Genomic DNA, 72,089 nt, shown 5'->3' with positions numbered 1-72,089 from the left:
TTAATTGCGCAATGCAGGCAGCGTCAGCGATGCGGGGGTCAAATGGGTTAAATTAGAGGCAGCAGAACGAGCGGAGCGCAGACGCGGTGCTGTGAGTCAGGTTACGATACCGCTATATGCTTCAGGGCGCTCTGGAGTCACCAGGTCAGCAGGCCTGAGTGGGGGGTCAGGAGAGTCTGTGTGCAGCTGTCGGGAACCATTCCCTTAGCTGTTCCGGAATACTGCCATACCATATACTCTTAAGTGCATTATAATCCTCGCTGTTATATGCTAACTTTGGTTTGGCTTTATCAAAACATGTCGAGTAAGGTGTCATACGATTTGGAATACTATCCCCTCGACAGTTCTGTCGACGGGGATAGCATTCCACCCTTCTAGAGGGACACGACATGTACCTAGCCTTAACCCCGGTTAAAGTTAACCAGAGCCTCAGCATCACAAAATGGACGCTGCCACCACAGACACAAGTCTGACCTCCTGCTGCTGGGAGTCCTTCCAGCGAGGGAGGCTTGGACAAAGGGTTTCCTGCCTTGGGAGGTGCGAGCACCACCCCAGACAGGATTTTGTGCATTGGGTAGGACAGGGCTGAATAGATTGAGACATGCCCGGGGCACACAAGGTGTCCCCGTGCATAAGCCAGTCCAAACCGTTCCTGGGACTTTCCAGACCCAGGCCTGGCGAGGACCTGGACAAAGGAAAGGGGGTGTAACCGCCCCCCTTCCTGGTCCCACCCAGAGGAGGGACCTAGCAGGTGATGCACCCCTCAGATTGGGAATAAGAGTGGGAGCAGTGCCAGAGCACCTCAGATCATCCTGAATCAACTTTAAACGAAGAAGACGACTGGACTTCGACATTCTGCTGTACAGAAGACTGAAGAGAATCTCCCTTGTGGCCTAGGAGTGGCCACCCTGTGAACACAGGTACCAACCAGTGACTCGACGTCTGCTTTGCCGCCGCCTCACGCCGGAGCCCGAGCCCAGAGCCTGACAAGACCCAGACTCCCAGACTTCTCACAGCCCGATCCACAGTCCCTGCAAAGAAGGGACCCGTGGAGGCACCGAGAGACGTGGGACCGGACCTCTTGGAAGACACTTGAAAAGCTGACTGCGCAGCATCAGAGGCACCCTCGACGTTGTGCTTTGGGGACTGAGAACCCCCACCACTGAGCAGCCCTTGCACGAAGATCAGCCCCCCAGCATCTCCACGATCTGCGTGGGGCCCTTTTGCATTGTGCGACTCGATGCGCCATCCCGGCCACTAGCCACGTGGTCAGCGGCCATCTTGGCAATGAAACCGAAGAACTATTCTGCGGGTCTGGTTGCTCCAGACTTGCCCTCGCTCCTGTGAAAAGGAGCACCCGCTCTGACCTTGCTGGTCCGAGTGATAAGCCTTTTTGACTCCTGCGTGGCTTGCATTAGCCAAGGCCTGTTTGCTCCGATCAAGTTGCCGACACCGGCAACAGCGAGAAGCCTGCGTGGGACAGCTCGTGACCGACTCCTGGACGTTCTCGACACCCGGTGTCCACGTGGCTGCAGAGAGAAGCTACACCTCAACGCCTGTTTGCACCCGACATCGCCTGGTTCCAATCTGGTTCCACGGTAGTCACTGGCTAGTGACTTTGAACATTGTCCCCTCTGCTTTCAGGTCTTCACAACTTCAGATCCACCCTTGGATCTACCGGAACTCTTCACATCGAGCCGCCTGCAGCATCTTCAGCTCCAAGCACCATCGACCACAAGGTGTCCCCGTGCATAAGCCAGTCCAAACCGTTCCTGGGACTTTCCAGACCCAGGCCTGGCGAGGATCTGGACAAAGGAAAGGGGGTGTAACCGCCCCCCTTCCTGGTCCCACCCAGAGGAGGGACCTAGCAGGTGATCCACCCCTCAGATTGGGAATAAGAGTGGGAGCAGTACCAGAGCACCTCAGATCATCCTGAATCAACTTTAAACGAAGAAGACGACTGGACTTCGACATTCTGCTGTACAGAAGACTGAAGAGAATCTCCCTTGTGGCCTAGGAGTGGCCAACCTGTGAACACAGGTACCAACCAGTGACTCGACGTCTGCTTTGCCGCCGCCTCACGCCGGAGCCCGAGCCCAGAGCCTGACAAGACCCAGACTCCCAGACTTCTCACAGCCCGATCCACAGTCCCTGCAAAGAAGGGACCCGTGGACGCACCGAGAGACGTGAGACCGGACCTCTTCTTGGAAGACACCCGAAAAGCTGACTGTGCAGCATCAGATTTATTTTTATTTAACAAAGGTCCTAGGCTTTTAGTAATACTTGAAGGAATGATTTTCACAGGCTTGAAATAAGGACTGTGTGTTTTTTCTTCTTCAGTGTCCAGCCGGACATAGAAGTGTTTATTTTGAACATAAATTAACGTTATATACAGAATAAGGTGAGACAAGTCACACATTGATAACTGGATTTACAAAAGGGGGTGGTGATGAACAGAGTGTCTGAATTGAGCAGACCACTCTTACCCAGTCCAAAGATCAGGGCTTGATCCATCACCGTTATTTATCTCACTGCCCCATCCCAGCTCAGAACCTGGCTATATGCAAATCAGTCTGTCCCTGGCCCAGTGCATCATGGGAACAGGGCAGACTAAACTACCAAGCCAATTCTTTACCAGAAAGGAGACAAGCTACCGGGGACCGGTTTCTGGCATTTCAGCCTCTTCGGCCCGGCTTGCTTGAATCCTGATGGAGCAGTGAGAAAGGGACTCATGTCTGAGTATACCCTGCCACACCTATAGTGGCCAAAATCGATTTACAAAAGGGGGTGGTGATGAACAGAGTGTCTGAATTGAGCAGACCACTCTTACCCAGTCCAAAGATCAGGGCTTGATCCATCACCGTTATTTATCTCACTGCCCCATCCCAGCTCAGAACCTGGCTATATGCAAATCAGTCTGTCCCTGGCCCAGTGCATCATGGGAACAGGGCAGACTAAACTACCAAGCCAATTCTTTACCAGAAAGGAGACAAGCTACCGGGGACCGGTTTCTGGCATTTCAGCCTCTTCGGCCCGGCTTGCTTGAATCCTGATGGAGCAGTGAGAAAGGGACTCATGTCTGAGTATACCCTGCCACACCTATAGTGGCCAAAATCGATTTACAAAAGGGGGTGGTGATGAACAGAGTGTCTGAATTGAGCAGACCACTCTTACCCAGTCCAAAGATCAGGGCTTGATCCATCACCGTTATTTATCTCACTGCCCCATCCCAGCTCAGAACCTGGCTATATGCAAATCAGTCTGTCCCTGGCCCAGTGCATCATGGGAACAGGGCAGACTAAACTACCAAGCCAATTCTTTACCAGAAAGGAGACAAGCTACCGGGGACCGGTTTCTGGCATTTCAGCCTCTTCGGCCCGGCTTGCTTGAATCCTGATGGAGCAGTGAGAAAGGGACTCATGTCTGAGTATACCCTGCCACACCTATAGTGGCCAAAATCGATTTACAAAAGGGGGTGGTGATGAACAGAGTGTCTGAATTGAGCAGACCACTCTTACCCAGTCCAAAGATCAGGGCTTGATCCATCACCGTTATTTATCTCACTGCCCCATCCCAGCTCAGAACCTGGCTATATGCAAATCAGTCTGTCCCTGGCCCAGTGCATCATGGGAACAGGGCAGACTAAACTACCAAGCCAATTCTTTACCAGAAAGGAGACAAGCTACCAGGGACCGGTTTCTGACATAGAAGTGTTTATTTTGAACATAAATTAACGTTATATACAGAATAAGGTGAGACAAGTCACACATTGATAACTGGGCACAAGCCTGTACCAAGTCAAAGAAGGACAATACATGGGGGAAAAGAAATTAGGAAAGGAAAGAAATAACAGGCAAAAGAGGAGAACAGGGTGGCTTATAGTACAATGGAAACTTTAAATAAGCTCAAACCCACAGTAACTGCCATGGAAGATACAAATCATAGAAAGAGCAGTACTGCACAAACAGTCGACGAACGTTTCGATCCCTATCTCCAAAAATATTGTGGGATCATCTTCAGGACTATAATGAAGAACTTTGCCTGATTGGTCGAGTAAGCCTGTAGGGTTCACACAGGAGGAAATGAAGAAGGGGAAACAAAAAGAAAGGTTTCTCATGGATTATTTACATAGTAAAAAGCTAAAAGAGCTAGTCAGAAGCAACTATCTACATGCGGAGTGCAGCAAGTGCATATGCATTTATTTATTCCAAAGGGCACGGGTGGCGGTGTGCTCATATTTGGAGTGTATAAACTTGCCGACTTATTTGAGGCATGCCGCGTTGTGCACTAAGGTTTTGTGCTCAGTGAAGGAGTGCGCAGTGTTTGAGCAAAATTGGCGTGGTGGGGAGTGTTGGCCAATTATCGTCACGCATAGAAGCTATGAACTAACCGTGACGCAAAAATCGCGTTCCGGTTTCAACGGGCGGTGCACCGTGGGCAAGACGTGGCTGTCACGCATCAGTTGGCGTTCAAGTTCCAAATAGTTGATGCGGATTATATCCTATAAGGAAGGGGTTAAAACGTAAGAATTATAAATAACCGATTACTTGATAAAACGAAAGTAAGGTGCTGAGTTTACCGTGTTAGCCTAGCAAAATTGCGTAGGCATCTGGAAGGATTAATGGCAAAACCAATTTGGTCGGTCCAATTCGACCTGTAAAAAGGTAGGTTGGGAATTAGAACAACCGAAATGGAGCGGGAGCAGCGATTAAGGGCGGTGGTAGCAAAACAATTATTACCATTAAAGCCTAGCATTTATAGAGTAGGCTTGATCGGCGGGTACTGACAAGGAACCATAGTTGATCCTCAGTAATGGTGAGCCTGTGAAAAAATACAGTTGCGAATTAGGTCAGGGGTGGTGATAAATGAGTGAAAGTGAAGGCGGCGAGTCCAAGCAGGTTATTACCGTAAGATAATACTTATGGTCTCAGCAGGGCGCTAGATAGCGTGGACCTTTTCCGTGCGAGCATGCAAAGGGAAATGAAGGGCGCACATGAGTCCTAAGGAACTGTAAAGGACCCTTGTTATACCAAGGTCGGGTGAGTGCGCTGGATTAAGGCTTACCGCAAGGTGCTCGTAGAGGGGCCGAAATTGGATCCCGTCTGGAGGCGCGATGGCCGAATACCAGGTGCTGGCATGCAGGGCTGCCTAATGTGGTCCTCGGTGTTGGTGATTGAAAGGAAGAAAGGACTAATGACAAGTGATAGGCGTCACTCGAGTATGGGCGCCATCTTAGAAGGGGGTAAACGGGGAAGTAAGTGAAGCAAGTGCCAAGGGTGCATTAAATTCGTGGGTTTTTAGAGTGACAAGGTCGCAAGTTATACATGTTAAAATAAACTTACATGTTTTGGAAGAGTTAAAGTAAACACAGACAATTATATATGAGCTCATGCAGAAAGGCAGCTTATATTAAGCTAGTCCAGTCCTCGGTTCTGTTGAGGCCATCCTGGATAGAGTTGAACTGTATGATGGACTTCAGCTCTTCTTTGTTTAGTAGCTGTCCCATGTTGCCACCTCTCGGTGGAAGCCTCAATACTTTCAAGACAGTCCATTTTATGTAGTTCTCAGAATGTTTTTGGGCAGCAAAATGTTCCACCAAAGGTGCATTGGGTGTCCCACATCGGATGTGACTTCGGTGTTGCCCAATGCGGATTTTTACTTTCTGGCTGGTTTGTCCAATGTACACCTTTTGGCACGGGCATAAGACTAAATAAATGACATTGCAGGTATTGCAGTTGGAAAAGGAACGACATTGTACATTTACATTGCTAAAGGTGAAACTTTTTCCTTCTATAGTGCTGTCACAGTTATTACATCCACCACATTTTGCATGCCCAACAATGGGGGACAGACCCCATACAGTATCAAGTGTAGCAGAAGGTAGGGGACTGGGTAAAGCAGCCCTCACGAGGTGGTCTCTAAGGTTCTTACTCTTTTTAAAGGCGAAGACTGGTTTTTCAATGGAGAGGACACCTGTATTTAGTATTGGCCAGTGCTTAAGAATAGATTTTCTTAATTGGTTAGAAATTGGTGAGAAGGTAGAGACACAAGCTATGCGTTTTGAGTCAGTCTTTTCTTTGGCTGTAAGCAAGGCTTCCCTTGGGCAATACCAATCCCGCTTGGTAGCATTCTTCACTAATTTCTTTGGATACCCCCTTTCTTTGAGTTTGGATGCTAGGGTGGCAGCTTCTCGGAAGTAATCATCCTTACAGGAGCAATTCCGTCTGATTCGCAAGAATTGCGAGTAGGGGAGGGAATCGTGCAATGCCCGTGGATGGTTGCAGTTGTAGGCCAAGAGGGTGTTCTTTTCCGTGGGTTTGCGATATAGGCGTGTAAATAGGGAGCCTTCGCTGTGATAAATTGTAAGATCCAAAAAGGAAATGGAATCATTACTGGTGGTAATGGTGAAGGTGAGCCCTAAGCAGTTATTATTCAGCCAGTGTAAGAATTGGCGCAGGTCATCAGTGTCTCCATTCCAAATGATGAAGATATCATCGATATACCTGCACCAAAACGTTATCCCTGAGAGGAAGGGGGTAGTGGGATTGATGATCACGTTGGTCTCTATCTCATCCATGAATAGTACCGCCAAATTTGGAGCAAAAATTGCGCCCATGGCAGTGCCCTTGATTTGTTCATAGAAGTTGCCGTCAAATAGGAAGAAGTTCTTTGTCAGGCATATTTCAAGTAATTGAAGGATAAACATGCTCAGTACAGCGTGGGGTCGAGAGCGTGAGTCCAAAATCTTTTTAATCACTAGGAGTGCTGCGGTCTGAGGGATATTAGTATAAAGGGACTCAATGTCCATAGTTACCAGAGTTTCAACCGTAGGGTTATAAGGATGGTGCTCGATCATGTTAATCATATGCATGGAGTCTTTTATATAGCATTGAGTCGATGGAACAAAGTCTTTGATAAAATAGTCTACGTAGGATCCCAATGGTTCTAAGATAGACCCGCAAGCTGAAACAATAGGACGGCCTGGGGGATTTTCTGCATCTTTGTGCACTTTGGGCAGTGTGTATATTACTGGGATTCTAGGGGTCTTTACATTTAGAAAGTTGTACTCTTTTTTGGATAAATATCCTGCATCAAGGCCCTCTTTCGTGATTTTTTGTATTAGGGTCTGTATTTCTTTGGTGGGGTTTTGACTCAGTCTTTTGTAGTGTTCTCTGTTCTCAAGTTGTCGCAGTATTTCTGAGATGTATGCAGTTTTCTCTTGTAGCACAATCCCTCCGCCTTTGTCAGCACTTTTGATTACGAGATTGTCATTGGTTTTAAGTTGGGTAATGGCATTTTTTTCAAACCTAGAGATGTTATAGGGAATGAACTTTTTCTTGTTTTGAAGGGTCTGCAATTCCTTCAGAATGACCTTCTCAAATGTAACCACTTCAGTGGGAATCATGCTGGCAGAAGGTAAAAAGGTGGAAGGTGGTCGGAAGGGAGTATTGGCCGTCCTTTCTGGTGTAGGATGTAGCTGAAAAAAGGCTTGGAGGCGTATACGTCTAAAAAATCTCATGAGCTCAGTTTGTAAGTCCATATAATTGGGCGGGACCGTAGGCACAAAAGAGAGGCCTTTCATGAGTAATGATAGCTCTTCTTGTGCAAGTGTATATTTGGAAAGGTTAAAGATAGGGATGCTGTCAATTCTCTTTGGGGGAGTGGGCTCTGCAATCACCCCTGGTAATAGGTGTTTTGCGAGTTCTGCGCTCGCCGGGCGGATTGTGCCATCGTTGGGTTTTCTTTACTTTTTCGCGTTGCGTGGGTCTTGGGCACCTCTGGCTAAAAAAGTATTTTGATGTAATCCGCCTCTCCTTGCCCCACTGCTACCTTCGCCGGGATCAGAGCTATCTGAAGATTCAGCAGAAGTGTCTGAGAATCCCACAAGGTTCTGGCGTTTATTGTAACAGCCCCAAGGGCGTCTATTTTGATAGCGAGGATATGCTTTGTTTGTATAGAAATCCTTTTGCAAGTAAGGATAGGTGTTTTCAATATTATATAGTTTCACGTCCTTCTTGATTTTATTAGATTTCTTATTTTGTTCGATCCTATGGAAATCAGCAACAGTTTTGTCAATTTGCTCAAGTAGTTTTTTTGCGTCAGCACTAGGGTCAGAATCTGATATCCGTTTGAGCAGCTCAGCAATTTCTACTTCCAAGGATTTAAGAGTTTCACTCGCAATATCAATGCCCAGGACTAACCAGTGGCGGGAACAGGTTGTGCCTATATAACTAAAGTTTTGAATGTATTTGGGATTATCAGTGAAAATTCCCGGGATGTTCCGAACCTGTAGACCCAATGGGATTACGTTAGCTTTTAGGTAATCAGTCAGCATTAGAATCATAAGTTCTAATCGGACTTGCTTCTTTTTCAGTTTCTCTAGTTGGTCTGGAATAGAATCATTTACTGAGGTAGGAGCCTCTGGTGTCTCTGATAGTAAAGAAGGGCGTGAGCATAGGTGTTTAATGTAGTCGTCTGTGTAGAGAGGTGCATTAACTGACATGTTTGGGGACAAGTGTGGGACAAATGCACAGTTTTGGGGAGTAGAAATGGGGAAAAGTCAAGGACAAGGTGCCAGGACTAACCCGCCCCCAGGAAGAGGTGGGCAAGGGAATGAAAAGACACTTGCAATCCGGTAATTGCGCTAAGTGTAGGTATCAAGGTACAAGGGAACCCGTAATAGTGGCCAAGGACCACGGGTAGTACTACTTATTTTTATTTAACAAAGGTCCTAGGCTTTTAGTAATACTTGAAGGAATGATTTTCACAGGCTTGAAATAAGGACTGTGTGTTTTTTCTTCTTCAGTGTCCAGCCGGACATAGTAGTGTTTATTTTGAACATAAATTAACGTTATATACAGAATAAGGTGAGACAAGTCACACATTGATAACTGGGCACAAGCCTGTACCAAGTCAAAGAAGGACAATACATGGGGGGAAAAAAATTAGGAAAGGAAAAAAATAACAGGCAAAAGAGGAGAACAGGGTGGCTTATAGTACAATGGAAACTTTAAATAAGCTCAAACCCACAGTAACTGCCATGGAAGATATAAATCATAGAAAGAGCAGTACTGCACAAACAGTCGACGAACGTTTCGATCCCTATCTCCAAAAATATAGTGGGATCATCTTCAGGACTATAATGAAGAACTTTGCCTGATTGGTCGAGTAAGCCTGTAGGGTTCACACAGGAGGAAATGAAGAAGGGGAAACAAAAAGAAAGGTTTCTCATGGATTATTTACATAGTAAAAAGCTAAAAGAGCTAGTCAGAAGCAACTCTCTACATGCGGAGTGCAGCAAGTGCACATGCAGTTATTTATTCCAAAGGGCACGGGTGGCGGTGTGCTCATATTTGGAGTGTATAAACTTGCCGACTTATTTGAGGCATGCCGCGTTGTGCACTAAGGTTTTGTGCTCAGTGAAGGAGTGCGCAGTGTTTGCGCAAAAGTGGCGTGGTGGGGAGTGTTGGCCAATTATCGTTACGCATAGAAGCTATGAACTAACCGTGACGGAAAAATCGCGTTCCGGTTTCAACGGGCGGTGCACCGTGGGCAAGACGTGGCTGTCACGCATCAGTTGGCGTTAAAGTTTCAAATAGTTGATGCGGATTATATCCTATAAGGAAGGGGTTAAAACGTAAGAATTATAAATAACCGATTACTTGATAAAACGAAAGTAAGGTGCTGAGTTTACCGTGTTAGCCTAGCAAAATTGCGTAGGCATCTGGAAGGATTAATGGCAAAACCAATTTGGTCGGTCCAATTCGACCTGTAAAAAGGTAGGTTGGGAATTAGAACAACCGAAATGGAGCGGGAGCAGCGATTAGGGCGGTGGTAGCAAAACAATTATTACCATTAAAGCCTAGCGTTTATAGAGTAGGCTTGATCAGCGGGTACTGACAAGGAACCATAGTTGATCCTCAATAATGGTGAGCCTGTGAAAAAATACACTTGCGAATTAGGTCAGGGGTGGTGATAAGTGAGTGAAAGTGAAGGCGGCGAGTGCAAGCAGGTTATTACCGTAAGATAATACTTATGGTCTCAGCAGGGCGCCTTATAGCATGGACCTTTTCCGTGCGAGCCTGCAAAGGGAAATGAAGGGCGCACATGAGTCCTAAGGAACTGTAAAGGACCCTTGTTATACCAAGGTCGGGTGAGTGTGCTGGATTAAGGCTTACCGCAAGGTGCTCGTAGAGGGGCCGAAATTGGATCCCGTCTGGAGGCGCGATGGCCGAATACCAGGTGCCGGCATGCAGGGCTGCCTAATGTGGTCCTCGGTTGTGGTGATTGAAAGGAAGAAAGGACTAATGACAAGTGATAGGCGTCACTCGAGTATGGGCACCATCTTAGAAGGGTGTAAACGGGGAAGTAAGTGAAGCAAGTGCCAAGGGTGCATTAAATTCGCGGGTTTTTAGAGTGACAAGGTCGCAAGTTATACATGTTAAAATAAACTTACATGTTTTGGAAGAGTTAAAGTAAACACAGACAATTATATATGAGCTCATGCAGAAAGGCAGCTTATATTAAGCTAGTCCAGTCCTCGGTTCTGTTGAGGCCATCCTGGATAGAGTTGAACTGTATGATGGACTTCAGCTCTTCTTTGTTTAGTAGCTGTCCCATGTTGCCACCTCTCGGTGGAAGTCTCAGTACTTTCAAGACAGTCCATTTTATGTCGTTCTCAGAATGTTTTTGGGCAGCAAAATGTTCCACCAAAGGTGCATTGGGTGTCCCACATCGGATGCGACTTCGGTGTTGCCCAATGCGGATTTTTACTTTCTGGCTGGTTTGTCCAATGTACACCTTTTGGCACGGGCATAAGATTAAATAAATGACATTGCAGGTATTGCAGTTGGAAAAGGAACGACATTGTACATTTACATTGCTAAAGGTGAAACTTTTTCCTTCTATAGTGCTGTCACAGTTATTACATCCACCACATTTTGCATGCCCAACAATGGGGGACAGACCCCATACAGTATCAAGTGTAGCAGAAGGTCGGGGACTGGGTAAAGCAGCCCTCACGAGGTGGTCTCTAAGGTTCTTACTCTTTTTAAAGGCGAAGACTGGTTTTTCAATGGAGAGGACACCTGTATTTAGTATTGGCCAGTGCTTAAGAATAGATTTTCTTAACTGGTTAGAAATTGGTGAGAAGTTAGAGACACAAGCTATGCGTTTTGAGTCAGTCTTTTCTTTGGCTGTAAGCAAGGCTTCCCTTGGGCAATACCAAGCCCGCTTGGTAGCATTCTTCACTAATTTCTTTGGATACCCCCTTTCTTAGAGTTTGGATGCTAGGGTGGCAGCTTCTCGGAAGTAATCATCCTTACAGGAGCAATTCCGTCTGATTCGCAAGAATTGTGAGTAGGGGAGGGAATCGCGCAATGCCCTTGGATGGTTGCTGTTGTAGGCCAAGAGGGTGTTCTTTTCCGTGGGTTTGCGATATAGGAGTGTAAATAGGGAGCCTTCGCTGTGATAAATTGTAAGATCCAAAAAGGAAATGGAATCATTACTGGTGGTAATGGTGAAGGTGAGCCCTAAGCAGTTATTATTCAGCCAGTGTAAGAATTGGCACAGGTCATCAGTGTCTCCATTCCAAATGATGAAGATATCATCGATATACCTGCGCCAAAACTTTATCCCTGAGAGGAAGGGGTTAGTGGGATTGATGATCACATTGGTCTCTATCTCATCCATGAATAGTACCGCCAAATTTGGAGCAAAAATTGCGCCCATGGCAGTGCCCTTGATTTGTTCATAGAAGTTGCCGTCAAATAGGAAGAAGTTCTTTGTCAGGCATATTTCAAGTAATTGAAGGATAAACATGCTCAGTACAGCGTTGGGTCGAGGGCGTGAGTCCAAAATCTTTTTATTCACTAGGAGTGCTGCGGTCTGAGGGATATTAGTATAAAGGGACTCAATGTCCATAGTTACCAGAGTTTCAACCGTAGAGTTATAAGGATGGTGCTCGATCATGTTAATCATATGCATGGAGTCTTTTATATAGCATTGAGTCGATGGAACAAAGTCTTTGATAAAATAGTCTACGTAGGATCCCAATGGTTCTAAGATAGACCCGCAAGCTGAAACAATAGGACGGCCTGGGGGATTTTCTGCATCTTTGTGCACTTTGGGCAGTGTGTATATTACTGGGATTCTAGGGGTCTTTACATTTAGAAAGTTGTACTCTTTTTTGGATAAATATCCTGCATCAAGGCCCTCTTTCGTGATTTTTTGTATTAGGGTCTGTATTTCTTTGGTGGGGTTTTGACTCAGTCTTTTGTAGTGTTCTCTGTTCTCAAGTTGTCGCAGTATTTCTGAGATGTATGCAGTTTTCTCTTGTAGCACAATCCCTCCGCCTTTGTCAGCACTTTTGATCACGAGATTGTCATTGGTTTTAGGTTGGGTAATGGCATTTTTTTCAACCCTAGAGATGTTATAGGTAATGAACTTTTTATTGTTTTGAAGGGTCTGCAATTACTTCAGAATGACCTTCTCAAATGTAACCACTTCAGTGGGAATCATGCTGGCAGAAGGTAAAAAGGTGGAAGGTGGTCGGAAGGGAGTATTGGCCGTCCTTTCTGGTGTAGGATGTAGCTGAAAAAAGGCTTGGAGGCGTATACGTCTAAAAAATCTCATGAGCTCAGTTTGTAAGTCCATATAATTGGGCGGGACCGTAGGCACAAAAGAGAGGCCTTTCATGAGTAATGATTGCTCTTCTTGTGCAAGTGTATATTTGGAAAGGTAAAAGATAGGGATGCTGTCAATTCTCTGTGGGGGAGTGGGCTCTGCAATCACCACTGGTAATAGTTGTTGCGAGTTCTGCGCTCGCCAGGCGGATTGTGCCATCGTTGGGTTTTCTTTACTTTTCCGTGTTGCGGTGGGTCTTGGGCACCTCTGGCTAAAAAAGTATTTTGATGTAATCCGCCTCTCCTTGCCCCACTGCTACCTTCGCCGGGATCAGAGCTATCTGAAGATTCAGCAGAAGTGTCTGAGAATCCCACAAGGTTCTGGCGTTTATTGTAACGGCCCCAAGGGCGGCTATTTTGATAGCGAGGATATGCTTTGTTTGTATAGAAATCCTTTTGCAAGTAAGGATAGGTGTTTTCAATATTATATAGTTTCACGTCCTTCTTGATTTTATTAGATTTCTTATTTTGTTCGATCCTATGGAAATCAGCAACAGTTTTGTCAATTTGCTCAAGTAGTTTTTTTGCGTCAGCACTAGGGTCAGAATCTGATATCTGTTTGAGGAGCTCAGCAATTTCTACTTCCAAGGATTTAAGAGTTTCATTCGCAATATCAATACCCAGGACTAACCAGTGGCGGGAACAGGTTGTGCCTATATAACTAAAGTTTTGAATGTATTTGGGATTATCAGTGAAAATTCCCGGGATGTTCCGAATTTGTAGACCCAATGGGATTACGTTAGCCTTTAGGTAATCAGTCAGCATTAGAATCATAAGTTTCCATTGTACTATAAGCCACCCTGTTCTCCTCTTTTGCCTGTTATTTCTTTCCTTTCCTAAAAAAAATTTCCCCCATGTATTTTCCTTCTTTGACTTGGTACAGGCTTATGCCCAGTTATCAATGTGTGACTTGTCTCACCTTATTCTGTATATAACGTTAATTTATGTTCAAAATAAACACTTCTATGTCCGGCTGGACACTGAAGAAGAAAAAACACACAGTCCTTATTTCAAGCCTGTGAAAATCATTCCTTCAAGTATTACTAAAAGCCTAGGACCTTTGTTAAATAAAAATAAGTAGTACTACCCGTGGTCCTTGGCCACTATTACGGGTTCCCTTGTACCTTGATACCTACACTTGTGCAGCATCAGAGGCACCCTCGATGTTGTGCTTTGGGGACTGAGAACCTGCACCACCGAGCAGCTCTTGCATCGAAGATCAGCCCCCCAGCATCTCCACGATCTGCGTGGGGCCCTTTTGCATTGTGCCACTCGATGCGCCATCCCGGCCACTAGCCACGTGGTCAGCGGCCATCTTGGCAACAAAACCGAAGAACTACACTGTGGGTCTGGTTGCTCCAGACTTGCCCTCGCTCCTGTAAAAAGGAGCACCCGCTCTGACCTTGCTGGTCCGAGTGATAAGCCTTTTTTGACTCCTGCGTGGATTGCATTAACCAAGGCCTGTTTGCTCCAATCAAGTTGCCGACACCGCCAACAGCGAGAAGCCTGCGTGGGACAGCTCGTGACTGACTCCTGCACGTCCTCATCCCCCGGTGTTCACGTGGCTGCAGAGAGAAGCTACACCTCAACGCCTGTTTGCACCCGACATCGCCTGGTTCCAATCTGGTTCCACGGTAGTCACTGGCTAGTGACTTTGAACATTGTCACCTCTGCTTTCAGGTCTTCACAACTTCAGATCCACCCTTGGATCCACCGGAACTCTTCACATCGAGCCGCCTGCAGCATCTTCAGCTCCAAGCACCATCGACCAGCGTGACGAAACCCGACACTAATTCGACCCTATGCACCCGCTTCCTGTGGGTGAGGTAACTCAGCAACACTGGTGTTCCCACACTGGTACACACCTCTAGGGCCTGTGTCTCAAGTTTCAGCTTTCTAGGTCACTCAGAAGGTTCCTAACTTTCTAACTTTTACGCACCTTAGACTTTGTATTGGTGAGTGCGTGCACTTTAAACACTGCACCCGAGTCCCGCTGGCCTTTCCCGACTTAGTCACTGCTAGTCCCGAACAGCTCCAGCGATTCCCAAGGCCCTAGGCCTGTATCTCTATCGATAGGTAACTCTTATACCACTTTCTTAGTATATGGTTTAGGTGGCCCCTAGGGCTCATCCATATTGTGCAACTTTTGTGTATTTAAAACTGTGTTTTGTTTAGCGCTTGTGCTTCTGTGCTCATAAAGAGTTCAGGGGATATTTGTAGTTAATAAATATATATATTTTCAATATATATCTGTGTGGTGTCCTTTCATTTGGTATTCAAGGGGGTTGTATATGGTAAAACAGCTTGCTTCACATGCCTTTCAGAGTTTAGCCTAAGACTGCTTTGTCCACGCTACCACTAGGATAGCTGGTCTATAAGGTTGACTTACAACCAATCATATTAAGGGTTGCTTGGCATGGTACAAGGTGATCACTAGAATTAGTGAGCATCACATACCAGGCCAACTTCTCACAACAGCCAAAACCAAAATCTCTTCAAATTCTGTGTGTTAGATTCAGTGCCCCGGAGTGAAAGAGGGGGGAATCGCACAATTGAGCTGAGGAAACTTGAGTCTAAGATGATTATAAGGTTTAACACTATGATGCCTGCAGGGTTAAACTTTGATGATGAATTGGCAATTCATCTGAGATAAGAAAATAATTATTTGTGTCTGAACCTTTGCGTCTTTTTGTTCCTTGATGAGTTTTTTAACTGATTGTTTTTAATTTACTAAGAGAGAGTTCCCCTGGCACTAAATTAGAAATTATATGTTGTTTCAATTGCAGAAAGAACTATATGACAGATTTGAAGATCCGGAAGATGAAATATGTTTATGCTCACTTGAGCAGGACTTTATTTTCAAATGCATTAAAATGTTGGAGGCTGATAGCAAGTAGTGGAATAAAAAATTGAAGCAAGATACAGGTTATGTCTGTTGGATTATTAATTACCAAGCCCACCAGGGCGGTATAGTATTTCCATTGAAGGAATTTGTGTCGTTTTTCGAAGCAGACTTAACAAGGTTGAGTTAAGCGATGCCCACTAGGGCAGTATAATTTCTATGAGAATTATTTGCACTGTTATTTTCAACATTTAAATGTTTATTACAATTTTGTGTTAAGTTTAAATTCACGGACGTACACTGCATAAGACTGATAAATTAACAATGGAGTCTTTTCACTGTTTCTATTGAATGAAGGCGGAACTAGTCACTTTAAATGTAACATTGTATCGGTGAAACTTTACCCGTGAACAAGCTGTGATTGAAACAGCGAAACGCGTTGGGCACCCGTTGCAAAATTAAATAAAAGCGTTTAATAACAGAGGCCGCGGCACCAGTGTGGATTTATTTACATGAACTGGAGTTTGTTGGATATATATATACATATATATATATATATATATATATATATATATATATATATATATATATATATATATATATATATATATATATATATATATATATATATATATTACCTACTGGCGGTCGCCAGTAGGTATATATAGTTAGGATTTTTTCTCTATGGGATTTTTGAAAATTCTATGTCTAATAACTTTGGCGTTTGTGGACGGAATTGGCTGAAATTTTCAGGAATATGGAACATTTTGTTTCTGAGCAGCCCCTGACAATTTGGGGGGGTTTCATCAAGGGGGGGCCGAGAAAAAAGGGGGGTCCCAAAACGCGTTTTTCCCATGTTAATTTTCATAGGGCGGTTGGCCTCACTTTTAGCTCGAACGGCAGAATGGATTTGCACGAAACTTGGCAAAATTGTAGGGACTGTTAGCCCGATGTGCCTTTGCTAGGTCTCAATATATGTGCTCCAGTGGATTTTGAGTAATTTAGGTTCAAAAAAAGATATATATCTGGGCGGAGCCTAACCACACATCTGATCTGATTGGCTGTCAGCACTTCATCCAAGAAGTGTTGGCAGCCATCTTGGGACCAATATACATGATAGCACCTCATTAAAAAGCATTGTAGTTAATAGAGGGTTTTAGGACTTTAGTTACATTATAAATCATTTGTTGATGGTACCATACTCGTTTTAGGAATTGTGGTGGGTTCTAAGGTGATTTTACCATGTGAAAAAACCTTCTGCTGTGATATCATGAATATTGTTTGAAAGAAAACTAATATCTCATGATTTTCCCACAGTGGTTTGGAAGGGGATCTATAAGCTAAACTGAAAGCATATTTTCTGTAAATTCACATTATCTTTCTCAGTCATGTGAAAATGAAGTCTGACATTCTCAGTAAAACATGTACATCCAACAAGGACAGAGACTGTCAGTTGATTCCTTTGTGCTCTACTGCAGCCTCCTAAAGTGTTCTAAAGAACAACTAGAGCGCTAACAGTCCTACGTATTACAAAGGTATAGCACACACCTGGAGCCATCGTGATGGGAATAAAGTGGTAACTCTTAAAACATTTAATTTAAAAAGGAACAAAATGAGGGGGTATATTATGCAATAGAAGGTATTATTAGTGCTGCAGAAAGAAAAATTAGGGCACATTTTGAGTGACTTTTCAAATCCTCTTCTATTTCATTAAAAAATTGTGACATGCAGTCTCCCAAAATGGCCACCAGAGACAAAAGAGCCCAAATGTAGCCCAAATATCACCCAGATGTAGCCCAAGCATAGCCCAATGACAGAATGTCCCAGAGTGTTCTAAAGAACAACTAGAGCGCTAACAGTCCTACTTATTACAAAGGTATGGCACACCTGAAGCCATCTTGATTGGAATAAAGTGGTAACTCTTAAAACATTTAATTTAAAAAGGAACAAAATGAGGGGGTATATTTTGCCATATGAATTATGATTAGTGCTGCAGAAAGAAAAATTAGGGCACATTTTGAGTGACTTCTCAAACCCTCTTCAATTTCATTAAAAAATTCTGACATACAGTCTCCCAAGATGGCCACCAGAGACAAAAGAGCCTAAATGTAGCCCAAATATCACCCAGATGTACCCCAAGTATAGCCCAATGACAGAATGTCCCAGAGTGTTCTAAAGAACAACTAGAGCGCTAACAGTCTTACTTATGACAAAAGTATGGCACACCAGAAGCCATCTTGATTGGAATGAAGTGGTAAGTCTGAAAACACTCAATTCAAAAAGGAACAACATGAGGGGGTTAATTTTGCCATAGAAAGTATGATTAGTGCTTCAGAAAGAAAAATTAGGGATCATTTTGAGTGACTTCTCAAATCCTCTTCTATTTCATTAAAAAAATTCTGACATGCAGACTGAAACATGCACTTTGAATACCAGCAGCAGACGTCCCTGGTGAGCAGTAGCTTTCCTACAGTGATCTAATGTGCAACTAGAGTGCTAACATTCAGAATTTATGGCAAATGTGTGACACATCTGAATGCCTTCTTGATGGAACCAAAGTAAACAAGCATTGAAAATGCAATAGATCTCGCCCTCGTTTAAGTTAAAGCCATTCTGTTTGTAATGAGGTGGCTTTTTAGCTTTGCTTTTATTAGTGTTTTTTCAACTTTCATGTAAATGACATGCATCTGTATGCATATAAGTATATGTATGCATGCATTTATGTTTGTATTTATATAGATATACAGATGATATATGTTTATATATGTATGTATATATATATATATTCACTGAAAAAACCATAGGTTATAGACCATATATAGTTAGGAATTAGCATTTACAAAACCTTGAAAATTCACTGAAAAAACCATAAGTTATAAACCATATATAGTTAGGAATTAGCATTTACAAAACCTTGAAAATTCACTGAAAAAACCATAGGTTATAGACCATATATAGTTAGGAATTCGCATTTACAAAACCTTATTTTACTCACACAAAACCATTGAAATTCCATATATAGTTAGTTGCACTAACTATATATCGCGCACCCGCAATCCACTGCTGATGATGTCACATATTACATCATTCATGACATGGTCAGTGACATCACTGATGACATCACTGATGACATCTCAAATGACATCACTGATGACAACATCCAGTGACTGTATGTTTCTGTAAAGTTAAAATATGTCTTACATATTGAAGAATGAGTGGATGTATAAGTGTCTGGATGAAGGATTTAGTAGGTGCATGACTGACTGTATGAGTGAGTGATTAAATGTGTCTCACTGAGTGCATGGGTTAGTGACTAAACTGTCTTAATTTGTGCATCATTATGTCTGTTGTTCTGTAAACTGTTGCATGTGTTGATAAGTAGCTATATGAGTAACTATATGGGTTATTGATTGGTTGCCCAAGTATTTGTATGGGAGACTGAGTGTGTGTGTGGGTGGCTGGGAGGTGTATGACTCTGTGCATAGATGTGTGAGCAGTTGATTCACTAGATGTATGGTTTCAAAAGTGCATGTGGAAACAGCTGTATGGGCGGTTGACTGTGTGCATGAGTGTATTGGTGAGTGAATGGATATCTCAGTGCTACATGTCAAAGTAAGTACATATGTAAAACACAGTACATGTGAGAGTTGACATATATAAATAACTGTGCATAAGAGCCAGTGAATGTGTGAGTGGCTGTATGGATCATTGGGAACTTGTATCAGGGATTGTATAAGAGAGTAAATATGTGTTAGTATATGTTTGAATAAGTAAAGTTTGCATAACTGTATAGTTGAGGAAATGGAGGTGTGATTGATTCTTTGCATGACTGACTAGGTGTGTGAGTAACTCCATGGATGAGTGACAGTCTGTGAGTGTCTGTTTACACTGATTGTATCTAAGGTTATATTAGAGTCTGAAGAGGTTCATCGTATTATCACATGAATTATATCATCAGTGATGTGATCAGTAATGTCAAATGAGATGTCATCAGTGATGTCATCAGTGATGTCATTTGAGATGTCATCAGTGATGTCATTTGAGATGTCATCAGTGATGTCATCAGTGATGTCACTGACCATGTCATGAATGATGTAATATGTGACATCATCAGCAGTGGATTGCGGGTGCGCGATATATAGTTAGTGCAACTAACTATATATGGAATTTCAATGGTTTTGTGTGAGTAAAATAAGGTTTTGTAAATGCGAATTCCTAACTATATATGGTCTATAACCTATGGTTTTTTCAGTGAATATATATATATATATATATATATATATATATATATATGTATATATATATATATATATATATATATATATATATATATATATATATATATATGTATGTATATATATATATATATATATATATATATATATATATATATATACATATACATATATATATATATATATATATATATATATATATATATATATATATATATATATATATATATATATATATATATATATATATATATATATATATATATATATATATATATATATATATATATGTATATATTACCTACTGGTGGTAGGTAGTTGTAGTTAGGACCTATATTCCATAGGAAATCCGCAACATTCTATTTGGAATAAAATTGGCGTCGGTTGACGAATCTTTGCGAAATTATCAAAACTGGTGGGGCGCTCTGGTCCACTCCTATCCTGAAAGTCTTGGGGTGATTCGTGAAGCGGGGGCTGAGAAAAAAGGGGGTCCCAAAATGTGTTTTCCGCATGCAATTTTCCATAGGTAGGGTTCTTCGCGGCTACAGCCCGAACGGCTGAACGGAATTACACCAAATTTGGCAAAGTTGTAGTCCTTGGTCCATACTAGTGCCTTTTGCTTATATGGTTTAAATCTGTTTAGTAGTTTCTGAGAAAATTACAATTAAAAGTTGTACATATATATCTATGGCCTCGGTGGATCAGCGCATATTGCACGGATTATAAGCGCACCGTCCGGATCACACGCAGAATGCTGATTGGCTGTTAAGTGGTTGTCAACATTTGAAACCAGGAAGTGTTGGCAGCCATTTTGTGCCTATGTAGAAGCAAGGATCTAGAAATTAGTGGAACAAGTGTTCAAAACGTATAAAGGGGGCAGATAAGAAATATTTTGACCCTCTAGACCTGCTTAGGGGGTCCCCCTAGGGCCCCAAAAATATGTTGTTGTTGTTGAAAAAACAGAGAAATGTGCGCTGGGTGCATGGATAAGCCATAAAAAAAAAAAAAAACAAAGCACAGGCTCCTGTGCTTGTTCAAAAATTAGCTACGTGGGAAGGAGAAATCCCTAGGTCTAAAATATTGCATATGAAGCTGGGGCGGGGAAAAAAGGGGGGTCCCAAAACGTGTTTTCCCCATGCAATTTTCCACAGGAACCGTTCATCGCGGCTACAGCCCAAACGGCTGAACGGAATTACACCAAATTTGGCAAAGTGGTAGTCTTTGATTCATACTCGTGCCTTTTGCTTAAATGGGGTAACTCCGTTCAGTAGTTCCTGAGAAAATTACAATTAAAAGCTCATATATATTTATGGCCTCGGTGGATCCGCGCATCTTGTGCGCACTCTAAGCACAGCATCCCGATCACGCGCTTAATTGACTGTCAAGTGGTTATCAACATTCGAAACCAGGAAGTGTTGGCAGCCAATTACATTTAGTCTGTTTACTATCTCTATGCAAGTGAGCCCAACCAGAACACAGTATTGCACTTTAAAAATGACACCCTCACAACTATTTGCTGTATTGTGAGCAAGGCGCCTGTGTGCCGAAACGTTATGAAGCCAGGCAAGCGAATAAATATTTGAAGCACCGCAAACCTTTGGTCCGTGCATCTGTGTTCCTGGGGGAAGCTGTGGCAAGCTGCAGCGCTCCGGAAAAACTTTGGTTTTAAGTATTTGTAGTCGTCGGGATCTACGCGACTAAACACGGGACCCTCTCCTTAATAAAGCAAATGGTCAGCATCATCTAAAGTGTATCCGTGCCAGAGTGTTCTCTGGTGTTTGTATCTCTGGGAGGAGTAAGACGTTTGACCCCTGGACATCGAGTGAACGAACCGGAAGCAGTTGGATTCCTCGTATGCTACGCGCCTGCAGCGAGACTGAGAGGCAGCGGGGCGAGATGAGCATCACAGCGCCGGGAGAAAAAATCACCGATATCCAAGGCGGAGAGCATAGCGGTAAAGTGGCTGTACGTCGTTATGTGTTTTGTTGCTCATTTCCAACAAACGTACTTGTCCACTGTAAACAATTCGCACAATCACTATGTCGGCTGACAGCGTGAGGGCTAGAGAGGCACGAGCAACAACAATGTTCTCAGAGAAGCCTCGTATGGACACAACAAACACACACAATGCCTCAGACCCACAAGCAGGGCCAAGTATGGACACGCTAAACAGCAAAATAAAAACATTGGAAAAAGAGTCCCGACAGGACCAGAGCAAATGGTGGGAGGCTAAGTCCCTTCAAAAATACATAGAAGTAAATCAGATACCGAGGGGGTTAAGGATCCTAACGTCGCCCACTTACGAAAATCCTAACTCTGACCTAATGAAGGAGTGGGCAGAAATTAACTTAGAGGCATCGAGATTACAGGTATTGGTGCTGATTAAATACGCGGAGATTGATCGGGCTAAACTCCTGGATGAAATAGCAGCACTGTATGAGGAATAGGGTCCCTTGGCACAGAGGAGGAAAGAACTAAGCTCCTGGCTGAAATGACTGCTCGTTTGAAGAAGGAGGAAGAAAAAATAATAACAAGGAAAACATATAAATTTGCTAGAGACAGACAGGATAATGATCTGGGACAGATCTTCACCTTCTCGAGGAAATATGATGGTATACGCAAGGGAACCAGCGGGGCCGCAGGATGCACTGCGACTAGACCACGAGGCAGAGGTAACAGCAAACAAGCACAGCATAATGCTGAGGAGTCTGGGGTATCTGACTTCAGCTCTGGGCCAGGAAGCGACACAGACTCTGAAATGAGACAAAATAGGGCAGATAAAACTGATAAAAGGCCATCCCCAGGCGAAGAGATCAGTTTTTTTTTCGTGGAGCGCCTCCAGTCCTTGAGACCGGGGACGCGAAAATATTACGGAGAAAACGGAAAAACTATTTCCGCCGGAGGAGGCGTAGGGCGAGGGCAAGGACAGCAACAGGCAAGCAATGCTCAACCGAAAAGGAGGGGCAGGGGTCAATGGCAGAAAAATAAATAAACAGCCATGCACAGCAGACAATAATCAAGCTTACATCTATGACCCTGACCACCAAAGAGGAAAACATTTTGAGGTTGGGACTTTCATTTGCCCCAAAAACTAACCTGAACTATGCCGCCACTCGCACTGACTTTTACAAAGCTACCCGCAAACTTAAACTGAGAAAATTTCATGTGATGAATAACAAAGATAGGGAGGATCAAGTCAACACTTCGCATATGACTCCTTCTTTAACACAAGAATTAAATACAATGTGGATTAATGAAGGTGATGACTCTGCCAATCAAAGTGGGGAAAGTAACGATATTCAGCAGTCAATAGGAGCATCATGTTCCCCGAGGATGTTGACAAAAACAGCGAGTGTACAACCGCTCACCCCATTTAAACCACCTTCAACATTCTGCCCAGTAATGCCAAGAGACTCCATCGATGTATTTCATGAAAGTATTGTGAGTGACTTAAACGAATTACAAGGTAACATCAACAAGACAAAATATAAATATGACCGACAAACGAATGAATATGAACTATTGGTCAAAAAACTTAAGGAGAACAATAATGTCATCATTCGCCCCAGTGACAAAGGTGGCAACATTGTTCTTTAAACCAAGGCGGCATATGACAAGGAGGCATTCCATCAGCTTAATAATAGAGAACACTACTCGAGACTGAAAGGGGATGAAATCAAAAACATGCAAGTGTAATACCACAAATTATTGTGGAAATGGAAATCTGAAAAACTACTAACTGAACAGGAATTCAAATATTTGAAAACAGACTTCCCAATAATTCCATCCATGTACTTTATCCCTAAAGTTCATAAGGACAGGAACAACCCCCCTGGCAGACCTATCATCTCAGCCAGGGGAAGCCTTTTGGAAAGAACGTCCGTATATATTGACTATTTTCTGCAGATCTACGTGAAGGGATTGGACTCGTATATCAAGGACACTGGAGATTTTTTATCCAAATTATCCAATATACAGGTACGAGATGGGGATTGGTTAATTGCCCTTGATGTTACATCTCTCTATATGAGTATACGCCATGAAGATGGTATTGCAGCCATACAGTACTACTTAGAGAGGAGAGATCCCAAATTATTTGAACACAATAGAATGTTGATATGTATGCTCCAATTTTGTCTTGATCACAATATTTTTATGTTCAATAATTTGCTTTTCAGACAATTGCAGGGAGTGGCTATGGGGGCCAGTTTCTCCCCGAGCTTCGCATGTTTACACATGGGAGCTTGGGAGGAACTGGTCCTCAGAACCAAATTCCATCAGGTCATGAAAGATCATGTCATTAGCTGGCACAGGTTTATTGATGATTTATTCATGGTGTGGAGGGGTAGCAGGGAGGAAGCTTTGAGTTTCATCGACCAATTGAATGATAACAGGCTCAATATACACTTTACAGGGGAATTGAGCCAGCAACAGGTACCATTTTTAGATACCTTGGTATATATTCAAAATAACAAATTGGAAACCAAGTTGTTTCGCAAACAAACAGCAGGCAATACAACACTGCATGCGAGCAGCTCACACCCCCAGCACCTCATCATGAGTATACCATACGGAGAAATGCTGCGACTTCGCAGATTGTGCAGTAATGAAAAAGATCTAGTTGAAGCACAAAGTGCCAGTGCGAAAAGATTTCGAGAACGCGGGTATTCTGAGAAAATCATTAATGAAGCAATTTACAAAACTAGGGATTTGGATTGTCAAGACTTGTTAGTCAAGCACAGCCCGCCATCATCAGTACAGGCAATACAGAAAATACTATCTCCTTACCCAAACCTCAGTCTAACTCTTTCAGAATAATAACAGGCTTCTCATCCCAGCATAGGGATGTCAGAAAAATTATCAATAAGAGCTGGCCCATATTACTGAAGGATAACGTTATAGGACATACATTGCCCAAAAGGCCATCTATAACGTACAGCAGAGCACCAAACATGAGGGACAGAGTGGTGGTGACATGCCCTGAAGTGCTAACTAACACAGCATGGTACCACACCAGAGGTGGTTTTCACAAATGTAAAAGATGCAAGGCATGCACACATTGGGTGAACCGTACAAGTTATCAGGATGGTTTTGGAGGCAGAGAGCACAAAATTACCAAAACTTTAACATGTAAAACTGAATTTGCGGTATATGTACTTGAATGCTCCTGCCCACTCCAGTATGTAGGGAGTACTAAGCTACCTGTCCACAAAAGAATCCTCCAGCACTTAAGAGCAGTAACATCACAGGACAATACTTATCCTGTAGCACGTCATTTCAGGACCCACCACAATAGTAACAATAATGACCTAAAATACTTTGTGGTGGATTCAATAATGCCTAGTAGGAGAGGCGGTGACAGAGAGGCCAATCTCAGGAAACTGGAGACAAAATACATTCTCCAACTGAATAGCAAACAGCCCAATGGTCTTAATGTTACAGAGGATCTATATACTTGTCTACATTAATAATCAGAGGATATTAGATAACACCTAGTGAGTAGATCAATAACAACGCCCAGGCAATGAGCCAAATACTACTCTAGAGCCAATCTGTTATATTTATGTTTTTAAGCATTAACTTGAATGGAATATGTATAGGAATATTTGATATTTTAATGTAAATGCAGTTTGACATGGTTCTTACTTATGATTTATAGTACAAGTTATTGGATGGGTACAATGGTGCCAGATACATAGGCATATATTTAATAGGTATTGTGTCTCTGTTTTTCCAACAGAACGTACAAAATACAGTTACTCAAATTGAAAATTCTGATCGAAAAAGAAAGGGAGGTTTGGGTGATCATGATATGATTTCTCCGTGACATTATAACAACAGGAGTCCCCATGGTGCTATGCAAGGGAAGAACAATGTATGCTGAATAAATTGAATTCCTGTGTATTCTATGCATAAGTATAATCAAGAAAATGATGAAACCTCCAAAATAAGCTCTTTTCCTGTAGTTTTGTGTATATATATATATATATATATATATATATATATATATATATATATATATATATATATATATATATATATAATATATATATAATTTTGTTTTTGTTTAACTGTAAGATATACACGTCCATATATTTCAATTTCATTAATGTTTAGTTGATGATGATCTTTTTTAAAAGGTAAAGTGAACCAAGTCTAATTTTACTTGAGTTTAGTGTCTATTCTGGTATATTGACTGGGCTCAGTCAGAAATATTAGAATTGTGGGTCTGATGTATTTTGTTGTGGTGATTTCAAGCACATTGCACTTTTTTAACACAATATTGCACTTATTCGTTTTTTTACATATTAAAACCGTGTACTGATGGGTCTGCCCAATCAAATGGCAATTGGAGTTATGTAAATGTATGTATATAAATTTAGATGTAGAGTTTAATGAAACATATATATATGTTCTTATTAGGATCCATTAGGTATTTTACCAATATTGTTGCAATGAAATGCAAAATGTATTTGACGTGGATTTATAATTACATTTAGTCTGTTTACTATCTCTATGCAAGTGAGCCCAATCAGAACACAGTATTGCACTTTAAAAATGACACCCTCACAACTATTTGCTGTCATGTGAGCAAGGCACCTGTGTGCCGAAACGTTATGAAGCCAGGCAAGCAAATAAATATTTGATGCACCGCAAACCTTTGGTCCGTGCATCTGTGTTCCTGGGGGAAGCTGTGGCAAGCTGCAGCGCTCCGGAAAAACTTTGGTTTTAAATATATATATATGCATATATATATATATGTATATATTACCTACTGGTGGTAGGTAGTTGTAGTTAGGACCTATATTCCATAGGAAATGCGCAACATTCTATTTGGAATAAAATTGGCGTCGGTTGACGAATCTTTGCGAAATTATCAAAACTGGTGGGGCGCTCTGGTCCACTCCTATCCTGAAAGTCTTGGGGTGATTCGTGAAGCGGGGGCTGAGAAAAAAGCGGGTCCCAAAATGTGTTTTCCGCATGCAATTTTCCATAGGTACGGTTCTTCGCGGCTACAGCCCGAACGGCTGAACGGAATTACACTAAATTTGGCAAAGTTGTAGTCCTTGGTCCATACTAGTGCCTTTTGCTTATATGATTTAAATCTGTTCAGTAGTTTCTGAGAAAATTACAATTAAAAGTACATATATATCTATGGCCTCGGTGTATCAGCGCATATTGCACGGATTATAAGCGCACCGTCCGGATCACACGCAGAATGCTGATTGGCTGTTAAGTGGTTGTCAACATTTGAAACCAGGAAGTGTTGGCAGCCATTTTGTGCCTCTGTAGAAGCGAGGATCTAGAAATTAATGGAACAAGTGTTCAAAACGTATAAAGGGGGCAGATAAGAAATATTTTGACCCTCTAGACCTGCTTAGGGGGTCCCCCAAGGGCCCCAAAAATTGTTTTTTTTTTGTTTTGTTGAAAAAACTGAGAAATGTGCGCTGGGTGCATGGATAAGCCGTAAAAAAAATAAAAACAAAGCACGGGCTCCTGTGCTTGTTTAAAAATTAGCTACGTGGGAAGGAGAAATCCCTAGGTCTAAAATATTGCATATGAAGCTGGGGCGGGGAAAAGAGGGGGGTCCCAAAACGTGTTTTCCCCATGCAATTTTCCACAGGAACCGTTCATCGCGGCTACAGCCCAAACGGCTGAACGGAATTACACCAAATTTGGCAAAGTGGTAGTCTTTGATTCATACTCGTGCCTTTTGCTTAAATGGGGTAACTCCGTTCAGTAGTTCCTGAGAAAATTACAATTAAAAGCTCATATATATTTATGGCCTCGGTGGATCCGCGCATCCTGTGCGCACTCTAAGCACAGCATCCCGATCACGCGCTTAATTGACTGTCAAGTGGTTATCAACATTCGAAACCAGGAAGTGTTGGCAGCCATTTTGTGCCTCGTTAGAAGCGAGGATCTAGAAAATAGTGGGACAAGTATTCACCATGTATAAAGGGGACATGTTTAAAAAATAGCTACCTGGGAGGGCCAAATCCCGGAGACTAAAATATTACATTAGATGGGGCCCAGAGGGGCCCTGTAGTCTGGGGACCGCCATTCCTCTGTGCTACAAAATAAATGGGTGAGGGAGCTCAAAGGTCCATCTAAGCCCCAGGGATTACCACCCTCCGGGGGGTTTTATATTTTGAGAGGGGGGCCGCGTGGTCTTCATTCTGGAGCAGTCGAAAGTCTTGGCAAACATCACCCCCCAGGAGCGGCTGTGTTTCGAGGTGTCTACCCCCGGGACACTGCTGTTTTCTAGGGCAGGGCAGGGGTTGAGGTTCCCGCTGTGTCATAGCAAGCTTGAGGGCATATTAACAAGTGACATTTTGCCGCAATTTTTTAAAAAAATCCAAAAATGCAGAGAAAATGATATTGCAATAATTACTATGTGACGCATTAATGTATGTTAGCAGCCGGTTTGCTAAGAGCTCGCCTCATATCTCCAATGAGTTACAATGTAGGTGTTCTCAGTGGCAATGTAGGTGTTTCTATGAGAATATAAAAAGGAAGACGGAGGTATGACAATAGCGTTGTAATTATAAGGCGGCCCTGGATTTGAAGACCAATAGCAAAACTATCCTAATTACGGTTTATGTTGGATCCTATCATCTGTTCTGAAGTAGACTTAAGCATGTTTAATATGCAAGGTAAATTGACATGTTAAGTCCACAGTCTTATATTAACAAGCTTTTCACTTGCGAACATAAAGTATCACTGTATTTCTTGTGATATTGGGGGCATATTTACAAGGACAGATTCAAAATTATTGTCGCTTTAGCTTTAGGAAAGTGTGATTAAAGCAGCCATAATGGCTTAATAATAGGCTTTTGAGAATTCATGAGAATTCCAATAGAAGCCCAGGTTTACACCAGAACATTTTAATGCTGGCCTTGATACTATGCCCCCAAGTTTGCTATGGCAGGGTGAGAGCCTCGGCTCTCACTCTTGCATAGCAAACAGAAATGTTGAAAAAATCTTCTGGTTAGATAACAAAGGATTTTGAAGTCCATTGTTGCCATTTTAGTTGTAGTTTGGTGCCTTTAAAGCGGCAACAATTTTAACGCCGTCCTTGTAAATATGCCCCTAAGTTTTGTAATGTTGACAATTCCGTCTCCCATTTAAATAGGCACAAATTATTTAGCGAAGTGCATTGTGAATCATGAAGCAACACTGTCTAATTGTAATCGATAAAGAATTCGAAGAGTTGTATTCTTCTTTTGCTCGTAATGTACATAGGGGCAGATTTACAAGTCCCTTGCGCCACTATTGCATCACTTTTAACATGGGAAAAGTAACGCGATTGTGGTTGTAAATCTGCTACACAGTGTTCTGTCTTAGTGTGCTTTCCTCTCTGTCATGGAGAGGATTCTGGGTAAATATAACGATTTCTGTACAGCCAGTACCTTTCAACCCTACCCCTAAACTGCTTACTGCCTGTTACTATACTAACAGTTAATGGAACACTTAAGTGAGCACACAGGTTACAAGTTCACCACACAATGTTGCTAATCCAAACAGTTACTGTGCTGGAGTTTTTAAAATGTTCCATAGGAATCGTTAATCACATCTACAGACTCTGGTAAAGAGCTGGTAAAGAGTTAGCCTCAGTATTATACTTCTAGTTATAAACATCATTTCTATTTTTAATTGTTTATTGTTTTCTAAGCATATGATGATCACACTAAATAATAGTGAAATGTTGTTAGGAAAAGAAGACGTATATACTTTTTTAATTAACTTTAATTAAAAGATCAATAAAGAACTAGAAACGTAACTTTATGATAACAATATAATAAATAACTAGAAACATAACTTTAACATAACAATATAATAAACAAAATGTGAGATGGACTCCAATGGAAGGAGGGCAGGTAACCTGCAAAACAAAAATGAAAATAAGAGTTTAAAATTAGATCAATGTGACTGAATGAGGTCAAAGATCACAAATTAAGGTAACACTTGGCAATATTTGGTTATTTGCATGTCTGCAGTGTGCCTGATACATTCCACCTCTGTTATAGGCCCGCGTTGAAGAGATGTCTGTAGGGAAGTGCCTACTGCATCAGATTTACAGTATGGACAGACTAGGTGTGGGCGGAAAATCCGTTTCGCTCGCGGATTTTGCGGATTTTCGGGAAATTCGCAATCCGCGAGATTCGCGAATCTCCCGCAAAATCCGCAAATCCGCGAGCAGCGGATTTTGCTCGCACTGCTCGCACTGTTCGCGTGAGTTCGCGGCTTCCCAGTACAACTTCGCGCCCCGCGAATAAGTGCAAAATTGCAGAAATACGATCTAATCAAAACTGAAACTACTTACCAGGTTCAAAAGTTCAGGCTCATCATTAGTAGCCATTTCCTGTAGTGCTTGCTGAGGGGCCCCTCCAGAGTTCAGTTGCCAGTTGCAACTATTATGTGACCCTGCTCTGAACCTCAGAATAGTTACATATATGCCACAAAGGTCCTGAATTACAGCTAAGGGAGACAAGCAGGAGCCAGGCTGGCAGTTCAAATCCATTAATCAGCCCCTAATTCATTATTGTCAGTTGGGGCAGGGCAGGTGTTGTAACTAATTTTGCAACAATGAAAGCACTTAGCAAGTGCAAAAGTTCACTAATCAGGAAGCACTAAGGAAGCAGGTGCCAGCTAAAAAAATATTCTGTGACACATTAATCAGCCCCAAATTAATTCAGGTCACTTGAGGCAGGGAAGGTGTGCTTGCGTTGCCACAATAATGTACACTGACTGGACAACCAGAGGGTGCTGTGATGAAACAGAGGGTGGCATGGGTGGGCCAGAGGGTGGCATGAGTAGTCAGAGAGTGGCAGTGGTGACAGAGAGTGGCAGTGATGAAGAAGAGTGTCCCAAACAGGCTGGACACGTAGAAACAACAAGTTCGCGAAACTTGCGACCCGACAGGTAAGTTCGCAATTTGCGACATTGTACAAAACCCTCGCGAACTGGCAGAAACCCGCGCAAACACAAAAAAAAAAAATCCGCAAATTCGCGAGAATTCGCGGATTTTGCGGATTGCGAGTTCGCAAATCCGCAAAATTCGCGAACGCGAGATTCGCAAAATTCGCCCATGCTTAGGACAGACAGGTCTTTAAATTGATTCAGAGACGAGGCAGAATTAGGTGAGAGATCACGTCATTATGCAGGACAATATAATTTATTTCGAACGCATTGGAGGCATTTTGTATCTAGGCCACTCTGCTTACCTTGTGTAAACACTGTGGCGAACAGAGTTCACAACTTGAATTTTGCTTTGGTTATACACTGCAGACTGTATTAAATTCAGCCTTGATTTTTTTATCGGTAGAGTGGACTGTAGCACCCATAACTTTAACAGAGAAAGAGAAAAATGTGAGAGAGAGTGAGAGAGAAAGAAAGAAAACAACAATAAAAGTGTGAGAGAGAGAAAGTAATAGATGGAGCAGGAGAGGTAGTGTTAATACTGGAGAAAATCTTCGAAGCTCACCTTTTTGCCTCCGTTGTGTGTCCAAGCACGTGCCGGTTCATAGTGCACCCTCAAGTTTAGTGATCTGAAAGATAGTATAGAGTTAGTAATAGCAGAGTACATACAACTGCACAAGTATATTTCTGCTTTATGTCTTTGCACACTCAGGATTCTGTATTACATCAACTTCCACTGCAAGGAGGTGTCTGTGTGCTCTTTTTGTCCCAGAGTTCTATATCCCATGCACTCCAACCGCATAGCGGTGAGTTCTCATTACTGTGTACCCAGACTGTTGCACCCCATTGACTCCCAGAGTCTGAAAGTGAATGCTTTTCTTGCGCACTCAGGGTCAGATTTACGAATGGCGCAAGGGGTGTGTAAATCTGCCCCTCAGACTGTTGCAACCTATCCATTCTCACTGCCAGGAGGTAATTGTACATTCCTACACAGTCAAGCTTCTGAACAGTACCCACTCTCTCCGCAAACAGGTGACTGCTGGTTGCTTCGGAAACAAGCTTTTTTGCTCACCTCGCGCCATTGGCGTGATTCAAAGAGGGTGCACCACGTGTCGAAGCAGCCTTCTCAGACGTTGTTACGATGGCCACACATCATCTCAGAATCCTCGAACGTTGAGTTTTGGAGGTGTTGGGGGGACGCCAATTTGTGAAACACAACCTGTTAGATAAAAAGGAAGATAAGATTGTGAGTCATTTCTTTATCAAAGGAGTGAGGAAGTGAGAGAGTGATTGAAAAGGATATTCACAGCTTACCTTTCTGTCAGCGGTGCGTCTTTCACCACTTGCCAGGACATAATGTACCCTGAAGCTCTCCATCTAAAAGATAGTAAAAGAAAGATGTTATGATTGGTAATTGTTACTATCTTAATGTGGAGTAGAATTACATTGCCCCTTCAAACATCTTCCCTCCCGCATTAAAAATACAACTATTTGTACAGTTCCAACTTGTTTAATAGGCTTCGATTTATGAACAATTAGTATAGTAGTAATGTTTTTTATCCAGTTGTGAAAGCAAGTGGTGCGCAGTGATGCAAGTGGTTTTAATCAGCACGAGCGACGGACATTTGACCGATTATAAAAACTTTCAGGCTATTGGAAAAAAAATACAAATGCAATAAGATACGGTACATAGGAATGCGTACGCCTAAATCGCTGCATCGCCTTTTAATATGCAGTCTGCTGCACCCCATCTACTCCCTCCGCTGCCCACCCAGGCCTCACTGCTCACCTTTTCGTGTACAGGGCACCTTCTACATCATGCAGTCCTGCTCTGCCACCAAGAAGTCTCACATATGGTGCTGAGTCTTGATATCACTATGGCTAAGTGCCGGCCTTTTGTCGGTCTCCAGGTTTAAACGGGCCAGGGCTGGAGGGAGGGCATTCAATGTGGTGGGTGCCCACCTCTGGAATGAACTCCCCCTGAACCTAAGACAAGCAGACATCCTGACAGAATTCTGTAAGAGCCTGAAAACTTGGTTCTTTCCAAAATCTTAGCCTTCCACCTTCAATATACTCGGCCTGACCTCTTTTCCATCAAGGTTCCCTTTTCAGTCAAAAGTGCCAGGATACCCGTAGGGTGACAGTCAGCGCTATAAAAGTACTAAAATCATTCATTCATTCATTCTAAGGACATACTTGTGCTCCCATCAACATTGCAGGTTGCTCACTCGCTGAGCCCTTGTGGTACCACTAACTCAGTGACCAAAGAGGCCATGCATGTAGTGGTAGGCCCCCCTGCTCAGTGGTTCGGGCCTACATGAGGCATCCGAACCACTAGGATGGGCCATCACAGCGCTTGCGATGGGAGCAACTCTAAAATGGCATAGAGCATGTGCACCCCGTCTTTTTTATTGGTAGGGTCATGTGTGTAGTGATGTATTGCTGGATGGGTGTGGTGTGGGTGTTTACCAGCCATGAGGGAGTGTGTGTGTGTGACATTCTGACAACTAGACCCGGAAGCAAGAAATCACTACAATGGAAATCTAGGCCATGTAGTGTTCTTGTGTTTTCCTGGAAGCGTAAGCAGAGTGGGCTGGACTGACGTATGCCAGTGCTGCGCGAGGCTGTGAATGATGACTCCAGAGCTATGGGCGTGGTTTCGTCAAGAGCTATATGAAAAATCAACTGATTCAGGTGTCCATGTTGTAGTGCTGCTGTCACCCGGGTCTTACACGCAAATGTGTCATTATGTCTGTAAAATTTCACAATATGGCTAACATGGAAGGTACGGGTATCATTGACCATATATTCATGCATAGTTGCACACGTAAAAGATGGTGGACATGACGCATTTCTGCAAATATGAATGTTTGTCGTACATTCAGTGGAGTGTTGTAGCTGTAGTAATACAGGGCTGTGAAAGGTTTAGGTTGCAGTTTTTGGCACATGAAGGGCAGATAATATATATAATATGTATGTGGTCATTCAGGTATACTGTCAACTTGGTGCTGGAAATCAGTGTTCAACGCTCGGAGTCGCATCCACATCCTGTTATTGTAGAGTAATGACATAATCTACGCGTGCCTGAAAATGTACCATAAATACGGTGCTTATGTAAATTGTTGATATAGGTTTGGGTCGACATCGTGCTACGTACATATGCTAAATAAAACAAGAAATAGCACACACTTATAAATTGACTTTAAAGTTTCTTTGTAGTATTATAATGATCCACTTTGTACGTTCGTATTTGTAGAATGAGCAAGAGAAAGTTATATAATCGAAGTTTTTGTTACTGGCAGAGGTAAGATGGTTGCATACTCTGTTTACAGTACAATATAATGTGGTAGGGTGCAAGAGCAGCATTTTACAAACATAATAAGTACACAGACACAGATAGATAGTTGAAGTGGGTACGGGCAAGTGTGCTCGGCTCCTTTTTATTACGTTGCTGTTTGTAACAAGTAGAATAGTAATCATGATATCATACACCGATATTCATTCATAAACGGTTTATGACTTCTGCTGTACAAAGATAGGAGCACTGTATGTGAAATAAAACACAGAAGATCGTATCGAAAAGGGTTCATAAGTTGTGATGCACTAAGGTAAGATTGGTTTGTGTGGAGCCTGCGATGATGCGTGGTTCAGGCAGAGAGCACTGGTAAGAATGTCTTTTGGCAACTGAATTTTGCCTTAATAAGGCAACGTGGCGATTATTTATGATGCACTGAGTTAGTGGTACGTATGGTGCTGAGTGTGTTGCCTCCTGGACTGCATCATTTGTAATCACGATTGAAATAAAAGATGAAACATGTATGGAATACATTGTTGAAAAATGTATGCTTCAGGGACATTATAGTTCAAGTTGTGACCTGTGGTGTCCGCAGTGTTGACTACCATTGAGTGTGCCTTTGCACTTGCAGCGTGAATTTTGCTTTTCAACTAAGCTGATATAAAAGAAGTTTTTGAAGGAAGGCTACTAAAGGGATATTGTGTAGGTTTGAGGGACGTTATACTTTGTTTGGTACTGCACTCTATGAATAATGAATGAAGAGTCCGTTGAATTCTGCTTGAATGTCATGTGGAGATGAATTATGGTGTATTGAGTTAGTAGTACCTCTGGGACTGAGCGTGTACATAACCTGTGATGATGAATGGTCCGGGCAGGCCGCACTGGGGGTAATGCTTTTTGACTACTGAAGTTTGCCTTAATAAAGCCTTGTGGTGATTATTTATGGTGTACTGAGTTCATCTGGTGTTTAGCGTATGCTCACCCTGCAATGATGCGTGGTCTGAACCGGCTGCACTCAAAACATTGACTGTTGCATACTGGACTGCATGTACTTTGAGGGGGAAAAAAAAGTACCATCGATGGTTATCAATTCTTCAGCAACAATATGATCAGAATCAGATGATTCTTCCAGAGGTGTAGCTGTTTTTGTCTCCAAAAAAGAAATGCAGGTTTCCAATGAAGAAAAAGTGAGGTTCAAATTGTGATCTGTGCTGTCTGCAGTGTAGATTGCCATTAAGTGTGCCTTTGCACTTGCAGCATAAATGGTATTATGCAACTAAATCTATGACTGATATAAAAGAAGTTTTTGAAGGAAGCATACTAAAGGGATTTTGTATAGGTTTGATAGGTGTTTTACATAGTTTGGTATTGTACTCTGCAAATAATGAATCAATAGTCTATTTATTTGTGAGTTCTGATGACCGCAGTATAGGCAGGAGGCAGCCATTAGCAAGAGTCCACGGCTACGTGGCATTGAGTAGAGTTGCACAGTATTGGTAATTTAGCGTGTGTGCAACCAGCAATGATAAGTGGTAAACAGAGTTAGTGGCACCTGAAGTAACAATGTTAATAAAATCAAGTTTTCTTATAAATACTTTTTATCCTTTTATGGGACTAAGTTGCAGTAGATCTCCAAAAACTATGAAATGTTTTTCTTTAAATAAGACATCTGAGTCAATACGGCTATAGTATAGATTCAAATCTGAATTGAAGTTGTGAACCCTGCTGTGCACACTGCAGATCAAAGGAAGTAGTCAGCAGAGATATTGAAAAATGATTTTGTCACTTATTTTAACAAAATCAGAACACATACAGTACAATTGGCTCTGCATTAAATAAATCAAGGTTGAATTCCCTACTGTCCGTAGTGTACATGTAAAGCTGAATTGAAGGTGTTAACCGTGCTGTCCGTACTGTAGATGGAAAGCGGTAGTCATCACAGATATCGACGAATGATTATTGTCACTTATTTTAACAAAATTTAAATACATACAGTACAATTGTCTCTGTCTTACATAAATCAAGGCTGAATTTCCTACTGTCCGTAGTGTAAATGCAAAGCTGAAGTCAAGTTGTGAACCCTACTGTCCGCAGTGTAGATCGAAGGCAGTAGTTGACACAGACATCGAGGAATGCTTTTTTTGTCAGATACTTTAACAAAATCTGAGGACACAGTACAATTGTCTCTGCCTTAAATAAATCGAGACTGAAATAAATGTTGTCTGTAGTGTTGATGCGCCACTGGTATCAAGTGGTAAGCTCTGTTAATCGCAGTGTACATTTGAAGGCAGTAGTCAGTATAGCTATTGAGGAATGTTTTTTGTGGCATCCTTTAACAAAATTGTCTCTGCCTTACATAAATCAAGGCTAACTTGAAAGCTGTCCGTAGTATAGATGGAAAGCTGAATTCAAGTTGTGAACCCTGCTGTACGCAGTGTAGATCGAAGGCAGTAGTTGACACAGACATCGAGGAATGCTTTTTGTCACATCCTTTAACACAATCTGAAGACATATAGTACAATTGTCTCTGCATTAAATAAAGAAAGGCTTAATTCAATTCCGTCCGTAGTATAGATGCAAAGCTGAATTCTAGTTGTGAACCCTGCTGTCCGCAGTGTAGATCGAAGGCAGTAGTCAGCACAGTTATTGATGAATACTTTTTGTCACATTCTTTTACAATATCAGAAGATATAGGGGCATATTCCCAAGCAATAGCGATAATTATCGCTATTGCTTGGTTAGAGACAAAAATTTACAGCTGCGGCGATTTTTACCGCAAATAAACCTTGGTATTACCAAGGTTTATCGCAAATGCGATAAAAATCGCCGCAATGCATGAATATCGCTGAAAAGTCCGCGATATTCATGCATTACCGAGCTAATGCTCTTAGCCATGTTATCCACCTCCCATTGGATAACATGGCTAAGAACTGCTCAGGGCAGGTGTTAGCTTTTGGAGATATTCGCGCTTAGTGCGAATATCTCCAAAAGTTGGTAATAGGAGATAGCAATGTTAGCGACTGTTTTCAGTCGCTAACATCTTGGCACGCCCACTTTGCATATCATTAGTGATAAATATCACTGACATGCAAAGTGGGGCCCAAGATGGTCGCTATCTCCTACTAGCTGTCGCTAACTGGTGTTAGCGACAGCTAGGTAATAGGGAGATAATTTTATCTCCGCTTTCTTGGCTTTTAAAGCCAAAAAAGCGGAGATAAACCCCCTTGATAATATGCCCCATAGAGTACAGTTTTCTCTACCTTAAATAAAACAAGGCTTGATTCAATTCTATCAGTAGTGTGGATCCAAAGCTGAATTCAAGTTGTGAACCCTGCTGTCTGCAGTGTAGATCGAAGGCAGTAGTTGACACAGACATCGAGGAATGCTTTTTTGTGACATACTTTAACAAAATCTGAGGACATAGTACAATTGTCTCTGTCCTAAATAAATCGAGACTGAATTCAATGTTGTCTGTAGTGCAGATGTGCCACTGGTATCAAGTTGTACACTCTACTGACCGCACTGTAGATCGAAGACAGTAGTCAGCACAGATATCGATGAAGAATTTTTATCACTTATTTTAACAAAGTCTGAGGGCATAGAGTAGAATTGTCTCTGCCTTACATAAATCAAGGCTAACTTCAATGTTGTCCGTAGTGTAAATCCAAATCTGAATTCAAGTTGTGAACCCTGCTGTCCGCAGTGTAGATCGAAGGTAGTAGTCGATACAGACATAAGTCTGCATTGCTGTGGGGCTGAGTTCACAATGGGCCTGTATCGAGGAGGCACGTGGTTATGGCAGCAGCCACGTGGCAGGGTGAGGATCTTTGCTGCGGTGTAGTCTCTTTTCTTTGCAGAAGTGAACCACGCCTAATGCGTAGGCTAATTATTTATAGTCTTACGCTGATGTTGCATACGTTGGACCAGCCTACTCTGCTTCTGCTTCAAGGGGGGGAGACAACACAGCTACATGACCGAAATATTCCCCAGTGTCTGAGATAATATGGTTGTGTCCACTATGCAGTACACTACACGTATCAATAGTATATCTAAACACGGAAACGTTTTTGGTTTGTGTAGTGAATTGTGTATAGCATATCACCAGTAGTGTTAGCATTGTGTACATTATTGTTAATGTGCGAGTTCCTTCCCTTATACATAATTGGTTGCCACATCTCTGAACCATGAGCTAGTGAGCTGTATATTATATTATTTTGGGAAGGTCCTTTGTCCTATTTTGGCTGCCTCTGAGGTTGTAGAGGGGGAGGGTTCAGGAGGGGTGGTTGTACTGGTGGTGGTGCTGGGTATTGTGATTTTTTTGGGTGTCGGAAGTGTATAATTAGTACCTCAATCACATATTCCTCTTTAAATATGGGTGTGAGTTGGATGTAATACATGCAGTACATAATCGACATCGTAACACTAGTTAGATGTTGCTGTCAATTTGTTAGTGGTAAGTGGAACTATTGCCTGTGTTTTTTAGGTAGCATTGCAGATTTGGCTTCTTGTTGAAAATATAGGGAAGTGGGAAACATTAAAATTAGGAATTGTCATTCAAAAAACCTTTGAAATTCACTGAAAAAAAACATAAGTTTCAGGCAGGTTATAGTTAGGAATTATCATTTAAAAAACCTTAGAAATTCATTGAAAAAACCATAGGTTTCAGGAGTGTTATAGTTAGCAGGACATTTCACTCATACAAAACCATTGAAATTCCTCCGTTATAGTTAGTTGTACTAACTGTAACTCTCGTACCCGCAATCCACTGGTGATGATGTCACATATTACATCATTCATGACATGGTCAGTGACATCACTGATGACAACACTGATGACATCTCACATGAAATCATTGATGACATGACTGATGACATAATTCACGTGACAATCAGATACACCTCCTCATACAGTACTATAACCATTTATCACTCACTGTAAAATACAGAGTACCATATTTGTATCCATTGACACAGCAATACAAGTATCTAAAACCCACTCAGTGATTCCTAGATCTACACACACATCTAATCAATTAACTATAGATTTACTCATACATGTTGTCAATGATCAAGAGAACACTATCATATATACTTCTACACCTATATTGTCATTACAAACCAGCACACATCCTATTCACTTATGCAGTCATACTACGCACTTTTTCAAACAATGTATTATATTTACATTTACTCAGCTACACACTTATAAAAATAGCACTTTATTTATTCATATAGATAGTAACTCATACTTAGTGTGTTATGAAATCACTATTACAAGTATACAGTTATCTATATAGTCACTTGTGCAATCAATTAGTTTTATGTATACGTATTTATATACAACTGTCACATACACTGCTTTTATTTTTTCTACTTTGTTGGACATGTACCATTGAGAAATATATTTGCTCATCACCACATCCATAAAGATATTCATTCACCCAAACAAATATTATAACATGTAGTGTTAATGTCATATACCTACTGAATTAACTATTTGCATATCTTTGGGCAGTCACAGATGCCCCACCGAACCACACACACATTCACTCTCCTATAAAAATAGTCAGTTAACTAATCAATAACTGACCGAACAGAGTTGTCCTAACCAGCCTCTCCAGGAGTCCATCGTGAACGGGAAAAGGCGAGCTTCACCCACCAGCAAGCCACAGTGACTGCCCTTACCACAACACTCACCCAAAGCCGCCCTCACCCGGGGGATGAGCTGACTTCAAAATGGTGACCCCCAAGACAATTGTACCCAGCTATCTCAGGCCACTCTCTCTCTCTGAAATGACGAGACAATATCGCGCCCACTCCTGCTCTCGAGTCCTCCACCTGCCTTTCTTCCTCCAGCTGCTCCTGCTCCTGCTCCAAACCGGAAACAATCAAGGAACGCTGTGCCACGCCTGACCCAATAAAAATAAATAAATAAATAAAATGGCTGTTAGCAATCACGTCTCCATCTAAGGCTACCAGCCTCAACCTTTCCTTGAAGCTACCCTGAATCAAACAAAGGCAAATTGCGCCGGACCACTCCCAGAAACCGCCTATTGGTCCCTGCCAGTTCGCATTAGGCACTCACTCTCTGTCCTGAAGCCCTCCTCTACTCTCTCCCTTCCGACCTGAGCACACCAGGACAGCACAACCCAAGACTGTACATCTGTAGATTTTCTCTGCCACCGTTCACCTAGAAAAGCTCCCCAAAGCTAGCACCGTCGAGCCTCTCAGCGCCAGAGGCTGCCCCTTTGCCCCTGCCCTCTCTCCCAGCTGCCTGCCCTTAAATCTGGAGACTCGAGTTCCTGTGACTTCCCAGGCCTCCGCTAACCAGACCCTCCCCGCAGCGGCCACCGCCTTGCTCCCCTGGTCTCTAGCTAGCCCTCCTCAAATTAGACACCATCCTCACTAAGCCCTCTCCCTCTACCCAGTTAGAATGCCTCCCTCCACACCTCCCTCCCTTAACCCTCTCTCCTCACCCTACATAAAACAGCATGGCCGTAACTCCTTCTTGATCTCCCTCCCGCCCAACCCTTAAACACAAACAACTCAGACAATTCCTGGAATCCCTCTTTGCCGACCTTTACCATTCCTTCGCCTTAGGCCAATTAAAAATGGACCTCATACTCCACGCAACCAGACCCACCTATTGGATATCAGTCCTGAGAGACAGATGCCAATTCACCAAAACGACCAAGCCGACCCATAGCTGTAAACTCTCCTTCTATGCCCCCTCCCCCCTGCCACTCTGTGGGATCACCTCGGTGACCATCTACTCTAACGGCACAGTCCTGATCCAAGCCAACAATGCCAACCTGGAAGCTTTTTACCTCCTCTTCCCCTCCCTACTTACTATCAGCACCCCCACTCCTCCCCACCACCCGCCAATCACCCGCCACCTGAAAAGCCAATCTCCCTCAAGGAACTCACACCGACCTCCATCTCCTGCTACCTCATCCTCCATAGCGCATCCTCTGACCACCGGAATTCCTCCTCTCGCCAGTGAGACAACCCCCTCCACTTTACCACTCCTCCGACCCTCCTCTGGCACGGATCCCACAACACCCTATGCTAGGTACCCACAACCCACTACGCAAGCCTCCCCCCGTCCCCCTCCCCTAACAAGAACAATAGGCCATCTCTCCCCATCTCTCCCCATCCCCGTCAACCCATCACCTCCACTGACAACAGAAGTCATCCTAAATCCGCCAACGCTCCCCCGTGATGAAGAGATCACCCCCAATGGCACCCCATCCCCCGTCAAGAAGAGACGGATTGCCGCCTGGCCAGTATTGAACACCTACTCTCATCCTTACTACAGGGCATGAGTATCATCCTAACCAACTTCCCGTCACTCCCCCTCAACACCACCCCCCGCCCCCATCCCCTCCTACACCCACTTTTGGCCTCCGGACCCCCGAACCCCCACCCCCTAAGCAAACAACCCACCCTCCCTTCCCCCAGGCCCCGCGACAAAGGAGGGCTAAGGAAGCCATGTCTCCGGAGGAAGCGATCGAGCTGGCCTCCTCCTATTTCTCCCCCCCAACACCCGACCCGCACTCCGCAATCTAGGTAATAATCGGGACCATAACTGACCCCTCTGTCCAAAAAAAACCCAGACCCCCCCCTCTCTCATCACCGTCCCCAGGGAACCAATAAATGAGACCCACCGCTCTAACTTCATGCTCATAAACTCCAGGTCTGCCTCGAAACATGCAACAAAACTAGCCGAAGCCATTCTCTCCCATGACATTGACATTGCCTTCATCACCGAGACCTGGCTCAATGATTCCTCCCCTCTGATCCTAGATATTCTCATCCCCCCGGGGTTCTCTATCATCAAGTTAGATAGAATAGAACAAAAAGACGGAGGTGTGGCAATCATCCACAACAATAACCTATTGGTGTCCGAAACTGATAAATTCACTTACAACTCATTAAAATGCCTCTCCGCCAACATCAAAACCACCAACAATAACCTAGTGCACTTCCACCTCCTATACCACCCCCAGGCAACTCCGTCACTTTCACAGAACACCTATCTGACCTAATCGCCCATTGCTCGCTCCAAGAATCCAACAATATCATTCTAGGCCACCTTAACCTTCACTGGAATGATAAGAACAGTGCTCTTGTACAAAGCTTAAATAACCTTCTCCTTTCCAACAAATTCACCCAGCACTGCTCTCAAGAAACCTCCAACAAAGGAGCTATCCTGGACGCCATCATCGCCAATCATGACGCAATCACCATAGACCACATCCTGCCCGTCGACTGGTCAGACCATCACCTTATCCTATTCCACCTCCCCATCAGACCTCACTGCTGCCCTCCATCTCTAACCCCCCTCATGGTCAAGAAACTTATCGCAGATCAACACAGAGGGGTTAGAAGAAAAAATATCGTCCCGCCTGCCCATCTCCCCGGTAGGCCTCTCCACTGAAAAACTCACAACCCACTACAATGTTACCATGTCATCCATCCTTGACGAACTAGCCCCCTTGAAACTGAAAAAATCCCTGAACATTCCCTCCAGATCCTGGTTCAATAAGGACATTAATGAGGAAAGAAGGCAACTCAGAGCCTCTGAACGCCTCTGGAGAAAAGACCCCTCCTCCAACTGTTACGAGGAACTCAGAGCAGCAAGAAGAAACTACAAACAACATATCAACAACGTAAAATCCAACTTTTTCTGCAACGCGCTGGATCAGGCCAAAAACGGACCAAGAGAACTCTTTGACATCATTAAAAAACAAACATCCAAGCCAACAGCATCCCTCGTCCATCTCTCAAAAACCTTATGCGCCAACTTCGCCAACTTCTTCAACGAAAAAATCTACTTGATTGTACTCTCTCTGGACCTTAACCTTCTTCCCCCAGAAAAAGACTGCTCTACAACAAGCGAAGTCTCCATAAAAGAAGCCCAGCAACAACCTGGTCCTCTTTTGGCCCCATCTCAGAATCAGAAATCCTCAAACTTATCTCCTCCTCCAAGCCTTCCTCCCACATCCTCGATCCCATTCCCGCCCAAATGGTCAAAGAGCAGAAACTCTCCCTAGCTCCACTTTGGTGCGAAATCATAAACAGTTCTCTAAAAACAGGTACCATTCCAGACTGCCTTAAAGTCGGCCAAGTCACTCCACTTCTGAAAAAGCCAAGCCTAGACGCAACAGACCTGAATAAATTCAGACCCATCTCCAATCTCCCTTTCCTTGCCAAAGTCCTCGAAAAATGTGTCCTTCGTCAACTGAACAAACATATTGACAACATAAACTTGCTCGACCAACACCAATCTGGGTTCAGGAAAGCATACAGCACCGAAACTGCAATCCTCAACATCATGGACGACATCTTCAACTCCCTCAATGCTGGCCATTGCTGTGTCCTCATCCTCCTAGGCTTGTCTGCCGTTTTTGACACTGTAGACAACAGTCTTCTCATCAAAGCTCTCAAAGAACGGGCAGGCGCCGAGAAAGTGGTCCTTCAGTGGTTCTCCTCCTTCTTCCAAAACCGCTCACAAAGAGTAAAACCCAAATCCACTGCCTCCGATCTTGTTCCCGTTAACAGAGGCATTCCTCAAGGCTACATTCTGTCCCCTCAACTGTTCAACATATATATGGAGCCTCTCACCTCCATTCTGAAAAAAGTGAATATCCCCTTTCATCTCTATGCAGATGATACTCAGATCTACTTGGAAACCTCCTCCTTTAACGACATTCAAAGACTCAACAATACCCTCAATGAAGTCCAAGAATGGCTATCAGCGAACCACCTCAAACTCAATCAGGGCAAAACCGAGATCCTCCTCATCTCCAACAAGGACGAAAACCCGCAAATCATGAAATGGCTGAAAGCTACTGATGCCCTCAATGGAAATCTCACCCTGGCAACCTCAGTCAAATCACTGGGAATCACCCTTGACCACAAACTCTCCATGTCCAATCACATCAAGAACTCCGCCAAGAGCCCCTTCCTCAATCTGAAGCTCCTTAACAAAATCAAACCCCTCTTCCCTGCCTCTGACCTCAAGCAAGCCACCTAAGCCCTGGTATTATCCAGACTGGACTATGGGAACGCAGTTCTCTCCGGGACAGCTCACTCTCACCTAGCCCCGCTTAAAACTACCCTCAATGCTGCAGCCATAATGGTCACTGGAATCAAGAAATTTGACCACATTTCTCCTGCGCTTAGAGATCTAAAGTGGCTCACCGTCGAAATGCGGGCCAGTTTCAGAATTGCCTGCCTCACACACAAAGCCCTGCCCACAGGGAAATCAGAATACTTAGCCTCCAAGCTCAAGAAAGCCGGACAAGCGAGAAGCCTCAGGAGTACCAACTCCCTCCTACTCATTCCCTTAAAAATGTGCAAACATAAGACTGTGTATATATATATATATATATCATCTCAAATTAGCTCGATCATGCTCTGCCCTCCGGCCTCACCATGCAACCTGCTAGCTTCCTTCGTGTGCTAATTAACACTGCCTATGCGGTTCAGAGCTCCCACCCCTTCTATTTGTGGACAATAAAAATCACACCTGAAGCCTGCATGCATCGTTCTCCAACTTTATTTGTTCCCATCCCCGCCTTCTGTGGGCGTGTCTGGATTATAGTGTCCCTTTGTGCATTATGGAAGATCGGGTTCGCATAGCAGGTAAAATCTCCTTTCAGTAAGTTCTGGCGTGATTTTTCAATTAATTTAATATTATTCCCCTGAGTGAGTCAATAATTGAAAATCATGCCAGAACTTACTGAACGGAGTACATCTTGCCATTCTTGGGGCCTGTTAGAAGTTTGCTTCAACATCTATATCTATCTGTCTATCTATCTATCCATCTATCTATCTATCTATCTATCTATCTATCTATCTATCTATCTATCTATCTATCTATCTATCTATCTATCTATCTAGCTATCTATCTATCTATCTACCTATCTATCTATATATTCACAGAAAAACTATAGGTTTCAGGGGTGTTATAGTTAGATGGACATTTCACTTGTAAGAACCATAGAAATTCCGCCGTTATAGTTAGTTCTGCTAACTATAACTTGCGCCCCCGCAATGCACTGCTGATGATGTCACATATTACATCATTCATGACATGATCAGTGACATAACTGATGACATCACTGATGATATCTCAAATGACATCACTGATGACATCACTGATGACATCATCCAGTGAATGTGGTTTAGTTTGAAATGTAAATATGTATTATATATATTCCAATCTGTATTGAAGATTGAGTGGATATATAACGGTCTGGATGGGGGATTTAGTAGCTGTCTGACTGTCTGTTTAAGTGAGTAAATAAAAGTGTCTCATATAATACATGGATTAGTAACTAAACTATGTAAATGTGTGCATCGCTGTCTCTGTTGTTGTATAACATGCTGCATCAGTTGGTCACTAATTACATGAGTGTGTATCTTAGTTATTGATTATTTGGGTGAGTATTTGTGTGGGACACTGAGTTTGTGTGTGGTTGGATGGGGTGTGTGTAACTCTATGCATAGATGTGTGAATGGTTGATGGACTAGGTGTATAGGTTTAAGAGTGCATGTTTGGCTGACGGAATGTATTTATGTGTGTGTTGGTGAGCGAATATATGTTTTAGTTGAACATCTTCAACAAAGTAAAAAAAATAAAAGGCATTGAATGTGAGAGTTGGTGTATATAAATAAGTATATGTATGTAAGAGTCAGTGATTGTGAGAGCAACTATATGAATGAGTGTATAATTGTAACAGTGATTTTTTAACATATTAACTATGAGTTCTTATGTGTTTGAATAAATGAGGTGTTGTGTGTATAATCGTGTAAGTGAGTAAATGTAAGTGTGATACATTTATTTCATGAGTAAGATAACTGCATAACCGACTAAGATGACTGCTGATGTTTCAAAGTCTATATCCCTTTCGATGCTGATGACGAGCTCAGCTCGTCATCACCCACGGGTGTCGTGTGCTGATGACGAGCTGAGCTTGTCATGGGAACAGCAAAATGGCAAAATCCAGCACAGGACGGGAAAACTGCCAGCAGCCATGTGGTTAAATGTGTATAAGTGCATTTGATAGTGTTCCATTAATTAGTGACTGCATGTATAAGTGATTCTGTTGTTGAATGGGTAGTTGTGTGTGTAGACTTAGGAATCAGTGAGTGGGTATTTAGTAACTGGTATTGGTGTGTCAATGGTTTCAAATATGGTACTCTGTATTTTACAGTGAGTGATGAAAGGTTATACTAGGGTATGAAGAGGTATCAGATTGTCACATGGATGATGTCATCAGTGATGTCATCAGTGATGACATTTGAGACGTCATCCCTGATGCCATCAGTGATGTCACTGACCATGTCATAAATGATGTAATATGTGACATCATCATCAGTGCATTGCGGGCGTGCAAGTTATAGTTAGTAGAACTAACTATAACGGAGGAATTTCTATGGTTTTGTACGAGTGAAATGTCCAGCTAACTATAACACCCCTGAAACCTATGTTTTTTTCTGTGAATATATATATATATATATTATATATATATATATATATAGATATATATATATATACCTGCAAGTACCTATATATCTACTGCTTCCGTTACTACTGTAAATTATGAGAGAAAATCTGGGAATCCTTGCAGATTCATTTCCATATACAGTAGACATTCGCGGAAAATCAGGAAGATCATCAACACACAATGGCCAATAGTTATAACTGATGTTGTTCTTAATGGAGTTTTACCTACTAAACCTAATTTTACGTACAGTAAAGCCCACTCTATGAGAAGTGATCTAGTGAGAACGAGCCCAGCGCTCTATAAGAAAGATAATTGGCTTTCCCCCAAGAAAGGCTTTTTTAAGTGCAGTACTTGTAGAGCCTGCAGATTTGGGGTCAATACTAACTCCTATTTGAATGCTTTCTCTGATGTCACAATTAAGATCGGAGGTCATTACACATGCAAAACAGATATGCTGTGTATGTCCTTAAATGTATTTGTGGACTCCAGTATGTGGGGAGCACGAAGATTAAAGTTCCTGCACAACTTTTACAGCACTTGAGGGCAACTGTTAATTCAGATCCATCGTATCCCGTTGCCAGACATGTCAGAGCTGAACACAACAACAATCTCAATGTTCTGCAACACTATGTGATTGACAGTGTCCCACAGAATAAAAGAGGTGGCAATAGGGAGAAGTTGCTCAGACAACTTGAAACCAAATATATTTTAGAGCTTGACACTAAGACCCCAAGAGGTCTTAATACCTGTGAAGATTTGAACCACTACCTCTAGACCTTCAGACAATCATTGATATAGAAAATAAGAATAGTTTTACGGTGGAATGGTCTTAGGATTTTATTACATTCAATTTCTATGTCTATTAAATTGTTTTTAGTTATTTTATGGGATATGTTTTTAGATCTCTGTCCGGTGTCCTGTTTTTTAATTGATGGTTTTATACTATTTATTGGCGCTATTTGCACAGATCTATTGACCCTATGAATCAACTGGGAACGTTAGTGATTTATATTGGGATTGAGTTTGCTCATCAAATGTAATCCTTTTTTGGTGCTTTGGTCTTTGGTTGGTGGAGTACGACATTCCAAATTGATAACATCATTGATATTTTTTCTCCCATTGCTTTCTCCCTGTTCAACATTTTTATTAATATATCCAGTTTCCAGCTGGGAACTTTTGCACTTATTTCATTGCACTTTAGCACTTGCACTTTGGCTGCCATCTGTAGTGGTAGGGCGATCACTCCATGAAGGTTTTGGATTAAAACTGTGATGGCTTTGTACATATTGCTATGTTCTTTACATCTATGAACACACTTTTTAGATCATTATGATTTCAGGGAGACAAATTCATTATGAATCTTGCGGTGATAATCATGCTGGAAAGGTATATTTAATCATATGAAAGGGTCTTTCTCTTCTTTTTCCCCTTTGATCTCTTGTATATATGTCGCATAAGGACTGAGGAGCAAGGGTAATTATGTTGGTCATATTGAAATGCAATTGAATGCTGTATTTGAGCAGCTAGACAATGCATCAATCACATGTGTTTTGGCCGATATTCATTTTCATTTTAATTGGGAAAAAGAAAATAATTTTTCTCACTAACAGAAATGTATTCATTGTGAAATGTGATCGCCAATGCCTTTACCAGTTTCTACATAGTGTTCAAAGTCTTTTCACCATGTTATTTACTGGTCAGATGACATCCTGACACATGATTGGTTAATGGTGTTTTAAAACTTTGTTGGGGCACATTGCACTTTTGTCCGGTGATCAAGGCGACAGAGTTCGCCGAAACGCGTCTGGTTTTTGCACATGCAATTCACATGAGAACATAGAAATAAAAAGATACTTGCAACTGAAAAGCTGAGGAAAGTGTCAGTTTCTCCTTTTTTGTGCTGGAAAGCATCTTGGAGGTTTAACTCGATATATGAGACTGGCTCACTCGCGCCTTCAAACCTAATAAGGAATGCCACTGGAGTAAAATTGTCGGCGCGTGGAAGGGATTCGGACAGGAGCACATCCTGTCATGATCTTGCAGTTGGAAACAGCCTTTCCAGAGCCCTTTCATCTTAACAAGAGCAGCGGTAATTTTCCTCACCTGACTGTTTGAAATGAAAATCCTCATGTTCGTGTGCTTGTGCTGAAAAAGGGAACTTTGCCATGTATTACAGCACACACAATGTACACTGGGAGCAGTAGTTCGTGATTGCAGTCACGTGATGCACCAATACAAATTGAGCTTGAATACACCTCGGCGCTTGCAAGTCCAGTCTGTGAAAAAGGCATGACGCCGAAACGTTGACTTACGGGACTCTTAAAAGCAGGCGCTTTTTACTTTGGAAATAAAGCTTGTTACTACTGCACTGGGCCTCACCTCGTTTGTTTTGCCAGGAAGGTGATAAGGGGCTGCCCTGTGCCCTTTTGTGAGGCGGCCCTGAAGGGCCATGAGCTCTGTTAACAGGGAAACGCTTGGATGCGGTTTTGGAAATGTTAATTAGGAAACTGGCTCACTCGCGCCTTCAAACCTAATAAGGAATGCCACTGGAGTAAAATTGTCGGCGCGTGGAAGGGATTCGGACAGGAGCACATCCTGTCATGATCTTGCAGTTGGAAACAGCCTTTCCAGAGCCCTTTCATCTTAACAAGAGCAGCTGTAATTTTCCTCACCTGACTGTTTGAAATGAAAATCCTCATGTTCGTGTGCTTGTGCTGAAAAACGGAACTTTGCCAGGTATTACAGCACACCCAATGTACACTGGGAGCAGTAGTTCGGGATTGCAGTCACATGATGCACCAATACAAATTGAGCTCGAATACACCTGGGCGCTTGCAAGTCCAGTCTGTGAAAAAGGCATGATGCAGAAACGTTGACTTACGGGACTCTTAAAAGCAGGCGCTTTTTACTTTGGAAATAAAGCTTGTTACTTCTGCACTGGGCCTCACTTCGTTTGTTTTGCCAGGAAGGTGATAAGGGGCTGCCCTGTGCCCTTTTGTGAGGCCGCCCTGAAGGGCCATGAGCTCCGTTAAAAGGGAAACGCTTGGATGCAGTTTTGGAAATGTTAATTAGGAGACTGGCTCACTCGCGCCTTCAAACCTAATAAGGAATGCGACTGGAGTAAAATTGTCGGCGTGTGGAAGGGATTCGGAAAGGAGCACATCCTGTCATGATCTTGCAGTTGGAAACAGCCTTTCCAGAGCCCTTTCATCTTAACAAGAGCAGCGGTAATTTTCCTCACCTGACTGTTTGAAATGAAAATCCTCAGGTTTGTGTGTTTGTGCTGAAAAACTGAACTTTGCTATGTATTACAGCACACACAATGTACACTGGGAGCAGTAGTTCGTGATTGCAGTCACGTGATGCACCAATACAAATTGAGCTCGAATACACCTCGGCGCTTGCAAGTCCAGTCTGTGAAAAAGGCATGACGCCGAAACGTTGACTTACGGGACTCTTAAAAGCAGGCGCTTTTTACTTTGGAAATAAAGCTTGTTACTTCTGCAATGGGCCTCACCTCGTCTGTTTTGCCAGGAAGGTGATAAGGGGCTGCCCTGTGCCCTTTTGTGAGGCCGCCCTGAAGGGCCATGAGCTCCGTTAACAGGGAAACGCTTGGATGCGGTTTTGGAAATAGAGGCAAATAGTGAACTACATATCCCACAATAACTTGAACTGAGCCGTAAACCTGGCGCCCAGTAGGGGGCAACAAAAACGGATGTCATAAAAACATTATGGCCGTGTGGAGAAGCTGTTTGCTACCTTGACCTGCGGAGTTCTTGCCTCATCTCTGACGAAGGTCACAGACGTGACCGAAATGCATTGGATAAAAATCACTAGAACGTGCTGATTGCAAATAAAAACTTGGTAAAACCGGATGGAGTGGCGACTCATTCCTCTCTCATGTGGAGGGGATTGTTGTAATTTGTATGAGGCTTGGTCCGGCCCAAGAGACACGCACCGCCCAACAAAGAGCGCCAGTGCACCCGAACTACGGTCCAAACGTTTTGAATGTGGAAACACACAAGGGTGTAAGGTAACGCCACGGACTGGACTGTGGTAAAGGGTCCTGTCCAATATTGTAAAGGATATTGTCACGGGGTTCCGGGAGAGCACTGAAGAGGTGAGCTCACAGACGCAGCACCCACTGGAGGGAAAGAATTGCGAGGCAAATAGCGAACTACATACCCCACAATAACTTGAACTGAGCCGTAAACGTGGCGCCCAGTAGGGGGCAACAAAAACGGATGTCATAAAAACTTTATGGCCGTGTGGAGAAGCTGTTTGCTACTTCGACCTGCGGAGTTCTTGCCTCATCTCTGACGAAGGTCACAGAAGTGACCGAAATGCATTGGATAAAAATCACTAGAACGTGCTGATTGCAAATAAAAACTTGGTAAAACCGGATGGAGTGGCGACTCATTCCTCTCTCGTGTGGAGTGGGTTGTTGTAATATATATATATATATATATATATATATATGTTTTCAAACTTCGCTGAAGAAGATCGCTACTTCCAAATCACGTTCGTAACTAGATACTGTCACCGCGTACACGTCCTGAGAAGCGCATGTGAAGTCATGTGACTTGAAAAGAACACTTCCAATTGGTTCTTAGTAGTTTCTATTCTGGAATTTACACGCAGCACTCCACCCACTTTCCTCACTATGTTTTCTACTCTCAAGAGACAACAACGTCGAACATCTTCCGGAAGACTTTGCTGAAATGGCTGCCGTTCCGCATTCATCTTCCGAATCTGAAGGAAATGAGCGACCACCTTTAAGAAGAAAAAAGGAATCTTTCATTTGGCAATTTTTTACTTATCCTGAAGATCAAAAGAAAGTGAATGCGCCAAAAGTAACCTGCACGATATGCAAATCGGAGCTCTCAAGGGGAAATCCAAATAGAAAATATTCCTTTTCCATACATACCATGCAGCGGCATGTTAAACAAAGGCACCCTGAGCATTATGCAAAAGCATCGACAAGAGCCCTGGCCATGCTATTACCATCAGAGGTGGCCAGCACATCTTCTGGTGGACGACCTGTATCTCCATCGAGTGCTGAGATGGACTTGAGACCATATCTTGCGAAGGTGCACATGAAATGCAACGAGTGTGGAGAAATTCTTTTGTACGGAGAGCAGAGCCTCATTCTTATTAAACTCAAAATTGAAAGTCATAAATGCCCCAAGAAAAGATACATTTCTTCACTTCATTTTGATAGTATGACATACTAAAAAATGTTGTTGCAACTTTAAGAAATCAAAAGCATCATAACACTTGTTTCCCAAAAAAAAAAAAAAAAAAAAAAGTTCTTTTCAGAACTAACTCTTTGTACCAGAACGAGCTCCAAGAGCATATTATGAGATTTTTTTTGCTGCTTTCTTTTAGTGCGCGACCGGGTGCGCGCACCCACGCATCGCGTACAGGACCTGAGATATATATTACCTACTGGCGGTCGCCAGTAGGTATATATAGTTAGGATTTTTTCCCTATGGCATTTCTGAAAATTCTATGTCTAATAACTTTGGCGTTTGTGGACGGAATCGGCTGAAATTTTCAGGAAAATGGCACATTTTGTTTCTGAGCAGCTCCTGGAAATTTGGGGGGGGGTCGTCAAGGGGGGGCCGAGAAAAAAGGGGGGTCCCAAAACGCGTTTTTCCCATGTTAATTTCCATAGGGCGGTTGGACTCACTTTTAGCCCGAACGGCTGAATGGATTTTCACGAAACTTGGCAAAATTGTAGGGACTGTTAGCCCGATGTGCCTTTGCTAGGTCTCAATATATGTGCTTCAGTGGGTTTTGAGAAATTAACGTTTAAATCAAGATATATATCTGTAACAGCGCTCCGGGCAGCGATCCGGTTAGCGAACTTTTCGCGTATCGGAACTTTGCGATGCGAAGCTGATTGGCTCCCCGGTGTCTGTCAACATTCTAAACAGTCCTGAGCGGCCGCCATCTTATCTCTCGGTAGGATCGAGAGAGAAGAAGAGGTGAAAAACGAAGGGGGAATTTAATGAAAGGGGGCAAGGTATACCCCTCTTGACCCCCTAGGATTGTTGTTGGGGTTATTAAAGGGTCCCGTGGGGAAAATAAAAAAAAAATGATTTTTCACGGTAGAAGCGCTTCACGGGCCGCGAACTGGGCCGCAAACTGGTAGCGAAACGGGAATTCGCCATTTTGTGCTTCGTTTTAATTGTTTAGAGACAAAAATTATCGCCGCACATTGGCCACAATGCATGAATATCGCTGAAAAGTCAGCGATATTCATGCATTATCCAGCAAATGCTCTTAGCCATGTTATCCACCTTCCATTGGATAACATGGCTAAAAACTGCTCTGTGCGTGAGCTTTTTCTTTTTTTTTTTTTGCTGCGTGACGTTTGTTAACGTTCGATTCGATGGAAATCAGGAAGTGTTGACCACCATTTTGTTACTGCGAGTAAATATTTTGTTATAAATGAATCCTTATTGATAAACATTGTCTGCGCCATCTTGCGTTTTTGTCCAATGCCACAATTTTGTCGTGCACGGCAGCCATTTTAGATGCCTTGACCAGGGCCACTCTCTGCACGCCGCCGATCCTCAGCATGGCTCCCCACCCTCGCAAGCATCTCCCCCACGCACTGGTCACCCCCGCTCTTTCTCTCATGCATGGGCCATATACTTCCCCCCATCTGCGCTGCTCTTCTCTGAGAATCACACCCTGTGCCCGCCCGACACCTCCCTTTCACCCTATTCACTACCGCACCCTCTGACACTCCTCTTCCTCTGTGTCCGATTGTCCAGGCCGGACCTAGGCTATCACCTAGCCCTGCGGATGTAGTTTATGTCCCCAGATGTAGAGTATCCAGACATGCCAACCTTCCCGATTCAGGCGTGAGACTACTGATTTCAGTGCTAGTCTCCCGCCTCCCGATTCCTGCAAGCAAAAACCCGGGGGCATATTACCAACAACTAGCGATAATTTTTGTCTCTAACTTGTTTAGAGACAAAAATTATCGCCGCACATCGGCGAATTTTATCGCACATAAACCTTGCTATTAGCAAGGTTTATCGCAAATGCGATAAAAAACGGCCGCAATGCATGAATATCGTTGAAAAGTCAGCGATATTCATGCATTATCCAGCAAATGCTCTTAGCCATGTTATCCACTTCCCATTGGATAACATGGCTAAAACTGCTCAGGGCAGGTGTTAGGTTTTGGAGATATTCGCGCTTAGCGCGAATATCTCCAAAAGTTGGTAATAGGAGATAGCGATGGTTAGGGACTGTTTCCAGTCGCTAAAATCTTGGCACGCCCACTTTGCATGTCATTAGTGATAAATATCACTGATATGCAAAGCGGGGCCCAAGATGGTCGCTATCTCCTTTTAGCTGTCACTAACTGGTGTTAGCGACAGCTTGGTAATAGGGAGATAATTTTATCTCTTTTTTTTTTGGCTTTTAAAGCCAAAAAAGCGGAAATAACCCCCCTTGATAATATGCCCCATGATTTCTCGGGGGTTTCAGCTGACAGGGCTTGGTATTGTGTTACGTGCTAATTCTTCCAGGAAACGTCAGAGGGTCGATGCAGGGGTTCTAGAAGGGGTGATAAACCATTTAAGCCTCATGAACAAGCGCATGGTCTTTTAAAGATTTATGAAGTACTCGGGGCGGCGGTGTGTGTGTGCCCTCTTTCAGGAGCGGGCGGGGGGGGCACTGCCAGCAACTTGCCAGGCCAGGCAGTGTTCAACACGTGCATCACCCTTTCTCTGCCTGCTATTGCGCTCCATGCTTCGGAAAGGTAAGAAAAAGAACGTGCATTTGAGTTTGAAATGTCCGATCTTGTAGCAGTACACTTGCAAAGCCCACACATGACAATAATCCGATTCAAGGCCCCATTCACCCGATTTTTTAAACATATATAGCACTCCAACAAAGTTAGATTTTAAAACTTTATTAACATTTAACTATAATGAACGGAACAAAAACTGTAAAAACATTTAAACATTTTTCACCCAAAAAAGCAACAATGGTCAGAAGCTGTCTTTTGTGCGAATAGTCCCAAGGCAGCACAACGTGCAGAGTTCTGGACGGCACCCAGGTGATGTCGCCTGGGTGCCGCACTGGTTTTTGGGATCCTACAATGCTGCTCCGAAAATTGGCGTGGGGCGTCCCGGGTGGTGCGGGGGGAGGCCTCGTCAGTAGCGGTCTGTTGTGCGAATAGTCCCAAGGCAGCAGAACGCGCTGAGATGTGGATGGCACCCAGGTGATGTCCAGTAAACTGCCGCACTGGTTTTGGTATCCTACAATGCTGCTCCGAAAATTTGCGTGCGGCGGCCCGGGGGGGGGGGGGCGCGTGGGGGAGGCGGCGTGAACGGGCCTCCCCAGGTGGCGGCCATCCAGCTGAGTTGCGCCCGCTCTTGCGGCTACAGCGTCTCGCTCACCATGTTGTTGAGTTGCTCCCACTCTTGCAGTGCAGCGATAGGCGCCTGCCACATGACTCTTAAAATGGCGGACGGCTCTTCGGTTTTGGGCCTGGTCCACTGAAATGGCCCTGGGACACCTTGGAACTCGGACGCTTGCCTGCTAGGGCTTGGGCTCCATTCTCGAAAAGCGTCCCCTCAGCCGTGAAGATTCTACAAAAGTCTTGGGGGCCCCCGACTCCCGCAGGCTTCCGGTGGGGAGCGGCTGCCATGATTGCTCGCGGAATGACCACGACGGAGCCACGAGATGGTGGTGCTCTCATGCTGACGCCAGCTTCAGTCTGAATGATCCAGAAACAAGGTGGGGCTTTCATCGTTTGGGAAAAAAAAATGTTCTAAACCAATGAAAAGTGTTATTTTTAGGTCATATGACCAAGCCTTCCATCTTTAGGAAACCAAAAGTAAAATGATCCAATGAAAAGTTTTATAAACAAGTCACATGACCTGTTATGCGGCATAGGGCTACAAAAAGCGTAGAAAATCCGTTGGCACGTGAGGCGGCGTCAGTAGCGGACCGATGTGCGAATAGGCCGAAGGCAGCACAACGCGCTGAGATCCGGATGGCACCGAGGTGGTGTCAAGCAAATTGCCGCACTGGTGTGGCCATCCTACAATGCTGCGCCGAAAAACGGCGTGTCCAGCTGAGTTCCGGTCACTCTTGCGGTACAGTGAGTCGAACGTGCCGAGATCCGGATGGCACCGAGGTTGTGTCCAGCAAGTTGCCGCACTGGTGTGGCCATCCTACAATGCTGTGCCGAAAGTCGGCGTGGGGTGCCCCGTTGGCTTATGAGGTGATGTCAGTAGTGGACCGATGTGTGAATAGGTCGGAACCAGCACAAGGCGTCAAGATCCGAATGGCAAGTCCTGGATATTGAGTGCCATAGTTGAGAGTTCTGAGCAGTGCTTGTAAGACTATCTGAAGCTTATTTGCACCTGCTGCAGCTTCACTGTTGCCCAAGGTGGTGTCCAGCAAATTGCTGCAGTGGTGTGGCCATCCTACAATGCTGCGCCGAAAGACGGCGTGTCCAGCTGAGTTCCGGTCACTCTTGCGGTACAGTGAGTCGAACGCGCCGAGATCCGGATGGCACCGAGGTTGTGTCCAGCAAGTTGCCGCACTGGTGTGGCCATCCTACAATGCTGCGCCGAAAGACGGCGTGACCAGCTGAGTTCCGGTCACTCTTGCGGTACAGTGACTCGAACGCTCCGAGATCCGGATGGCACCGAGGTGGTGTCCAGCAAGTTGCCGCACTGGTGTGGCCATCCTACAATGCTGCGCCGAAAGTCAGTGTGGGGTGCCCCGTTGGCTTATGAGGTGATGTCAGTAGTGGACCGATGTGTGAATAGGTCGGAAGCAGCACAAGGCGCCCTGCACTGTTGAGCTTTTTTCAATGCCTGTTTTTTGTTGTTTCCCCTCCATCAAAAACAAAAAAAAAAATATAAAACTGTGCAAAAATACAAAAAAATGTTTAGAAAAGCAGTGCTTGTAAGACTGTCTGAAGCTCTTTTGCACCTGCTGCAGCTTCACTATTGCCCTGGTGTGGACAAAGATCGCCCATGACTTAGGCTGATTGAGAGTTTGTAGAAAAATGGCATCAGATTTTCCACATATTACTCTTCAACATTCTTCCTAAATGTAACAATGTGAGACTCACTAGGAGAACGGCTGTTTATCTTTCCTTTCAAAATGCTGCCAACAATATTTTCTGAATGGAAGACACCATCTTGTAGCATAAAGGGCCGAAAGGGGTTCTGGTCTGGCCGATTATTGGTGGAGACATTTTGACTATATCTTGGACCTGCCCGGCCTCGCCCAAAATGGCGCCGGTATAAATGGGACTCGTAACTCCTTGCCCGCAAATGTATATCTAGAAAATTTTATTGTAAGTGGCCCTGTCTTATTTTAATTACAAAATGTACGTCCACCGATTCCGCAACTGTTAGACACTTTAGTTCTTGCAACCTAATGGCTCGCTCGTTACGTTCCTCTACAGTGTAAATGTCTCCTCATCATATACGATTTCAGTTTGCTCCGTGGCCGGCCCAGGTGGTTATAGGCCCGTATTTGTATACTGACATTTTCACAATAAAGGTTTTTAAATCAAACACGGTAGTAGTATTTACATTGGTAAAGTTTTTACTTTTAGTCACTGTTTTCGAATCAGTAAAAGGCAAGTGAAATAAAGCAGTCCAATTACATGACGGATAAAAGGTATAATATGTAGGAACGTAGTAAAGATAAATGGTCAAGGGCAGTTGTGTTTTCCACTCCTGCAACATAAAGTGATCGATAAGAATCTGATAATCAGGCGTATCGGCGACTAAGACAGCAGGCCCAGTCTCTTTTACTCAACGGCTCCGTCATGGAACGAAGAAACGCCCTTTTTCTCGAAAAAGGAATATATTTTACTTGCAGGACAGTTGTAAATTTTCCGGGAAAGTACATTAGCCTGGAATATTATAACATATATGTTTTAAAAAAAATAATGTTCGAAAAAAATAAAAAGCGTAATTTTTAGGTCATATGACCAAGCTTTTCATCATTAGTATAACAAAAGTAAAATGAACCAATGAAAAGTTTTATTAACAAGTCACATGACCTGTTATGCTTACTTTACGCGCTGCGCGCCGCGCCCCGGATCACTTCCGGGTGCGCTAACGCGGCGTGTCATATAACGCATTACGCGACAACGTAGGTCAAGAATATAGTCAAAATGTCTCCACCAACCAGCGTTCGGAACACAACCCCTTTCAGCAGTCCAAAAAGTTCTGTTAAATGACAACAGAGGGGACAGGCAACAAGAACCATCAGTCAAAGAGGGGAGGGCAAGTTCTTCTCTTCCGGGTCATGTTGGGGCGCTACCGGAACTGATCGAATTGGTAGTCTACAGTGTTTCTGGATGTTTCAGACTAAAGCTGGCGTCAGCATGAGAGCACTACCATCTCGTAGCTCCGTCGTGGCCATTCCACGAGCAATCATGGCAGCCGCTCCCCACCAGAAGCCTGCGGGAGTCGGGGGCCCCCAAGACTTTTGTAGAATCTTCACGGCTGAGGGGACGCTTTCGAGAATGGGACCCAAGCCCTATCAGGGAAGCGTCCGAGTTCCAAGGTGTCCCAGGGCCATTTTAGTGGACCAGGCCCAAAACCGAAGAGCCGGCCGCCATTTTGAGAGTCCTGTGGCAGCCGCCTATCGCTGCACCGCAAGAGCGGGAGCAACTTAACTACATGGTGAGCGAGACGCTGTAGTCGCAAGAGCGGGCGGTAAACAGCTGAATGGCGGAAGAGGCACAGTGTAGCAAAAGCGGGTGGAATGGCAACTAAAACGGTAAAGGGGCGCCCCACTACAGCGTGTCTTCAGGTCAAACGGATTGTGGGACAAAGTCCAGAATAGAAGAGTCATCAAAAGGCAAAAAGTTCCGCCGGACCCCGGGAGCTGGCCGCCTATGTCGGGGGCGATCTCAGGCTACACCAGTGCTATAAGACTTGGGGAGGGGGTCGGAGCCAAGCGTCTTCTCCGAGTCCGTGTCATCACACCGCCCCTCGGGGGCCTCCGTTAAGCGGTTTAGGGAGGTACCATATAACATTGTTTTCAAATGCAGTCAGGTCCACAAACGACCCTCACTTACTTTGAGAATAGTGAAGCTGCAGTAGGTGGAAATAAGCTTCAGACAGTCTTACAAGCACTGCTTTTGTAAACATTTTTTGTTTTTTTTGTATTTTTGCACATTTTTTTTTTGTTTTTGATGGAGGGGAAACAACAAAGCACAGGCATTGAAAAAGGCTCAAACTTAGAACTCTGAACTATGGCACCCAATATCCAGGACTTTCCATCCGGATCTTGGCGCCTTGTGCTGCTTCCGACCTATTCACACATCGGTCCACTACTGACATCATCTTATAAACCAACGTTATGTAAATAGTTATTTAATAAAATGTTTTACCCTGTTTCTTTGCTGGTGTGTTGTCTATATTTTTAATATTTGCATAGGGTTTGTCGTTATTTTGGGCGGGATGGGTGACGGAGCCGAGCTGTCTTGCAGCCCTCATGAAATCAATCAAATGGAGAGACAAGCAGGCAGGACGGATTCCAACGGGGGTAAAGGCCTGCGTTAACTACTCTTCACTATCTGCAAAGAGAGAGTACTACTAAGAGAAAAGAGGGGAGGGGGGCAGCGTTCAAAGCACATCAGCGTGCATAAATACGAAAATGTTTTTATCTATCACGTACTTGACATTTTAAAGCTTTTCATATTTGCTATTAAAAAACCAATGAAATTCACAGAAAAAACCATAGGTTATAGTGGATATATAGTTAGGAATTTGCATTTACAAAACCTTGAAAATTCAATGAAAAAACCATTGGTTTTAGGCCATATATAGTTAGGAATTTGCATTTACAAAACCTTGAAAATTCAATGAAAAAACCATTGGTTTTAGGCCATATATAGTTAGGGATTTGCATTTACAAAACCTTATTTTACTCGCATAAAACCATTGAAATTCCATATATAGTTATAAGCGCTAACTATATATCGCGCACCCGCAATCCACTGCTGATGATGTCACATATTACATCATTCATGACATGGTTAGTGACATCACTGATGACATCACTGATGACATCTCAAATGACATCACTGATGACATCACTGAAAACATCTCATTTGACATGACTGATAACATCACTGATGATATCATTCATGTGATAATACTATGAACCTCTTCAGACTCTAATATAACCTTAGATACAATCAGTGTAAACAGACAGTCACAGACTGTCACTCATCCATGGAGTTACTCACACACCTAGTCAGTTATGCCAAAAATCAATCACACCTCCATTTTCTCAACTATACAGTTATACACACCTTACTTATTCAAACATATACTAACACATATTTACTTTACTCTCTTATACAATCCCTGATACAAGTTCACAATGATCCATACAGCCACTCACACATTCACTGGCTCTTATGCACAGTTATTTATATATGTCAACTCTCACATGTACTGTGTTTTACATATGTACTTACTTTGACATGTAGCACTGAGATATCCATTCATTCACCAATACACTCATGCACACAGTCAACCGCCCATACAGCTGTTTCCACATGCACTTTTGAACCCATACATCTAGTGAATCAACTGCTCACACATCTATGCACAGAGTCATACACCTCCCAGCCACCCACACACACACTCAGTCTCCCATACAAATACTTGGGCAACCAATCAATAACCCATATAGTTACTCATATAGCTACTGATCAACACATGCAGCAGTTTACAGAACAACAGACATAATGATGCACAAATTAAGACAGTTTAGTCACTAACCCATGCACTCAGTGAGACACATTTAATCACTCACTCATACAGTCAGATATGCACCTACTAAATCCTTCATCCAGACACTTATACATCCACTCATTCTTCAATATGTAAGACATATTTTAACTTTACAGAAACATACAGTCACTGGATGTTGTCATCAGTGATGTCATCAGTGATGTCATTTGAGATGTCATCAGTGATGTCATCAGTGATGTCACTAACCATGTCATGAATGATGTAATATGTGACATCATCAGCAGTGGATTGCGGGTGCGCGATATATAGTTAGCGCTTATAACTATATATGGAATTTCAATGGTTTTATGCGAGTAAAATAAGGTTTTGTAAATGCAAATCCCTAACTATATATGGCCTAAAACCAATGGTTTTTTCATTGAATATATATATATATATATATGTATATATATATATTCACTGAAAAAACCATAGGTTTTACACACGTTATAGTTAGGAAGTACCATTTGAAAAACCTATGAAATTCACTGAAAAAACCATAGGTTTTACACACGTTATAGTTAGGAAGTAGCATTTAAAAAACCTATGAAATTCACTGAAAAAACCATAAGTTTGACACATGTTATAGTTAGCTGTACATTTCACTCATATAAAACCAATGAAATTCCCCTGTTATAGTTACTTCAGCTAACTATAACTCGCGCGCCCGCAATGCACTGCTGATGATGTCAAACATCACATCACTCATGACATCATCTATTAAATGGGTTAGTTTTGAAAATTACATATATTTTATATATGTAGATCAGAAAGTTGGTTGAAAAAAAATTGTAGTATATAAGTGTATAAACGGTTGCTTTTTTGGTGACAAATAGATTCTATAACTGACTGATTAAATATATCTTAATGAGTACATGTGTTACTGAGTAATATTTAAATATATACCTATCTGTGTCTGTCTATCAGTTTCTATTTTAGTGGCTAAATGTGTTGATGAGTAGCTTTATCACTGATACATTATATCTATATAGGTTATTGTTTCTTTATTATTGCCAAAAGTGTCTCAGTGTCTAAGTGTTAATATGCTACATTAGGAGATTTTACATATTCCATACATGCAAGAATCAGTGACATACTATTCGTATATGTTGTAGGCAGCATATGTCAGATACTAGATATTATCAGTGATATCAAGAGTAATGTCACTAACCATGTGATGAGTGATGTAATATGTAACATCATCAGCAGTGCATTGCGGGCGCGCGAGTTATACTTAGCTGAAGTAACTATAACGGGGGAATTTCATTGGTTTTATATGAGTGAAATGTACAGCTAACTATAACATGTGTCAAACCTATGGTTTTTTCAGTGAATTTCATAGGTTTTTTAAATGCTACTTCCTAACTATAACGTGTGTAAAACCTATGGTTTTTTCAGTGAATTTCATAGGTTTTTCAAATGGTACTTCCTAACTATAACGTGTGTAAAACCTATGGTTTTCTCAGTGAATTTCATAGGTTTTTTGAATGCTAGTTGCTAACTATAAAGGATATACCTGAAATAAATATCACCATACAAATCTTACGTGCGCGACCGAGTGAGCGCACCCACCTATATATATTTCGTGAAAGCTTTGCAATTTGAACCTGATGAATTTCTTTATACACCAATGAAAGAACTTATAGTACGTTAAAGACACTGAACCTTTGCTTTTTTTTTTCATATAAACCTTTTAATTAAATGGAGCCGAATTTCTTTTTAATATTTCGTGCATGACTGGATGTACACACCTTAATATTTTTTTAAAAAATATAAAAGGTTTTATAGTTTAACAATTGTATACTTAAATCGAGCTCTTAAAATATGTAAAAACTGTATGTGTTTGAATTCACTTCTTTTCACGTTTTCAAACTTCGCTGAAGAAGATCGCTTTCCAAATCACGTTCGTAACTAGATACTGTCACCGCGTACACGTCCTGAGAAGCGCATGTGAAGTCATGTGACTTGAAAAGAACACTTCCAATTGGTTCTTAGTAGTTTCTATTCTGGAATTTACACGCAGCACTCCACCCACTTTCCTCACTATGTGTTCTACTCTCAAGAGACAACAACGTCGAACATCTTCCGGAAGACTTTGCTGAAATGGCTGCCGTTCCGCATTCATCTTCCGAATCTGAAGGAAATGAGCGACCACCTTTAAGAAGAAAAAAGGAATCTTTCATTTGGCAATTTTTCACTTATCCTGAAGACCAAAAGAAAGTGAATGCGCCAAAAGTAACCTGCACGATATGCAAATCGGAGCTCTCAAGGGGAAATCCAAATAGAAAATATTCCTTTTCCATACATACCATGCAGCGGCATGTTAAACAAAGGCACCCTGAGCATTATGCAAAAGCATCGACAAGAGCCCTGGCCACGCTATTACCATCAGAGGTGGCCAGCACATCTTCTGGTGGACGACCTGTATCTCCATCGAGTGCTGAGATGGACTTGAGACCATATCTTGCGAAGGTGCACATGAAATGCAACGAGTGTGGAGAAATTCTTTTGTACGGAGAGCAGAGCCTCATTTTTATTAAACTCAAAATTGAAAGTCATAAATGCCCCAAGAAAAGATACATTTCTTCACTTCATTTTGATAGTATGACATACTAAAAAATGTCGTTGCAACTTTAAGAAATCAAAAGCATCATAAGACTTGTTTCCCAAAAAAAAAAAAAAAAAAAAGAGTTCTTTTCAGAACTAACTCTTTGTACCAAAACGAGCTCCAAGAGCATATTATGAGATTTTTTTTGCCGCTTTCTTTTAGTGCGCGACCGGGTGCGCGCACCCACCCATCGCGTACAGGACCTGAGACTCGCATGTGAAGTCATGTGACTTCAAAACAACACTTCCAATTGGTTCTTAGTAGTTTCTATTCTGGAATTTACACGCAACACTCCACCCACTTCCCTCACTTTCTTTTCTACTCTCAAGAGAGAACAACGTCGAACATCTTCCAGAAGACTTTGCTGAAATGGCTGCCGTTCCGCATTCATCTTCCGAATCTGAAGGAAATGAGCGACCACCTTTAAGAAGAAAAAAGGAATCTTTAATTTGGCAATTTTTCACTTATCCTGAAGATCAAAAGAAAGTTAATGCACCAAAAGTAACCTGCACGATATGCAAATCGGAGCTCTTAAGAGGAAATCCAAGGAAAAATATTCCTTTTCCATACATACCATGAAGCGGCATGTCAAACAAAGGCACCCTATAGAGTTTGCAAAGGCATCGACAAGAGATCTGGCCACGCTATTACCATCAGAAGTGGCCAGCACATCTTCTGCAGGACGACCTGTATCTCCATCGAGTGCTGAGATGGACTTGAGACCATATCTTGCGAAGGTACACATGAAATGCAACGACTGTGGAGAACTTCTTCTATACGGAGAGCAGAGCCTTATTCTAATTAAACTCAAAATTGAGAGTCATAAATGCTCCGAGAAAAGATAAATTTCTTCACTTCATTTTGATAGTATGACATACTAAAAAATGTCGTTGCAACTTTAAGAAATCAAAAGCATCATAACACTTGTTTCCAAAAAAAAAAAAAAAAAAAAGTTCTTTTCAGAACTAACTCTTTGTACCAAATCGAGCTCCAAGAGCATATTATGAGATTTTTTTTGCCGCTTTCTTTTAGTGCGCGACCGGGTGCGCGCACCCACCCATCGCGTACAGGACCTGAGACTCGCATGTGAAGTCATGTGACTTCAAAACAACACTTCCAATTGGTTCCTAGTAGTTTCTATTCTGGAATTTACACGCAACACTCCACCCACTTCCCTCACTTTCTTTTCTACTCTCAAGAGAGAACAACGTCGAACATCTTCCAGAAGACTTTGCTGAAATGGCTGCCGTTCCGCATTCATCTTCCGAATCTGAAGGAAATGAGCGACCACCTTTAAGAAGAAAAAAGGAATCTTTCATTTGGCAATTTTTCACTTATCCTGAAGATCAAAAGAAAGTGAATGCACCAAAAGTAACCTGCACGATATGCAAATCGGAGCTCTTAAGAGGAAATCCAAGGAAAAAATATTCCTTTTCCATACATACCATGAAGCGGCATGTCAAACAAAGGCACCCTATTGAGTTTGCAAAGGCATCGACAAGAGATCTGGCCACGCTATTACCATCAGAAGTGGCCAGCACATCTTCTGCAGGACGACCTGTATCTCCATCGAGTGCTGAGATGGACTTGAGACCATATCTTGCGAAGGTACACATGAAATGCAACGACTGTGGAGAACTTCTTCTATACGGAGAGCAGAGCCTTATTCTAATTAAACTCAAAATTGAGAGTCATAAATGCTCCGAGAAAAGATAAATTTCTTCACTTCATTTTGATAGTATGACATACTAAAAAATGTCGTTGCAACTTTAGGAAATCAAAAGCATCATAACACTTGTTTCCCAAAAAAAAAAAAAAAAAAAAAAAAAGTTCTTTTCAGAACTAACTCTTTGTACCAAAACGAGCTCCAAGAGCATATTATGAGATGATTTTCGCCACTTTCTTTTAGTGCGCGACCGGGTGCGCGCACCCACCTATCGCGTACAGGACCTGAGACTTGCATGTGAAGTCATGTGACTTCAAAACAACACTTCCAATTGGTTCTTAGTAGTTTCTATTCTGGAATTAACACGCAGAACTCCACCCACTTCCCTCACTTTCTTTTCTACTCTCAAGAGAGAACAACGTCGAACATCTTCCAAAAGACTTTGCTGAAATGGCTGCCGTTCCGCATTCATCTTCCGAATCTGAAGGAAATGAGCGACCACCTTTAAGAAGAAAAAAGGAGGCCACGCTATTACCATCAGAAGTGGCCAGCACATCTTCTGCAGGACGACCTGTATCTCCATCGAGTGCTGAGATGGACTTGAGACCATATCTTGGGAAGGTGCACATGAAATGCAAAGACTGTGTTAAACTTCTTCTATACGGAGAGCAGAGCCTTATTCTAATTAAACTCAAAATTGAGAGTCATAAATGCTCCGAGAAAAGATACATTTCTTCACTTCATTTTGATAGTATGACATACTAAAAAATGTTGTTGCAACTCTAAGAAATCAAAAGCATCATAACACTTGTTTCCAAAAAAAAAAAAAAGTTCTTTTCAGAACTAACTCTTTGTACCAAAACGAGCTCCAAGAGCATATTATGAGATGTTTTTTGCCGCTTTCTTTTAGTGCGCGACCGGGTGCGCGCACCCACCTATCGCGTACAGGACCTGAGACGCGCATGTGATGTCATGTGACTTGAAAACAACTCTTCCAATTGGTTCTTAGTAGTTTCTATTCTTCAATTTACACGGAACTCTCCACCCACTTCCCTGGAGAAAAAGTTTATCGGAAAACTTTTAAACCCTCCTCTTATCAAACATTCGACATCGTTCACATAACAGTGTAGTAAATAACACTAGATCCACTCCGTCCCTTAATTACAAGGGACATATTGCTGTGTGAAAACAACTTTTGTTTTCATGCGATAATGTGAAATACTGAGCCTGTTACAGAATTTTCTTTCACATATATGTTACCATTCTCCTTCAAGCACTAACACCGTAAAAAATACCACCGATAGCGGTGATATTTTTTACACCGAGAACGGGCGATTTTTATCGCTTAGAGCCCTTGCTACTATAAAGGTTTATTTCCTAAGTCTCTGATCTCCAACTGTGCAACGCGGCTCCCCTGTGTGTCGTAATGAGCTGCTAAGAGCACCACGCACACTCTACTGTGACTAAGCATCCATAAATTCCACGGACATCTCTACCCTGCTATCTGCAATTGTAAACATCAAAAGGAGCTACGCTGCGCCCCTTGGAGATGCCTCACTCCCACTCCTACAACGGCTTGGCAGTCGCCAAGATCCACAAGAAGAGCGTCTCGGATCCATTGAACTTCTGTGACGGTCTCAATGAAAATATGCACTGTAGAATATTCAAGTATGTAGTAGTCCTCCTGCTACAGCATACAGAATGCATTCTGTTAGATATAAAGAAAGGAAACACCCACGCCACAATCTTGCAACATTATATATCTACATAGAATAACAGAATAAAAACATAACACTGCAAAGGCCGAAAACTCTACTAAATGCAGATTTGTAACATAAAGGACACATTTATGTTAACTACTTCATACCCAGATATCCACCAGTTAATGTACACCACAGTATGGTGTTGCTCCGTAACCCATGGTGTGCCACATTTAAAATGAGGCGCACCATGGCAGAAACACAGCATACATGTGTAATATATCTGTGCAGAAAAAACAATACATTACTAGAGTTGTATGGGAAATGTAATGCAGCTACAGCAAGGGTCACCAGTGCACTTTGGGGCATATTATCAAGCAATAGCGATAATTATTTCTATTGCTTGGTTATAGACTAAAAATTTTCCGCAGCGCTGCAGCGATTTTTACCGCAAATAAACCTTGGTATTGACAAGGTTTAACGGAAATGCGGTAAAAATCGCTGCAAGCATGAATATCGCAGAAAAGTCAGCATTATTCATGCAATACCGACCTAATGCTATTAGCCATGTTATCCACCTCCCATTGGATAACAAGGCTAAGAACTGCTCAGGGCAGGTGTTACCTTTTAGAGATATTCCCGCTTAGCACAAATATTTCCAAAAGCTAGTAATAGGAGATAGCAAGGTTAGAGACTATTTTCAGTTGCTGACATCTTGGTTAGCCCACTTTGCATCTCATTAGATATAAATATAACTGACATGCAAAGTGGGGCCCAAAATGGTCGCTATCTCCTACTAGCTGTCGCTAACTGGTGTTAGCGGCAGCTAGGTAATAGAGAGATCATTTTATCTCTGCTTTCTTGGCTTTTAAAGTAAAAAAACACAGATAAAGCCCCCTGATAATATACCCCTATATTCAAATTGCTGCGTCAAGACCTACACCTGCTTCAAGCACATGCACAGTTTTGAAACAGCATGCGCCTGAAAGTCACTGAGTAAAATCTCATAAATTACAGTCAGCCACTTTCAAGACGCATTACTTCAGAGGAACACTTCTTTATAATACAGGGCTTTAGAATGACACATATCTCCTCTTTATAGAGACCCCTCAGGTTTTTTTAACAGCTGTTAAATCCTTCCATACTCATCACAAAGCCGCTCCATCACGAGCATTGCCTCAGCTGTCCTCAGGACGGACAACATTTGTGATGAACTTGCCGCTGTGCTTGCGCAACACTAACATTGCGCTTCCTTGACACGTTCTATTCACTAAGCAGAACCATGACGGAACCACTCTATCATGAACACACCTCAACAATGGCTCAGAAATGAGTAGCTCTATCATGACCATACAAGTACCACTAAGCCCCCCAGCCCCCTGATCTTGAGGCAGAATTAGCACTGCAACACAGGATTTAAAGTCCTGCAAAGAACACCATGTAACATTTAATATCATTTTCCACCATTGTTTTCATATATCAGTATTGCTAAACTCACTCACTTCATTAAAGCAGGTCTCAAACTCCATAAAATCACTGAGAGCAGATGGAGCGCCTGGTCCAAACGGACTTCCCAACGCCTTATTTAAGAAAGACCCATCGTTTTGGGCCAGTCAACTAACACCTTTGTTTGGCCAGAGCCTACAGACCGGGAACATCCCCGAATCATGGAGAGGCAGTATTCTGCATCCAATCTACAAATCTGGGCCCAGGTCAGACCCCAACAACTACAGGCTTATAGCCTTAATTGACGTGGAGGCTAAGATCTACGCTTCCAACTTGTTGGTAGAACTGGAATCCTGGGTGAGCAGTACTGGGATCATTCCCCGGACACAAACAGGCTTTTGGCCAGGCCTGGGCACCTTGACCAATCTATCTGCGTTAACCCTCCTTGTTAACAAAGCTATCCATAACTCCACCCCGCTGTATACTTGTTTTCTGGACCTAAAAGCGGCTTTTGATAAAGTGCCTAGATCAAGTCTTTGGGCAAAAATGAAAGCCTGGGGCGTGCCGCCAAAGCTGTTGGGAGCAATTATTGAGCTCTACACAGATACCTGGGTCCAAGTGAAAAAAGGAGATGGTCGACGCCTGACCAGGAAATTCCACACAACTAACGGTTTAAAGCAAGGCTGCGTTCTGGCCCCAAGCCTCTTTAACATCTACACTGCGGACCTAGAAAGTGTCATAAGCACCATCCCAGGGGATCCACCAAAATTGGCCCACTCGCCTATAACAAGTCTCAAATACGCTGACGACATTGTTCTCCTTTCAAAAACCCCCATCGGTTTACAACGTTCGATCTCTAAACTGTCGCAGTACCTTGTGAACGCACAATTGACTATAAACCTAAAGAAAACCAACATCATATGCTTCTGTGGCTCTAGAAAAAAAAAAAAATAACTTTGTCTGGAGGATTAATTCTACCCCTCTAATCCAGGTAAATCATTACAAATACCTAGGAATCTTACTAGACCACCGATTAAAGTTTAAACTGCACCAAGACCAGGGGGAATTCAAAGCAAAGCAGCTCCAATTTGCCTTCAAAACAGTCCAAAAGCAATTAAAAGGACATTCCACCGGCCACATTCTCAACATCGTAGCTGCCAAATTTTTGCCATCACTGACATACGGTTCCGAACTACTGGCAACCCGGGACGCTACAGCGTTAAATCTCGCTCAATCTAGGCTGTTCAAAACTCTTTTCTCAATTCCGAGACACATTTCGCAAGCCCAAATCCGTTTGGAGTACGGTCTCACTAACCAGCTCCCAGCAAGACAAGGAGCACTCATCAAATATTACTGGCGCATGAGGGAGGCAGAAGAGGAATCCCTGGCCCACCTTTGCTGGTTAGAAGTCGAAAAACAGGCCGGGCAGCCAGACTCAATATACAAGATCTTGAGGCAAGCGCTGGAGGCATTAAAACTAGATGAATCTTGGCGTCTGCCCATGACATATTCTGCCTTCAAACTGCTAACCAAGAAAGCAGTCAAACAATCATCACTATTCATGGACAAAGCAGCAGTGGCTGGCAAAAGCCATGCCTGGATCAGCTTGCCGTCATATACCCACCTAAGACCACAGGATTATTTGAAAGAATGCTTCAGGGACCACTATAAAAGCAAACTAAGCCTTCTAAGGTTGGGCTGCTTCTCGTCCAAAGACCTCACTCCCAAATGGCTACGGCAGTGGGCAACTCCCGATTGCCGCCTATGCGGCAACGGTGCAGAGTCTTTACTGCACCTCAAAGCATGCCTTATAACAATGCACCCAATCCTATGTGGAAGTGTTTAATATAAAAGATGACATTGCTTTAACGAGGATAGACAAATAAATAACACAATGATGTAAAAATTTCTTTATTATATATACTTACCTAAAAAAAAAGAAAAAAAAAAAGAAGATTATAAAGTATATTTATTAAAGAAAAAACAATAGGAAACAATAAGAGAGATGCAAAGAAAACTCTCAGATATTATTAATTGAACTTACCTTATAAATATAATATCTGTGGAGGAGAGTAAAAAAAAATCTGTTATAATACATATTTCTGAATGCAATGTAACAAAATAAGTGAAACAACATATTAAATGGTTTATTTTTGCTGTCCTCAGAATACATTGATTTTCACTATCAAGAGTGATTTCAATATTAATCATCATATAACAGCGGGGAAAAAAAACACAATCAAAATGATTGTGTTTAAAAAACCCATACAAAATCTGCATACATATTATAAATACCTGAAAAAAACATGTCTTAAATGTTTTCCTCAAATTCGCAATTTCTTGAGTAAGCACACTACATCTTCCACAGTTACAAACTAATTAAAGTATACCACTTATTTTTCAAGATATCTCAACAAAGCCCTGTGCAGGTATCTCCTATAAAAAATCTATTTGAAAGACACAGTTTCGTCTCTCATACCTTTCCGCGTGGCCAAATTGTATAAGCTAACTCATTATCTTTTAAATACCTCTCCCAAAAACTTGCGTCCATATAAGTTTTAAAATAATTTTCAAAAGTACTCATTTTCTTCTCTCATATTTTTCCACGTGGCCAAATACTATGAGTTAAGTAGTTTTTTTCTGAAATTATTTAATCTTAGTCTTATCTATTGTTTTCTGAACCTTCACAATTAAAATTTGTAACATGTTTTATACCATCAAACATTAAGTAAATTTGTACCTGATGTTATCACTATGCCAAACACAAATTACATTTATAAATTTGTACACCCTCATTTACATGATATTTCTAAACTAGTAAGTTTCAGATCTTTACAGTATACATCTTCCTACAGCAAGTCATTCTACTGAAATTTGGGTTCCAAAAATAACAAATAAGAGTTAGTTAAGGCAAAAGGCAAACGTTTTTTAAAAGTCAATTGGCTATCATTGCAAAGCGTCCAGCCACTAGCACACTTCAAATAAGCTGTATAATGTCCTGATGATGTAGAAGGCCCTTCATGAAAAATAATGGCTACAGTTACAAATGTTCTTTTAGAAATAGAAACTTGAGAAGCCACAACATTTTTAATTAAAGTTGACAATTTACTCCCATCAGCTCTGCATCGTTGAAACATTAAAATTACATATTTTCCATATCTATGGATAAATAAAGTTGATAACATTTCAGACTTGCATTGAGAACAGACCATGTTCTGATGCGCATCTTTAACTAGTTTATTAAAAGGCACTTCTTTTCAGTCTGGTAATGTCAAATATAAAAATCTTTCACTGGGTATCTCAGTACTATTTAAAAATGAGCAATTATCACACTTATGTTCCCATTTATAAGAAAGGCCAAAAAGACTATCAATATCTACACCTTCATCTTCCAAAACTGTAAACATATACATGATAAATTCCTGACAATCTTGCTGAATATTCTGAGAAAATTGATTTACTCCTGCACATATGTCTAAAACATTCCTTAGTTCTGAAACACTTGCTACTTCACTATCACCACTACTACATATTTCAAATATAGAATTTAAAGAATAGCAAAATGTATACTCCTGATTTTCTATAATCTGTTCCTTAACATATTTCAGAAAGAAAACAACATTAACTACTACATTTGCATAGCAGTTGACACCAGACCTATTTTCAAACTTAAATCCAACAATCTCTTCAATACTAACAGTTTTGCTACGGCTACCAACAACAGCTACATCTTTTTTTCGTCGTTTCTCGACTACTTCAGCACATTTGTCCTCATTTTTCCTTTTCTGACCAACTATACGCCTTTCAATTAAAGGATATTGAGGTAAACTTGGAGCATATTCTCTTCTTAACCTATTATACTCCTTCACACAATTTAAATCTGCACTAATCTTTGTCTCATCATAATCAATTAGATAAAGCCCACATAAAGTTCTAACTCGCGATAGAGCAACATACGCCATACCCTCTTTGAATACAGTGCTTCCAATATTTACCAAAGCACAATCTACACTTAAACCTTGAGATTTATGTATAGTCACTGCATATGCCAAACAAATTGGAAATTGCTTACGACGGACATATAAGTCTTTCACAAGCAAAAAACGAGTTGAACATCGACTAATTTGTTGAACTTCCTCAATCCCATCAAATTTTATCCTCAAAAATTCAATCTCATCTCTATTTGTATAATTGACAAAACCAACAACATTACCCATTGCTCCATTTACCAATCCTCTTTCTACATGTAAATTTCTCCTTAAAATTATCCGACAATTTAAACATACATACAGATTTTTCTCTAAACCAGCAGTTTTAGATATAGTTTTTTGAAGAGAATCCAATTTTAATTTCAACT

Source organism: Lissotriton vulgaris, chromosome 3_1, assembly GCF_964263255.1.
Source record: "Lissotriton vulgaris chromosome 3_1, aLisVul1.2, whole genome shotgun sequence".
In the NCBI taxonomy this organism is placed as follows: domain Eukaryota; kingdom Metazoa; phylum Chordata; class Amphibia; order Caudata; family Salamandridae; genus Lissotriton; species Lissotriton vulgaris.
This window is presented reverse-complemented; position numbering follows the sequence as displayed.